The sequence below is a fragment of the Triticum aestivum genome, chromosome 4A (genome assembly GCF_018294505.1).
Source record: "Triticum aestivum cultivar Chinese Spring chromosome 4A, IWGSC CS RefSeq v2.1, whole genome shotgun sequence".
In the NCBI taxonomy this organism is placed as follows: domain Eukaryota; kingdom Viridiplantae; phylum Streptophyta; class Magnoliopsida; order Poales; family Poaceae; genus Triticum; species Triticum aestivum.
Window position 1 is genome coordinate 626778504 of NC_057803.1, and position 72089 is coordinate 626850592.

General features: G+C 48.2%; 2 protein-coding genes across 2 annotated transcripts; both read right to left on the reverse strand.

The window, feature by feature from the left end:
* Window positions 1–13205: 13205 nt before the first annotated feature.
* On the reverse strand, window positions 13206–22153 carry LOC123082732 (uncharacterized). The gene is made up of 3 exons (XM_044504997.1): window positions 20803–22153; window positions 14220–14319; window positions 13206–13597 (listed from the first exon to the last, which is right to left on the reverse strand). The coding sequence occupies exons 1-2, from the start codon at window positions 21883–21885 to the stop codon at window positions 14317–14319; spliced, it is 1086 nt and encodes a 361-aa protein (XP_044360932.1). The 5' UTR covers window positions 21886–22153; the 3' UTR covers window positions 13206–13597; window positions 14220–14316.
* Window positions 22154–29818: 7665 nt separating this feature from the next.
* Window positions 29819–33534, reverse strand: LOC123082733 (uncharacterized). Its single transcript, XM_044504998.1, has 3 exons — window positions 32145–33534; window positions 30827–30926; window positions 29819–30187 (listed from the first exon to the last, which is right to left on the reverse strand). The coding sequence occupies exon 1, from the start codon at window positions 33231–33233 to the stop codon at window positions 32667–32669; it is 567 nt and encodes a 188-aa protein (XP_044360933.1). The 5' UTR covers window positions 33234–33534; the 3' UTR covers window positions 29819–30187; window positions 30827–30926; window positions 32145–32666.
* Window positions 33535–72089: the final 38555 nt, after the last annotated feature.

Below are 72089 nucleotides of genomic sequence, written 5' to 3' on the forward strand. Positions count from 1 at the left end.
GCGGAGGAAGTACATCCTGGGAGCCACGAGGGGCCCACGAGGGTGGAGGGCGCGCCAAGGGGGGTGGGCGTGCCCCCCTGCCTCTTGGCTTCCTCGTTTCTTTCCTGACGTGCACTCCAAGTCTCCCGGGTTGCTTTCCTTCCAAAAATAAGTTCCGTGAAGTTTCAGGTCAATTGGACTCCATTTGATTTTCCTTTTCTGCGATACTCTAAAACAAGGAAAAAGCAGAAACTGGCACTAGGCTCTGGGTTAATAGGTTAGTCCAAAAAATCATATAAAATAGCATATAAATGCATATAAAACATCCAAGGTTGATAATATAATAGCATGGAACACTCAAAAATTATAGATGCGTTGGAGACGTATCAGATGGCTATAAGCTTGTCTTTGAGTCGAATAAATTTGTAATATCCAAGTATGGAACCTTTGTTGGAAAAGGCTATGAGTCAGGAGGCCTGTTTCGTTTATCCTTATCAGACGTTTGCAATAAAGTTGTTAATAATGTTTGCAACAATAGTGAATCAAATGTGTGGCATTCACGTCTTTGTCTTGTTAACTTTGGTTGCATGTCGCGACTAGCAAAGTTGAACTTAATCCCTAGTTTCACCACTGTCAAGGGATCTAAGTGTCAAGTTTGTGTGCAAGCTAAGCAACCTCGTAAGTCTCACACGACTGCGGAAACGAGAAATCTTGCACCACTAGAGCTCATACATTCAGATCTATGTGAAATGAATGGTGTTTTGACAAAAGGTGGAAAGACATATTTCATGACGTTAATTGATGACTCCACTAGATACTGTCGTGTGTATCTTCTGAAATCTAAGGATGAGGCTTTGAACTTTTTCAAGATCTATAAAGTTGACGTGGAAAACCAACTTGATCAAAAAATCAAGAGGCTTAGGTCCGACCGTGGTGGAGAGTATTTTTCCAATGAATTTGATGCTTTTTGTGCGGAACATGGTATAATCCATGAGAGAACGCCTCCCTACTCACCTAAGTCAAATGGGGTGGTCGAAATAAAGAAACGTACTCTAACTGATTTGGTTAACGCTATGTTAGACACATCGGGTCTCTCCAAGGCACGGTGGGGGGAGGCGATATTGACAGCATGTCATGTCCTAAACCGAGTCCCCACAAAGAACAAAGAGATAACTCCATTCGAGGAATGGGAGAAGAAAAGGTTAAAGCTCTCTTATCTACGAACTGGGGTTGTTTGGCGAAAGTCAATGTGCCAATTCCAAAGAAGTGCAAGCTTGGACCAAAGACCGTGGATTGTGTTTTCTTGGGATATGCTTTTAATAGCATTGGTTATAGATTCTTGGTTGTAAAATCTGAGGTACTTGACATGCATGTCGGTACGATCATGGAGTCGAATGATGCGACTTTCTTTGAAGATATCTTTCCCATGAAGGATATGGCTACATCATCTAATCAGGAGATGCCTAGTTCATCGAATCAGGAACCAGTTACAATTACCGAAACTGCCATTTCGATGGAACACTTTGAAAGTCCTGTGGAGGAAAACAATGAAGTTCCTACTAGGAGCAAGAGACAGAGGACTGCAAAGTCCTTTGGTGATGATTTTCTTGTGTATCTCATAGATGACACTCATAGTTCTATTTCAGAGGCATATGCATCCGAAGATGCTGACTACTGGAAGGAAGTGGTTCGTAGCGAGATGGATTCCATCTGGGCGAATGAAACTTGGGAGATAACTGATCGTCCTTATGGGTGCAAACCTATGGGATGAAAATGGGTATTCAAGAAGAAGCTTAGACCTGATGGTACTATTGAAAAGTACAAGGCTCGGCTCGTGGCTAAGGGTTATACCCAAAAGGAAGGTGAAGGCTTCTTTGTTACTTACTCACCTGTGGCTCGACTGGCCACTATTCGAGTTCTACTTTCACTAGCTGCCTCGGATGGTCTTCTCGTTCATCAAATGGATGTTAAGACTGCTTTCCTAAATGGAGAGTTGGACGAGGAAATTTATATGGAACAACCAGATGGGTTTATACTAGATGGTCAGGAAAGAAAAGTGTGCAAGTTGCTGAAGTCTTTGTATGGACTCAAGCAAGCACCCAAAAAGTGGCATGAGAAGTTTGAAAGAACTTTAACAACTGCAGGCTTTGTTGTAAACGAAGCTGACAAATGTGTGTACTATCGCCATGGTGGGGGCGAGGAAGTTATCCTTTGCTTGTATGTTGATGACATACTGATTTTCGGAACAAATCTGAATATTATTAAGGAGGTCAAGGACTTTCTATCTCGCTATTTTGAGATGAAAGATTTAGGAGTGGCCGATGTCATTCTAAATATCAAGTTGTTGAGAGATGATGATGGTGGGATCACATTGCTTCAATCTCACTATGTGGAAAAGATCTTGAGTCGCTTTGGCTACAGTGACTGCAAGCCCTCTCCAACACCACATGATGCTAGTGTGTTGCTTCGAAAGAATCGAAGAATTGCTAGAGACCAATTGAAGTATTCTCAGATTATTGACTTGCTCATGTACTTAGCCAGTGCTACAAGATCTGACATCTCTTTTGCTGTTAGCAAACTGAGTCGGTTTGTTTCAAAACCAGCAAATGTGCATTGGAAAGCTCTAGAGAGAGTTTTGCGTTATTTGAAAGGCACTGCGAATTATGGAATTCACTGCACTGGGCACCCAAAGGTGCTTGAAGGGTATAGTGACTCAAACTGGATCTCAGATGCTGATGAGATAAAAGTCACGAGCGGTTATGTATTCACTCATGGAGGTGGCGCTGTTTCTTGGAAGTCTTGCAACCAGACCATCTTAACGAGGTCAACAATGGAAGCAGAACTCACAGCACTAGATACAGCTACGGTCGAGGCAGATTGGCTTCGTCGGCTTTGAATGACTTGCCGGTTGTTGAGAAACCTGTACCGGGTATCCTTATGAACTGCGACAATCAAACTGTGATCACGAAAGTGAGCAGCTCAAAGGATAACATGAAGTTATCAAGACACGTTCAGAGAAAATTAAAGTCTGTCAGGAAAATGAAAAACTCTGGAGTTATTGCATTGGATTATATCCAAATGTCTAAAATCTAGCAGATCCTTTTACTAAGGGTCTATCACGTAATGTGATAGATAATGCATCGAGGGAGATGGGTATGAGACCCATAATATGAGTTGTTCACAGTGGTAACCTATTCTTTGTGATCGGAGATCCCGCGAATTAGATGTGGAAGACAAGTTGTTGGTCAACTGAGAAGAGAGTATCCTTACTATTAACAATACCACTCCATGAAGATGCAATATTCTTCTAATCTGCATGGCAGGTTGATGTATATCTTAATGTGTTCTAAGTGGCTCTTTTAAGCAGAGATGTTGTCCTACTGAACATATTTTGAAGAACATAGTTATATGAGTTTGATTGTTAAACGTCGCAATCTATGAGAGTAGGGTTCTCTCTAGTAAACTCATGAAAGGTCTCGGAGTATGACGCATAAGCTCCACCCGCGGGGAAGACCCACGGTAGCCACGTGTCGGTCAAGGCTTTATGTGAAGCTAGATTCGCAGAAAACTTACAGTTCAAGGCCTAGTCCACTGTTCAAGTTGCTTACTAGTTTAGCATAGATTTCTAGGTGAAAGTTTAACTTAACAGTCTCCACTGCAGTACCGGTATATAAAACAGTGTTTTGGAACCAAAGGCAAATTTTGTGTGCCTCTAGAATCTGGTGGGGGATTGCTGGAATTTTGTCTATTTTGCCAATAGCAGTTTCAGAAATTCCTAATAAATCCTAGAGGCCCACGCAGCCCATTCGTACAAGGCAAGAGGTGGAACAAAGTTTAGTCCCACATTGCTAGTTTAGAGGGAGTTAGACCTCTTTATAAGTGATAAGGACTCGACTAGATGCAAGTCGTTCGTCGGTCCGATCTTTCACGATACTGCCAGCAGCATAAGAAATTCCGGTCAAGCAAAGATGCGAGACCGTCAGATAAAAAACTGACATCGAGCAGACTGAATCAACTCCACGCGTAGCAACGACAAAATCCAAGCTGGATCAGCAAAAACAAACACAATATTTGGTGTCCCCGACATAGGACGTTTTCTGACTTTTTATTCAACTCAGGTAAAAACTAATCTGCCCTCATTACATGGCCGAAGCCTTTATTTATAAGCGTGCGCGCAGGCACAGAACCAAAACCGACTATGACTCTTTAACTCAAGCAAGGAAATCTACTAGTACGTCCTTTATCTCCTAGGATAACAAACTAATTAAGGATTCCACTTATTAAATATACGGCCACGCTGATCACTAGGATCACAAAACCAAACCAGGACTCTTTTTCTTACCAAAACAAGACCGAATCAGCTACGCTAGTTGAATTGGAATAGCACCGACCAGTGTCCAACTTGGAGTACGAAAATTAGGATTGACTTCTTCAGCTCGTGGTTCTGGCGATGGTACTTGCATTGTAATTTGACCGACTGTCAAAATATTTGAATTAGTAACTTCATTTTTTTTGCACTGCTGATCACATCATCCCCTCCTCCTTGAAACAAAACCGTCCTCGGTTTTGTGCCAAATTTTACAACCTTCTTCTTCAATGAAAAATTTGTATCTATCTTAATTTCTCCCGTAAACATAGATCGCACCACACATCTTCTTCCCTCATCCCAAAAAGTGTAAGTGTTGGACCGGCCCTCGTGTGTGGCACGACGGTCATATTGCCATGGTCTTCCTAACAACAAGTGACATGCATTTATTGGCAAGACATCACAAATTACTGTATCTTTATAGTCACCAACTGAAAATTTCACACGTAACTTGTGAGTAATTTTCAGTCTACCAGACTGGTATAACCACTCAATACGGTGTGGTTGCGGGTGTTTCCATGTAGGTAGCGCTAAAACATCCACCAGTTGTTTGCTGATAGCATTAGTGTACCTTTCTTCGTCTATGATCAACTTACAATTAGTGTTGTTGATTTTGCACTGAATTTGAAAAATATTCCAACGCTGCCCCTTATCTTCAATGCGATCCTCTTGCACTCGCTGCACCATCAATGATGGGTATGATTCAGCAGCTTCAAAACTCGCAATCACCTTTTCAACATCTTCAGATTTTTCACTAGAAGTGTCAGAAATAACCTCTTCATCGCTACCGGATGCATAGCCATCTTTCATTAGCAACACTCTTTTCTCATTAGGGCATTCATGCTTTATATGTCCTCTTCCTCCATACTTGAAACACTCGATGTCACTAGTATGTGTGGTAGACTGCGCATTAGAATCAACCCTCGACAGTCCTGATTTTGAAGCATCCTTTTCCACGGAACCATGAGAACAATTTGATGTTGTCGTCCTGGAGCTAGGAACGACATCCTCACTCTTATGCTGCGAGCGTCGCCATGTGTTCAAAGTGTTACTGGGAACTGTGCTGACTTGGTGCCACTTAATCTGTTGTTCCGCACGCACAGCTTGGTGCACAAGATCTTGTATGTTGTAGTAGACCACCATCTCAACACGATCCTGCACCTCGATATTTAGCCCGTTAAAGAAACGTGCCATGGTCGCCTTCAGATCCTCCGTTGTCCCTTTACGTATCATAAGCAATTCCATCTCCTTGTAATATTCATCAACACTCATATTACCTTGAGAGAGCCGCTGCAACTTGTTGTACATATCTCTTTTATAATGCTCAGGAACAAAATGTCGCCTCATGAACCCTTTCATCCCTCGCCAAGTCGTCGGGCGATGTCTTGAACGACAAATTTGATTCCACCATATTAGCGCGTAACCGGCAAAATTCGTTGTCGGCATATTGATGATGTCCGCCAAACCATCAAACCGAGTGATCAGGACATCTATCATTTTACCGAGCGCATCATGACATTGCTTGATGTAGTTGCATGTGTGGTCAAAACCATCTCGAATATTTTGCGGAATATCATCCGCATACACTGGACGTACTATTTCCTCAGAATCAGCAGCAACCTCATCACCCTTGTTGACCGAGATTGACATCTTGATCAACACAGTACCGTGAACAACCTTAGCTCTGAATACCACTTGATAAAGACTCGACTAGATGCAAGTTGTTCGTCGGTCCGATCTTTCACGATACTGGCAGCAGCACAAGAAATTCCAGCCAAGCAAAAATGCGAGACCGTCAGATCAAAAACTGACGTCGAGCAGACTGAATCAACTCCACGTGTAGCAACGACAAAATCCAAGCTGGATCAGCAAAAACAAACACAATATTTGGTATCCCTCGACATGGAATGTTTTCTGACTTTTTATTCAACTCATGTGAAAACTAATCTGCCCTCGTTACATGGTCGAAGCCTTTATTTATAAGCATGCGCGCAGGCATCGAACCAAAACCGACTATGACTCTTTAACTCAAGCAAGGAAATCTACTAGTACTTTATCTCCTAGTTGAAAGAAACAAACTAATTAAGGATTCCACTAATTAAATATACGGCCACGCTGATCACTAGGATCACAAAACCAAATCGGGACTCTTTTTCTTACCAAAACAAGACCGAATCAGCTACGCTAGTTGAATTGGAATAGCACCGACCAGCGTCCAACTCGGAGTACGAAAATTAGGATTGACTTCCTCAACTTGTGGTTTTGGCGATGGTACTCGCATTGTAATTTGACCGACTGTCAAAATATTTGAATTAGTTACTTCATCTCTTTTTACATTGCTGGTCAAATCAATAAGGGAGGCTCTTTCTCCACATGTATGAGGATGAGAATAAGAGGGACATCCACGCGCGCTCCTCCTCCGCCGCCCGCCTCGCCACGACACGCCACGCCTCATCACGACGCGCCGCGGGTTGCGGGAATGAGCCGATGTCTAAATTTTTGTCACGCACAACGGGTATACGGAAGGTCACGCGGGAGCTGAAACGTTTTCTGTAGTGGACACTGAATTCGAACGGCGCGCCTCTTCGGCCGCTGCCTGTTCGCTTCGTCTCCCTCCGTTGCTTCACCTCCCGTCGCAGCCTGTTCGCGTCCCTCTCCTGTGCCTATAAATGGGAGTGCATCGCAGGTCGGGACAGTAGGCCTCCGGAACCGCATCTTTTGAGTCTTGTACGGGAGAAGGGTGATCAGGTTTTTTGGAAGCGCTCCGCGCGACTACTGGCTTCATCATGGACTCCGACGTCGACAACCTCATCAACAACATGGCTAGAGAGGATGTCGACCCCAAGTCCAGTGTTGTTGCTGCTGTCCCGTACGTGTTCTTGCTCTTTCTGTTAGATGTCCTACCACAGTTCTTTGCTCTAGTTTCTGCCCTACATATGTTAGGTTCTACTTCATATTTTCAACTTTATCTAGTGTCTGTTCTAGATGTGTTTAGTTCAAGTTCATATATGCAGATGCTATTTACCTTCTCTCTGTTAGATTGCATGACTTGCTTTATCTCTGCTATATTAGTCATGCTTTATCTAGTATTTCTGTTAGCAAAGTTATTTGGTAAATTTCTCATATTTCCAATAGTCATGCTACCACCCCATTGTAGGATTGAAGCGTTCCTACTCTCCGGGAGGAGAGCCGCGCGGGTATTTATTGATCTGGGCGTAATATGCCGTGAGGTACAAGAAGCAGTCGATCGCTAGGATACAACTGTCGTACAGGAGACCAGGAAGAATACGAAGAGAAAGAGGAAGTAGAGATAGATACATATGAGATTACAATAGCAGGTTTAAACTATTTCTAACACCCTCCCTTAATCTCAACTATCATACATTAAGATTTCTCTTGAATTCTTCAAATGGTCTGCTTGGAAGAGCTTTAGTGAACCCATCTGCTACCTGATCTTTGGAAGGAATAAACCGTGTGTCCAACTTCTTCTCTGCAACTCTTTCTCGCACATAGTGAAAGTCTATTTCAATATGTTTGGTTCTGCCATGAAAGACTGGGTTTGCAGAGAGATAGGTTGCTCCCAAATTATCACACCATAAACATGAGACACGATGTTGCTTGATTCCCAGTTCACTAAGCAATGACTCCAACCAAATGATCTCAGCAGTAGCATTTGCCAATGACTTATATTCAGCCTCAGTACTCGACCTTGACACTGTAGCTTGTTTTCTAGCACTCCAAGAAATAAGATTAGAGGCAAAGAATACTGCAAATCCTCCAGTTGACTTTCTGTCATCACTACATCCTGCCCAGTCAGCATCATAGAAAGCACTAACAAGGGTGGAACTAGAACGTCTGAACTGAAGGCCCAAGCTCACAGTGTGTTTTATATATCGTATAATTCTTTTAACAGCTGTCCAATGTATAGTGGTAGGTGCATGAAGATACTGACAAACCTTGTCGACATCAAAGGATATATTTGGTCTTGTCAACGTTAAGTACTGCAAGGCTCCCACGTCACTTCTATACTTTGTGCTTTCTTCTTCCTTAAGTGACTCTCCATCAAAGGCTGAAAGTTTTTCCGAAGAAGACAATGGTGTGGGAGAAGGCTTACAGTCCTTCATCCCCATACGTACCAATAGTTCAGTAGCATATTTCTCTTGATTAAGTACTATGCCATCTTGAATCCTTTTTACTTCAATGCCTAGGAAGAAGTGTAGATCACCAAGATCTTTCAAAGCAAATTCTGAACTCAAATCATGCAAGAGAGCATTAGTAGCACTTTGTGAAGAGCTTGCAACTATAATATCATCAACATATATCAGCACAAAAATAATTGTGTTTGCCTTGTTATAAATAAAGAGCTATGTGTCGGCTTTAGATGCAGTAAAACCAAGGCGCCTTAATTGAGAGCTTAACCTTGAGTACGATGCTCTTGGTGCTTGTTTCAAACCATAAAGTGCCTTATCAAGTTTACACACATAATGAGGTGCCTTCTTTCCTGCATACCTAGGTGGTTGTCTCATGTAAACCTCCTCTTCCAGAACACCGTGTAAAAACGCATTCTGAACATCTAGTGGTCTCAAGCTCCATCCCCTAGACACAGCAATAGATAGTACAAGCCTAATGGTTGCAGCTTTAACAACAGGACTGGAAGTATATTCCTAATCTAAACCATAACGTTGTTTGAAGCCTTTTGCAACTAACCGTGCTTTGTACCTGTCAATTGAGCCATCTGACTTCTTTTTGATTCTGTAGACCCACTTACAGTCAATAATATTTTTACCTCTTGGCTCCGGTACAAGATGTCATGTCTTGTTTCTCATCAGTGCCATGTATTCTTCATCCAATGCATTTTTCCACTTTAAATCTTTCAGTGCATCCTCTAATTTTGTTGGTTCTCCTGCAACACACAACATGCCATATCGTATAGTGCCATCAGTTCTAATCTTTGGGTTTTTTATACCTTTTTGTAGTCGAGTCATAACACGTGAAACTGGTTGCTGTACAGGAGGTGGTGTAGATGAATCAGCCGCAAAGGATCCTGAAGAGAATCTGGAGCTGCTTTGCGCAACAGATCATGTGGTCTGCTGTGTGGCGGAAGGAGAGGCTGCACCCGCTCCAATATCCGCAGAAGATCCCGTGAAGGGCCCCCGCAAATGGGCATGCAGCTCAGATCCCGCACCAGACGCGCCTGGCGACGCACTTTCTGGCGGCTCGGTCACGGTCACAGGCCCGCATGTGGGACACGGGGTGGCATGCGGTGACGTGGTGGCTGATGGATGGCATGGAATGCCTCTGCCAGGCACGCGATCGTGGGAAGATCTGATGCGCACGCGATCCAAGAAATCCTGGAGCACAGGAGTTCCAGGTGACGCCAGATCTTCCTCGTCTTCTGCGCCGGCTGCGTCTTCATCCGCCACATGAAATATAGCACCATTTTCTTCAAAAATTTGATCATTTTCCACACCGTTTGTTGCACTGTTTGCTGCATGACCCTGCACATGATAAGTACTAGTAGGATCATCAGTTGGGTTAGTACAATCATCGCCCCCTTGATCAAGGTTTTGGAGACTGGACGGAAGGAGGAGAATTTCTTTCCTAAGAAGTGCTCCGGCGTTGGGATGAAGAGACTCAAAAGGATATATGGATTCATCCAACACAACATCTCGAGAAATATACACCCTGCCGGTGGAAACATCTAAGCATTTAACACCTTTATGAATGGAACTATATCCAAGGAATACACACTTCTTGGAACGAAACGCAAGTTTTCGTGTATTGTATGGACGAAGGTTGGGCCAGCAAGCACAACCAAACACACGGAGAGATTTATAATCAGGAGTAGTACCAAAAAGACGTGTGATGGGAGTTTCGAATTTGATGACTTTGCTAGGAAGCAAATTTATGAGATATGTGGCAGTCAAAAAAGCTTCATCCCAAAACTTCAATGCCATGGATGCATTTGCTAGCAGGGCTAACCCTACCTCAACAACATGACGATGGTTTCTCTCGACAGAACCATTCTGTTGATGTGCATGGGGACACGAAACATGATGAGAGATACCAAGTTGCTGAAAAAAGAGATTAAGCTTCTTATATTCACCTCCCCAGTCGGTTTGCATGGCAATGATCTTAGTGTTTAGTTTTCGTTCAACAAGATTCTGAAAATTCTTGAAAACTTGAAACACTTCAGATCGTTTCTTAAGAAGATAGATCCCAATAAATTTGCTATAATTATCAATGAAGCTTACATAATAGGAATGTCTACCAACAGAGGTAGGAGCTGGCCCCCAAACATCTGAAAATACAAGTTGTAAGGATGCAGTGGAACTGCTGACAGAAATAGGGTATGGCAACTAATGACTTTTAGCTTGTTGACATGGATCACAAACTGACTCAACGCTAGACTCATGAGAGTGGGGAATTTTATTCTTACTAAGAACGAGCTTAATAATAACTGATGAAGGATGACCTAATCTACTGTGCCACTTTGATGAAGAAGGCTTGACAGCAACTAAAGCATGTTTATTTGATGATGATGACGACGATATGATTGGGTAGAGACCTCCCACGCACTTGCCTCTAAGAAGAACCCTCCTCGTGTCCAAGTCCTTAACCAAAAAGAAGTAAGGATAGAATTCAATGAGAACACGATTATCAAGGGTAAATCTATGAACAGAAAGAAGATTTTTTGATGTTTCGGGCACATATAGAATTCTGTTTAGATTGAAAGTTTTTAAGGGGGTTTTGACAATTGAACTAACAACATGAGTAATGTCCATACCAGAACCACTTGCAGTGTGCACTTGGTCATGTCCACGGTACTTGTTACTGATGGTCAGCTTATCGAGCTCCCACGTGATGTGGTTGGTAGCACCAGTATCCGCATACCAATTTGTGTCGATGTGATAGGAGTCGGTGACAACGTTTGCCTCCTTCTCCTCGTACTCCTCGTCCTCCTCATAACGATCCCAGCATGCACGAGCGCCTCCTCGATGATGCTTGAGACAGATCTGGCACTCGGAATAATCCCGGTGCTGTTGACGTTGTTGATTCTGTTGTTGGGGACGGCCACCTCGAGCGCCCCTGTTGCTACTACTTGGAGCAGAGGGAGAGCGCCTCCCTCGACCGCGCCCCCTGGTCCCACGTGCGCGCGCCCTGGACCTGTACTGGTCGCCGCCTCTGTACGCCAGGTTCGCTGAAGTGTTGAAGCCTCCTTCTTCTCCAATGCCCAGCATCTCCATGCGCTGGTCGAAGGCGGCGATCTGAGCAAAGAGCTCGTCAGCGTTGATGGAGGTCTTGACAACACCAATGGCCGCCACCACCGGATCATAGTCGCGATTCAATCTGGCGAGCACGTAGTCCACCATCTCGGGATCGGAGACCGGGCATCCTGCCGCCGCGAGTTCATCCCCGAGACTCTTCATCTTGGAGATGTACGCCGTGCTAGACATGCTGCCCTTCTTTGTCGTGGTGATGGCGATCCTCAAGTTGGTGATGCGGGGATTGGGACTGCGATGCAAACAGGGTGGTGATGCCGGTCCACAAATCATAGGTATTTTCCTTACCAACGAACTGCGCGAGGACTTCTTTGGAGAGGGAGTTCATCAGGTAGTTGAGTACCTGTTGGTCCGTTGATAGCCATGGCGCATAAAGTGGATTGGGTACCACTTCCATGGTCTTGTCCGACTTCCGCTGCTCCACCGTGGTCGGGGGCGCCGCGTCGGTTCCATCCAGAAGCCCCGTGACTTGCGCTCCTCGCAGGCCGGGCATGACCTGGGCCTTCCACAAGAGGTAGTTCCCCTTGCAAAGCTTTTCGGCTAGTCGAGGTCCGAGGTTGAGGACGACCGGTGCCAAGCTGGAAGACATGGCGATGGGGATTGGCTTCTGGTAGCTAGACGGGAAGAGAATAGGCTCTGTATACCATGTAAGATTGAAGCGTTCCTACTCTCCGGGAGGAGAGCCGCGTGGGTATTTATTGATCTGGGCATAATATGCCGTGAGGTACAAGAAGCAGTCGATCGCTAGGATACAACTGTCGTACAGGAGACTAGGAAGAATACGAAGAGAAAGAGGAAGTAGAGATAGATACAGATGAGATTACAATAGCAGGTTTAAACTATTTCTAACACCCATCAGTGCTAGCTACCCTTGACCACAAATAGTGCTTGAATTCGTAAGTCAGGAGAAACCAAGAAGTCCATCTTCTATTTTCGTGATGATAGTCTGCTCTCATTCTAGACGCCGGCTGGGACGAGTACACGCAGGCGGACGTGATGAAATTTAACTGGTTACTGAATACGAACGCAATGAGGAAAGGGCGAAGCTGGCAATAGCCATAGTTGATCCCACGGAGAATCGTGCCATTAGTTCCACTGCCCGGTCAGCCTCATAGGCCGGGGGGAATGGCAGGTGGCGCTTGTCTCCGGTCACGAGAAGGAGTATCGCATGGCCGCACACGCTGTCGTGGAGGCGAGTACTTCACGAGCTCGGGCGCCCACCAAACCGTGCTACACTCGTCTACTCCAACAACGTCTCCACCGTGCATCTGTGTGTATGTAGGACATGCCGTTGTGATGTGACTGTTGTCAGACACACGCTGTACTTGTATTTATACCGTGCTCTGCATATGTATTTCTGAAGCTGAAATGCCGGCACCTTAGTCTTAGACATGAACCCAAACGCTGAACGTCCGGCTAAAAGCCGGAGTTCATATATAAACAAAAGGGCTGTGGTACAGCGCGACGGCCCGAGCAAGTTGCGTTGCTTCGGTCACGATTTCCACGTTCTGGACAATTTGCCAAAGAAAAGCATGTATACTCATCTGAAGCTAGAATTCAAATTTGCAGGATATTTCCATGCCATCACACTAGCAGAGTTCAACTTTGTGCATTACACAACATTGCGATGGTACCCCAAAAAAGGAAAGAACAAACTGTGACAATTTTTAGCGGGGAGTCATAGAGCTCACAAAGCCATAGGAATCTCTAAAGAAAAACCTAACATATTGGTTCAGCACGAATGTGCTACAGAGCATTATTAAAGCCACAAATGGACAACCAGAGGCCAATCAAACCCGAACAGGCTCTTGTCATCAACAATATTTCATAGGATGATCTACATATTTTACCAACCACCGTTGCAGTTGGTCAACATCATGCGATTAATTCCTCACGTTCTGCAAGCGAGCGACACATTTCTCAAGGAGTAGTACTTCATTTACAGCTACATTTGCCGCCCGACCGAAACCTGCACAGCAGCAATCTCATCAGCGGAACCGACTTTGGCTACTCACAATCACAAGGGGCAAATATATAGAGAAAACGATATCTGTTCAAACTGCACTAGCAAAACAGTTTCCACCAGTTAAGCTTGTTCTCTCGTCTCTTTGCACATCTCAACAGAGAGAGAACAAGTAGTAGACTGTACTAGCAAGATTTCTAGTAATACCGAAATACTTTTGGCTCAAGGTGATGATTAGTGACAATGAGAGCATGAGTTCATATCTGAAGATTGAACTGAAACCTTCCAGTCATTGTGTTCTCTAAAATGCAAAGACTCCAGCTCATGACTGAAGACTGATGCAACTATACGACAAAAGGATATCAAAGAAATGATATAAAATTGTTGATATGATAAACTGCATTGTGGTAGCATGTCAGCATAATGAACTATAAACTGTGCAGATCGAGGAGTGTTTCCCAGCTCCAAGAGAAAAAGCGAACAAGGTTAAAGTAGGCGATAATGCACATTATTCAAGGTTCCAGCTGTATTGTGCATAGCACTGGATTTTTTTTACCACTAAAGAGAATATTGATCCAGTGCTTGCAAACGAAACAATAGATAATAGTAACAGAGGATGTCGTATCACCTCTTCAACCAACAAAGCGTACCAGAAGATGTAACAGCACAATCATCTCAACTGTTGTTCAGCAGTTCAACTTGATCATTTGCACCACCAATGGTAATTACTACGAGAAGAATATAAGTCAATAACTATTGAAAAACATGGACAAGAAAATAACTGATAAGAGGTGGTGAAACATAAATGAAACACTTATTATATATCTCACCTTCCAGAAAATACTAGCTTTTGCTACAAGTAGTCAAAGAACAATTAAGAAATGACATGTACAGCAAGAAATCAAGAATTAAATATTCATCAAGACATCTAATCTACCTCAAATTAAACAAAGGATAACGGTATTCAGTGATTTACTTAACCAAGAAGCATTTTAGAATTTATTTTGGTGTGGGCCCATTCATAATTTATATCTATGTTTTGTATGCACATGAAAGCGAAAGAATACCAGAATGAACACATATTTTCTGCAGTTCAGAACAAAGAATGCAGACCAGAGAAATAAGAAAGTAAGTAACCACCCTAAATTCCAACATAGCTTGAAGCTCGAGCAATTGACAAGGCAATATCCAGAGTCCAGACATTACAGTCCAGTTGCTTAAACTGAAAGAGAAAAGAGTTCAGCATTGACTCGCTAATTGGTTATTGTTCTATTATGCAACACGAACAAAATGTAGACTATTGGTCACTTTGGTTCCTTAATTTATCAACTCTTGTGATTCAGTGAGATTATATTATCCAATATACCACAACAGAACAAGATGGAAGAACAATTATAAACCGGTGCCAGGATACAACTATATTGTTCCTCAAGTGTATGCTTACTGGTAAGCAAATTACTTTTTAATGGTGCCACTTGACTAAATGTACAAGCCCAAACTCTAGCAATAAACACAATGATCACTGTTTAGATTTAGATGTGTAGCCCAACTTTGTAAAGATGCGATAAACGTCTTGCCTCGGTACAAGGGGACGTGGTTCGTGTCTATAGGCAGGGGCGCAGATCCCTGTAGCGCATACAGAAGATAGAATACATCTCGGTGAAGAAGAAAGAGAGAGATAGAGTTAGCCGCGGTTAAGCTAGTTATCTAGGCCAACAAACTACCAGAATATCTCCAAGAGATCTACCACGTTACAACGTTGCACTATATGCGTTGAACCTGAACCTTATATGTTTAACACCCTCCCATAATCATAACTTTGTTAAGTTGAGATTACGTTTGAATTCTTCAAAACTCCTTGTAGGCAATGCGTTGGTGAAGCCATCTGCAACTTGATCTCTAGAATGCACAAACCGGATCTCAAGCTTCCTGCTAGCAACCCTTTCTCGAACGAAGTGGAAGTCAATCTCAATATGTTTTGTTCTTGCATGAAACACAGGATTTGCAGACAAATAGGTGGCACCAAGATTGTCACACCAAAGATATGGAGCTTGAGTATGTTTTATTCCAAGTTCTCTGAGCATGGATTGAACCCAGATAATTTCTGTTGTTGCATTAGCCAAAGCCTTGTATTCTGCTTCTGTACTTGATCTTGAGACTGTAGCCTGTTTCTTTGCACACCAAGATATTAGGTTAGGTCCAAAGAATACTGCAAAACCACCAGTAGAGCGCCTATCATCAATATCTCCTGCCCAGTCAGAATCAGAGAATGCACTGACAAGAGTTGAAGTAGACATAGAGAAAGTAAGACCAACATTAACAGTGTCTTTGACATATCTTACTATCCGTTTTGCAGCAATCCAATGAACTGTAGTGGGAGCATGAAGAAACTGACAAACTTTGTTCACAGCAAAAGAAATATCTGGTCTTGTAAGTGTCAAGTACTGGAGTGCACCAACTAAGCTTCTGTACTTGGTGCTATCTTCCTGATTCAGGAGTTCTCCCTATGTAAGAGAAATCTTTTCAGAACTTGACATTGGTGTTGGTGATGACTTGCATCCCTGTAGCCCAGCTCTTCTTACAAGATCAGTAGCATATTTTTCCTGAGATAGGTGAAGTTCACTTCCTTGTTTCCTTACCTCAATACCTAGGAAAAAATGCAAGTCTCCTAGATCCTTCAGTGCAAATTCAACACTAAGATCTTTCAACAGTCCTGTCACTGCTTCATCTGATGAGCTTGTAACAATAATATCGTCAACATAGATGAGCACAAAGATAGATGTGTTGCACTTATTGTAAATGAACGGTGATGTGTCAGACTTGGAAGGAACAAAACCAAGTGCTTGTAATTTTTTACTGAGACGGGAGTACCATGCCCTAGGAGCTTGTTTAAGGCCATACAAAGCTTTATCCAACTTGCAAACATGGAAAGGTGTGTTTTTGTTCTCAAACCCAGGAGGTTGCTTCGTATACACTTCCTCTTTCAGAACACCATGAAGGAACGTGTTCTGAACATCTAGCTGTCTGAGACTCCATCCCCTGGAAACAGCAATAGACAAAACAAGACGAATGGTGGCAGCTTTTACAACGGGACTAAAGGTGTCCTCATAGTCTATGCCATACCATTCCTTAAATCGTTTGGCAACAAGTCTAGCCTTATACCGATCAATAGTTCCATCAGACTTCCTTTTTATTCTGAATACCCACTTGCAATTAATGAGATTTTTACCTTGCCGTGGAGGAACTAGGTGCCATGTCTTATTTTTCTGGAGTGCTCTGTACTCTTCTTCGATAGCTTGCTTCCACTTTGTGTCACCTAATGCCTCATCAAGCGTTTGTGGTTCACCTGTAGAGCAGGCTAAGCCAAACTTAAGTACCTTTTTATAATTGATAGGTTGCAATACCCCTTTTTGTAGACGTGTGTGTGGCATGGATGGTGAAGCAGCAACAGTTTGCTGCACAGAAGATCCGGGGTCTGCAGTAGAAAAATCCACAGCAGCATCCCCCGGTGATCCCGAGGCAGATACTCTGCGGTCTGACGAGGAGGCAGGATTTTCTGCGGCTTCAGCGTGTGATGACGGGGCGCCATCTGCCACAGAAGATCCGCCCGCAGCAGGAGATTCGCCCCCCACTAGGAGCGTCACCGGGATCCATGCGAGATCCAGCGTCTGTCGGGTGGATCGGGTGGTCCACCGCACGGGATCCCGAGCCGGTCGGCTGACGCGGGCGCCGCGCGTAGCACGTGGGCGGATCGGGGAAGCGGCTCGTCAGCTGCCGCATGAGGCCCGGAGATTGGCGCGGGCCATCAGCGCCCGCTGATTGGTCGGAGGTGTGGCGCGCTGCCGAGTCAGGGCAGGCGACCCGAGCGCTGTCGGGCGTGTCGTTGTCAGGCGTAGGTGCAGAGGACGTCAATCCCGAAGGAGATCGCCTGCAGGACTGGTGCGGCCTGGATCCCGAGGAAGATATGTTCCCCAAGGGCCTGCACATGAAATATGGCTCGTTTGGAGCCGTTTCTTCATCATTTTCTTCACCATGACCACCATTGGCTTCACTGTTTTGTCCTGCATCATCACATAGCTTAAGCAAACTGTTATGAGGATTAGTTGGCATGTGATCATTACAGTTATCTTCCCCAGGGGCACCTACTAGATGTGATGGCAAAAGGAGAATTTCTTGGCGAAGAAGAGCACCGGCGTTTGGATGTAGATCAGCAAAGGGAAATTTTGTCTCGTCAAACATGACATCTCTAGAGATATAGACTCGTCCAGTGGAGACATCAATGCACTTAACTCCTTTATGTTGAGGGCTATATCCCAAGAAGACACATTGTTTCGAGCAAAACATAAGTTTACGATTGTTGTAGGGTCTAAGGTTTGGCCAACATTCACACCCAAAGACACGAAGTGATGTATAATCGGGTTTGATGTGAAGGAGCCTTTCTACCGGAGTTTCATGATTAATGACACGACTAGGAAGCATGTTGATGATGTGAACAGCGGCAAGAAAAGCCTCGTCCCAAAATTTGAGGGGCATGGATGCGCCGGCCAAGAGAGCTAGACCAACCTCAACAATGTGCCTATGTTTTCTTTCGACAGATCCATTCTGCTGATGAGCATGAGGACAAGAAACTTGGTGAGAGATGCCAAGAGTTTGGAAAAACAAGTTTAATTTTTCGTATTCCCCTCCCCAATCGGATAGAACGGCAATGATTTTGCTATTAAACTTTCGTTCAACGTGAGCTTGGAAGTTTTGAAACACTTGAAAAACCTCGGATCTTTTTTTAAGTAAATAGATCCAAGAATACTTGTTATAGTCATCAATGAAGCTAACATAGTAAGTATGCCTACCAACAGAACTTGGAGCAAGACCCCAAACATCAGAAAAGATAAGTTGCAACGGTTTGGTAGAAATACTCGTGGAAATTGGATAAGGTAATTGATGGCTTTTAGCCTTTTGACAAGAATCACAAATTGTTTCAACATCACGCTCTCCAACATATGGGAGCTTATTCTTCCTAAGCAATCGTTCAACTAAAGAAAAGGATGCATGCCCTAGTCTATCATGCCACCTTGTCGAGGAGATTTTGGTGACACCATAAGCTTGCTTATTTATTCTTCTAAACTCCGGAATCAATGGGTAAAGCCTGTGAACACATCTACCTCGGTAGAGCACCTTCCTCGTTGCCTGATCCTTGATCAAAAAGAAAAAGGGGTGAAACTCGAGAAAGACATGATTGCCAATGGCAATACGATGAACGGAGGGTAGATTTTTAGATGCACTAGGGACATGAAGAATTTTTCTTAGATGAATCTTTCGGTGAGGGGTTTGGAAAACTGAATGACCAACATGTTTAATCCTCATACCTGACCCACTTGCTGTATGTATCTGGTCTTGGCCGCGGTACTTCTCCCGCATAGTCACCTTTTCAAGTTCACCGGTGATGTGATTTGTAGCGCCACTATCAACATACCAGTTTGTATCAACCCCGTATGAGGCTTCTGCAGCACCAGCGACCTTCTCATCTTGCGAGGATTCTCCTTCATCCTCCTCAAACCGGTACCAGCAATCCCTTGCTGAGTGACTGATCTTGCCGCATATTTGACACTTGACAGCGTCGGGGCGGCTCCTGGAGTTGTTGTGACGACCCTTGTTGTTGGTGTAGGAGGGCCGCCCACGAGAGGCGTTGTTGTTGGAGTTGCCGCTGCCGCCGCCGCTGTTCTTTCCCTTGTTGCGCGGAGGGCCACGATAGTTGCGTGAGCCACCACGACCACCACGAACGGCGGCGTTAGCAGAGCTCTTGAACCCGACGTTGTTGCCAGCACCATGAAACATAGCAATGCACTGGTCGAAGTTGCTTACTTGAGCGAACAGATCATCGATCGTGACCGGTTCTTTGCGGGCGTCGAGTGACGACACCAGCGGCTAGTACTCCATATCCAGCCCTGCCAGGATGTTGGAGATGACTTCATCGTTATCCAGCGGCTTGCCAGCGGCCGCCAGTTCGTCGGCGAGGGAGCGGATGTGGGCGAAGTAGGCGCCCACCATTTGCGTGCCCTTCTGCGCGTTGGAGAGGGCGATCCTGATGTTGTTGATGCGAGATCGGGACTGGGACGAGAACATGCTCGCCACAGCAGTCCAGAGCTCATGTGCCTTGCGGATCGAAGTCACCTGGATAAGAACTTCTCGAGAGAGATTGATCAACAGATGGCCAAGTACCTTCTGATCTTCCATTACCCAGACTTGGTGTAGAGGGTCCGGGACGGCTACCTCCTTGCCATCTTTATCCTTGGTGACGAGGAACTTCTCCGGTTCCTTGATGGATCCGTCGACGTAGCCAAACAGGCCAGCGTCGATGAGCTGGGGCGTGATCTGAGCACGCCAGAGGACATAGTTCGTCCTGGTGAGCTTCTCTGTTACCTGACCATGGATGGTGGATACAGGAGTGACGGCGGAAGACGACATGGTTGGAGCTAGGGTTTAATGGATGCTAGATGTTGTGGAAGAAGGAGGCTCTGGTTACCATGTAAAGATGCGATAAACGTCTTGCCTCGATACGAGGGGACGTGGTTCGTGTTTATAGGCAGGGGCGCAGATCCATGTAGCGCATACAGGAGATCGAATACATCTTGGAGAAGAAGAAAGAGAGAGATAGTTAGCCGCGGTTAAGCTAGTTATCTAGGCCAACAAACTACCAGAATATCTCCAAGAGATCTACCACGTTACAACGTTGCACTATATGCGCTGAACCTGAACCTTATATGTTTAACAAACTTAACATCAAATAATTGATTATGATGTGTAGCCCAACTGAACATCAAATAATTGATTATGAATTATGCTATAAGCAAATTGCAGGATGTGAGTCTGGAACTCTGGATGAAGAGCAAATATGTGAAACACATGCAAGTAACAATGCCAGGACTTCCTCCTATACATCTTCTAGTTGTGAAAGGGTTATTTTTCGCTCTCGCGTAGTTGCGTGAATGACTTGTTAGTAACTTGGTGCAAATCCTACTAGAACGAGCAGCAGCAGGAGGATCCAGAGTGTTAATTGCTCATCATTTAGTTAGTAGTTCTTTCAAAAGAAGCTCCATGAAAACTTATCATTTGTAAATGAACTACGGCTGACTCATATATTGTAAAGCATCTTGAAGGTGGATATAGTTGAAAGATTAAAGTGAACTCTGCAACACTGTAAATATTGGCGGTACCTGGAGTGTAGAAACTTGTGTAAGGAAAAACATATTGTCTGCCGATTCGTTTCTTCGCGACACCTCCTCGATCTTCATGGACTTGAGATGGATCATATAGATGCTAGGATACACATCGATGAAGATCACATCCGCATCTACCGCACAACCAACTGCATGGGCTCCAATACCTCCAACCATACGCGCTGACACCGCTTCAGGCGCAAGAATTTTTTCGAGTTCAATGACCCTTAGATGTGTCCATGTCACCACCCCGTCAATGCTCGCCACCTCTGACCACAGATTAAGATTGAAATTGAATCGTTCCCCTCCAGCTAAACCGAGGCATCCATCCTTTGTCGGCATGATGATAGTCTGATCGTAGGTATATGGCACCTCCTCAACTAAATCCAAGCTATGCTTATCCAAAACGAACTCAATGATGCTATTGTTATCCAACAGGAAGTAGATTGTGTTTCCAATCTGAGCTGTCGGCTTTGGCAGAACTAATGTATCTGGTATAACAATCGAAGTGATCTCACCCCAGGCATCGGTCTCGGACAAGAAGACGCATGCGGAGGTGATGAAATCTCTGTCGTCACTGAACACGAACGCCACGAGAAACGGGCACAAATGGCAGTCGCGGTGGTCGGTGTGGCCAGCCGCACACAGAACCGCGCCATTGTACCCAGAACAGTCATGCGCGGGGAGCGGCAGGTACTGCTTGTCGCCGGTCACGAGGTCCCAAACAAGCAGCGTCCCAGTGCGGCAGCTCTCAACGAGGGCGCGGCCGTGGCGGCAGTCGAGGGCCCACCAGTCATCTGGGGACATTGTGGCGGTGGAGAGCGCGAAGTTGCCGAAGGTGGGGATGAGGGCCCTTTCTGGTTGAAGAAGCCGAGCACGGGAGGCGTGCCGCCGTGCAAATCGTGGAAGCGGTGGAGGAAGCGGGCGTCGTGGACGAGGCCGCGCCAGTGCTTGCAGACGAAAGAGGCGCGAAAGAGGTGGATCGGCTCCGGCGGGAGGCGCGGGAATATCTCCCGGAGGAGATCGTCCGGGGGGAAGCGGCGCGGCGAAGGCCGCCGGCGAGCTTGTCCGTGCCTCCATGGGGTTCGGGGGAAAGTGGGTGTGTGTCGGCTTTGGGCTTTGAGAGAACGAACAAAATAACTGGGCCCTGGTTTAAGTTAGGGCGAGTACTATGTGACTTCCAACTCCGGCTCGCCGGGGCGGAAGGAATCTGCGGCCAGGGGCAGCGGAAGAAGTGCGCATGGGCGCTGAGGTTGGAGATAGGGACCTACGCGGGATAGGAGCTAGCCGGCGGCGGGATCTGGAGGAGGAAGGCGAGGAGCATGGCCACCACCGTGCCTAGATGCGGTTGAGAGAGAAAGAGAGAAGGGGATCTGGAGGAAGAAGGTAGAGGAAGAAACAAGATAAGGTGGGGGCAGGGAGGTGCGCGAGATGTATGATGCGCCTCGATCACGTGGCTCGCGCATGACCGGGTGAAGATCAGCCGGTTGGCCAGGCACAAGCGTTTCCCTTAAGTTAGACCCCCTTCCACCCTTCGTCAAAAAGAAAACCTAAAAACACTTCCAAAACACCATCACATTGAGAACACATTGACCAATCTCAAAGCATCCTCCCATTGGTCATTGATTTAATATGAAATCGACTCTAAAGTTGGCGGCAGATGTGAGTGGTGTCATCCTTTCCTCAGCATCCTTCATTAATCCTCTCTCAACATAGGTAGGAAGATAAACAAAATATGAATTATATAACACAATATGTATAATAAAAAACTATTTTTAAATATAAATTTACTAATATGACATATAGCTTGCAAAATGTAAAACCTTGAGGCTAACAACTGGTTAATCATACTCTCCTAGGACCTCAGGCTCAATCACATTGCATAAAAACTACACACTATACAAACCCATATACCTTCCAGACACTCATGGCTAAGTGCAAGAAAAAACTCGACTCATATATCATAATTAAGGTCAGCATAAGAAAACGGCAATTACATATACAACATTCAATGTGGACCGTCTGATATTTCAGGCTCCTCTTTAACCTTGCGATTGTTGGAGAGAATGCTTTGATCTTCCACTTCACAGAAATAGCCTCACCGCTTGCATTTTTACTCCAACGCTAGTGCACATTCTTACTGTAATTGGAATGCATTAAGAAACTACCATGTCACCAGAGTGGAGGAAAGGTTCTCAAGGAAAATAGTAACTTCAAGTAAATACTAAAATAACTTATAAATACTAAATGTAAAAGTTTACAGATGTAATCGTTTCAATCATTTATGGACACTACATATTCGTATAAAAATCTCCCTAAAAAGCAAACAGAATACTTTCTAAAATCTTAGCCATTAAAACTTGAGTTCTACATATATAGGTTGCAATGGTGCTTTGTGTAATGAAAACAAAATGGAAGAATTAACATGTGACTAGACCAAGCAAAGAGGAAAGGTTCTCCGGACAAACTTTAACTTCAAAATAAATATTAAAAACTTCATAAAAAATTACAAATGTATTTTGTTGAATCATTTATATGGGTATTCATAGATTTGTTTCTCCAAAAAAAACTAAATACTTCCCTAAATTTTCAAACATTAAAACTTGACTTCTACATAGGTCGTGATGGTGCTCTTCTTAATAAAAAAAATGCAAGAATTACCATGTCACTAGAGATAGCAGAGTGGATTGGTTCCCGGGACAAATTTAAACTAAAAATAAAATTTAAAAACTTCCAAAAATGTAAAAATTACACATGTATTTTCTTGAATCATTTATATGGGTATTCATAGGTTTTCTCCATCGATAAGAAAACTCAATACTTCCCTAAATTTTCAAACATTAAAACTTTAGATACATGGTCGCAATAATGATCTTTTTTTTGTATAAAAAAATGCAAGCCCATGCATGCTACCTAAACATTTTACATGTCTATTTTTTCCTGATTATTTTTCACATTTAGAAAACTTCTTTTTCACTGCTCAAGCTCATTTACGACTATGCGGATTGGCGCACAGGATTGGCGGGAAAGATATCCTCACTTAACCCATTGATGTTTCTCTACTGACATAGCTATCCAGTAGTAGATGGAAATGCTTTTCCAAAACGAAATTGCCAGTCAGTGGTAGGTCCGGTTCAGCCACTGAACTACTGTAACAATGCCAGCCAGCACCTTGAAGATGACCCATACTCTAAATCCGACTGAAACGTATAAAAGACAATCAAAGGAGCTGGAGAAGTTGCGTCACCATTTAGCCTGGAATGGAAGATATATCAAGTTCCATAATGTCATGGCATCACATCAACGCATTAGGAATTCCAGAGTCGAACCTTACGATCGTCGTCCTCCCTGGACCAGCCCCGCCGCCGTACGTGGCTGCGTGAACAGCAACTTCAGGGATGTCACAAACCACGCAGACATGGACCGCAGGTGCCGTCTCTCACTATGCACATGAATCATAAATACTCATTTTGCTCTCAAGTATTTGCAAGTAATGTGGCAGCTGAACATTGAGTTCCACCTATGCAGTATCAGTAATGGAAGAAGCAGCAGTGTGTATTCTGTCTACAGCAACAATGCCAACCATACTGAAACTTATGGGAATGGCTCATCAGTCAACTGAAACTTTGAAGTGGTCAGTCGATTTCATCCCAACCGTTAGATCAAGATCCAACGTCCAGGCATCATCTTCCACCTCATTCTCTTCTTCCTCACCCCATCTTTCCCCAGCCACCACCACGGACCACCGGCCGGACCGTCGGCCCCCGCCGCCCGCGGCCGGCGGCGCTCCCGCGCCACCTCACCGCCCCGCCCTCCCAGGAACCACCCCCACCTCTGGTCTACCATCGCCCCGGCCATCCATCTAGGCCCGCCGCACCGAGTTTTTTCTCCGGCGAATACCCACACCACCGCCCCACCTTGATCCCTAAGATAGATACCGGAGTAGCCTGCCCAACGAGCTTCTTCCTCCCCTCCGGCGAGTTTCTTCCTCCCCCCTCTGGCTATTTTTCCCTTCGACCAAAATCGACTGACCCAACTGCGAAAATTCAATCTACTGAAATGCGGCTATTGTGAAAACTTATTGTTCTCACAGGTTTACAAGTCATCAAGTGGTTTACAAGTCTGAACCCTCAAAAATATCTGAAGAGTTGTCCTTCTGCGGATAGAATATCAGCCAGAGCATCACATTAGTGCATTGCAGAACTTAGTGTAACAGACATGCCCTCACGTACGCACGTCATATCATGAAAGCAAGGGCACAGGCCAGGCACCACACTACAGGATCAGCAGATTAACTATAAATCTCTTAAAGAAAACCTAACAGACCGGTTCAGCACAAGACGCGCTACCTAGCATTAGGGGTGGGCATATTAACCATTGACCGAACTACCGAACCGAAAGAACCAAGACCGAAGCAGAATAGACCGAACCCGATAAGATCGGTCACAACTCCGGTTCTCAGCGCTAGAAACCCGAATTAACTTCGGGCAATTCGGTCTCAGGCATTGGCTACCCGAAGCGACCGAATACAACCGAACATGGGCGTAGAAAATGATGGCCCATTACATTAACTATCAAGGCCCTCAAGTTTCCGGATCCTTTCTCCAGTCTCGCACGAGCCCCACTATCCACGTCCTATCCCAAGTTCCCAGCCCTAGCCGCCAGTGCTCCCCAACCTAGCAGCCAGCGGTGATTGTCCAGCAGCTCGCAACCAGGGTGGCCTCCTCCTTCTCCCTACAGGGCTATTTCCCCCATAGCCCATGTCGCCCCTACTCTCCTACCCTAGCCAAGGTTTTGACTTTTGGTTTGTAAAAAATTTCGCCTCAGGCCGAGATGGCCGAATTTCGGCCATTTTTAAAAATTCCAGCCAAAATTTGATCAAATTTTGACGCAAATTTGGTTTAAATTTCACTAAATTTTGACCAAAATCCATTTTTTTTGGCGGAAGGTATTTTTCGCCCCTGGCCGAGATGGCCGAAATTCGGCCGAAATCCGTTTTTTCGGCCGAAATTCAAAACACAGACCCTAGCAGCCGGCGGCGGGGTCCGGCAGCCGACGCCTTCTCCTCGCTCTTCCTTCTTTTGCGCAACCTTCACTGCTTCCCATCCACACGATTCTGTGGAGTAACTTTGATCTATTGTGAGCAGTGATTCTGTGGAGCGCACACGATTTCTGGCTTCGCATGTCATTTTCTAGGTTGTAGATCGGTGTTGTTCGGTCACAACCGATCACCGAACCGAGCTTTTGGTGGACCGAAGCACCGGTTAGCTGATTTTCCATTGACCGATCAGTCACCTTTTTGTCAAAACCGAAATTTTGTAAACACCAAAGCACCTACCCGATCGGTTCGGTGGAACCGAACATCCAGTCCTAATCCCAAATTCCCAACCCTAGCCGCCAGTGCTCCCCAACCTAGCAGCCAGCGGTGATTGTCCAGTAGCACGCAACCAGGGTGGCCTCCTCCCTCTCCTTCCAGGGCTATTTCCCCCATAGCCCAAGTCGCCCCTACTCTCCTACCCCAGCAGCCAGCGGCGGGGTCCGGCAGCCGACGCCTTCTCCTCACTCTTCCTTCTTTTGCGCAACCTTCACTGCTTCCCATCCACACGATTCTGTGGAGTAACTTTGATCTATTGTGAGCAGCGATTCTGTGGAGCGCACACGATTTCTGGCTTCGTATGTCATTTTCTAGGTTGTAGATCGGTGTTGTTCGGTCACAACCGGTCACCGAACCGAGCTTTTGGTGGACCGAAGCACCGGTTAGCTGATTTTCCTTTGACCGATCAGTCAGCTTTTTGTCAAAACCGAAATTTTGTAAACACCGAAGCACCTACCCGATCGGTTCGGTGGAACCGAACACCCAGTCCTAATCCCAAATTCCCAACCCTAGCCGCCAGTGCTCCCCAACCTAGCAGCCAGCGGTGATTGTCCAGTAGCACGCAACCAGGGTGGCCTCCTCCCTCTCCTTCCAGGGCTATTTCCCCCATAGCCCAAGTCGCCCCTACTCTCCTACCCCAGCAGCCAGCGGCAGGGTCCGGCAGCCGACGCCTTCTCCTCACTCTTCCTTCTTTTGCGCAACCTTCACTGCTTCCCATCCACACGATTCTGTGGAGTAACTTTGATCTATTGTGAGCAGCGATTCTGTGGAGCGCACACGATTTCTGGCTTCGTATGTCATTTTCTAGGTTGTAGATCGGTGTTGTTCGGTCACAACCGGTCACCGAACCGAGCTTTTGGTGGACCGAAGCACCGGTTAGCTGATTTTCCTTTGACCGATCAGTCAGCTTTTTGTCAAAACCGAAATTTTGTAAACACCGAAGCACCTACCCGATCGGTTCGGTGGAACCGAACACCCAGTCCTAATCCCAAATTCCCAACCCTAGCCGCCAGTGCTCCCCAACCTAGCAGCCAGCGGTGATTGTCCAGTAGCATGCAACCAGGGTGGCCTCCTCCCTCTCCTTCCAGGGCTATTTCCCCCATAGCCCAAGTCGCCCCTACTCTCCTACCCCAGCAGCCAGCGGCGGGGTCCGGCAGCCGACGCCTTCTCCTCACTCTTCCTTCTTTTGCGCAACCTTCACTGCTTCCCATCCACACGATTCTGTGGAGTAACTTTGATCTATTGTGAGCAGCGATTCTGTGGAGCGCACACGATTTCTGGCTTCGTATGTCATTTTCTAGGTTGTAGATCGGTGTTGTTCGGTCACAACCGGTCACCGAACCGAGCTTTTGGTGGACCGAAGCACCGGTTAGCTAATTTTCCTTTGACCGATCAGTCAGCTTTTTGTCAAAACCGAAATTTTGTAAACACCGAAGCACCTACCCGATCGGTTCGGTGGAACCGAACACCCAGTCCTAATCCCAAATTCCCAACCCTAGCCGCCAGTGCTCCCCAACCTAGCAGCCAGCGGTGATTGTCCAGTAGCACGCAACCAGGGTGGCCTCCTCCCTCTCCTTCCAGGGCTATTTCCCCCATAGCCCAAGTCGCCCCTACTCTCCTACCCCAGCAGCCAGCGGCGGGGTCCGGCAGCCGACGCCTTCTCCTCACTCTTCCTTCTTTTGCGCAACCTTCACTGCTTCCCATCCACACGATTCTGTGAAGTAACTTTGATCTATTGTGAGCAGCGATTCTGTGGAGCGCACACGATTTCTGGCTTCGTATGTCATTTTCTAGGTTGTAGATCGGTGTTGTTCGGTCACAACCGGTCACCGAACCGAGCTTTTGGTGGACCGAAGCACCGGTTAGCTGATTTTCCTTTGACCGATCAGTCAGCTTTTTGTCAAAACCGAAATTTTGTAAACACCGAAGCACCTACCCGATCGGTTCGGTGGAACCGAACACCCAGTCCTAATCCCAAATTCCCAACCCTAGCCGCCAGTGCTCCCCAACCTAGCAGCCAGCGGTGATTGTCCAGTAGCATGCAACCAGGGTGGCCTCCTCCCTCTCCTTCCAGGGCTATTTCCTCCATAGCCCAAGTCGCCCCTACTCTCCTACCCCAGCAGCCAGCGGCGGGGTCCGGCAGCCGACGCCTTCTCCTCACTCTTCCTTCTTTTGCGCAACCTTCACTGCTTCCCATCCACACGATTCTGTGGAGTAACTTTGATCTATTGTGAGCTGCGATTCTGTGGAGCGCACACGATTTCTGGCTTCGTATGTCATTTTCTAGGTTGTAGATCGGTGTTGTTCGGTCACAACCGGTCACCGAACCGAGCTTTTGGTGGACCGAAGCACCGGTTAGCTGATTTTCCTTTGACCGATCAGTCAGCTTTTTGTCAAAACCGAAATTTTGTAAACACCGAAGCACCTACCCGATCGGTTCGGTGGAACCGAACACCCAGTCCTAATCCCAAATTCCCAACCCTAGCCGCCAGTGCTCCCCAACCTAGCAGCCAGCGGTGATTGTCCAGTAGCACGCAACCAGGGTGGCCTCCTCCCTCTCCTTCCAGGGCTATTCCCCCCATAGCCCAAGTCGCCCCTACTCTCCTACCCCAGCAGCCAGCGGCGGGGTCCGGCAGCCGACGCCTTTTCCTCACTCTTCCTTCTTTTGCGCAACCTTCACTGCTTCCCATCCACACGATTCTGTGGAGTAACTTTGATCTATTGTGAGCAGCGATTCTGTGGAGCGCACACGATTTCTGGCTTCGTATGTCATTTTCTAGGTTGTAGATCGGTGTTGTTCGGTCACAACCGGTCACCGAACCGAGCTTTCGGTGGACCGAAGCACCGGTTAGCTGATTTACTGTTGACCGATCGGTCAGGTTTTTCTCAAAATCGAAATTTTGTGAACACCGAAGCACCGACCCTGTCGGTTCGGTGGAATCGAACGCCCAGTTCTAGGTTCAACTCAAGTAATGAATATGGTACTTGAATAGAAAGTGATCTCACTCCAGACGCCGATCTCGAACGAGTAACTACTTCACGAGCGCGCGCACCCATCAAACCGTGCTACACTCGTCTACTGCGACAACGTCTCCACCTTGCATCTGTGTATGCATGTAGGACATGCCGTTGTGATGTGACTGTTGTCAGACACATGCTGTACTTGTATTTATACCGTGCGCTGCATATGAATAGAATCATCAGAGATTACTTCGTCCTTTTTTTTTAACTCTGTAGTTGTATTACTAGTAGCTCCTGATGATGAATCAAAAGCTCAAGATAGAAGACCAGGAAAAATCATGAAGCTTTCGTTTACTCATGGTCCAAACAGGTGTGGGATGTATTTCTGAAGCTAAAACGCCGGCACCTTAGTCTTAAGACATGAACCCAAACGCTGAACGTCCGGCTAAAAGCCCGAGTTCATATATATAAACAAAAGGGCTACCTGTGGTACAACGCGACGGCCCGAGCGCGTTGCGTTGCTTCCGTCACGATTTTCGCCTTCTGCACACTTTGACAGCGAAAAGCATGTATACTACCTGAAGCTAGAATTCAAATTTGAAGGAGAAACTGCATATATACTTCCCAGGTATAGGCGTATAGCACCTGCCATATTGCCATGCCATCACACTAGCAGAGTTCAATTTTGTGCATTACACAGCATTGCGACGGTACACCAAAAAAGAAAAGAACAAACTGTGACAATTTTTAGCGGGCGATCATAGAGATCACAAAGCCATAGGAATCTCTGAAGAAAAACATAAAATATTGGTTCAGCACGAATGTGCTACAGAGCATTATTAAAGCCACAAATGGACAACCAGAGGCCAATCAAACTCGAACAGGCTCTTGTCATCATCAATATTTCATAGGATGATCTATGTTTTACCAACCACCGTTGCAGTTGGTCAACATCATGCTATTAACTCCTCATGTTTTGCAAGTGAGCGACACACTTCTCAAGGAGTAGCAGTTCGTTTACAGCCACATTCACCGCTCGACGGAAACCTGCACAGCAGCAATCTCATCAGCGGAGCCGATTTTGGCTACTCAGAATCACGAGGGGCAAAAATACAGAGAAAACGATATCTGTTCAAACTGCACTAGCAAAACAGTTTCTAACCGTTAAACTTGTTCTCTCGTCTCTTTGCACATCTCAGCAGAGGGAGAACAAGTAGTACACTGTACTAGCAAGATTACCAGTCATGGGTAACATTTGATTTCTAGTAATACTGAAATACTTTTGGCTCAAGGTGATGATTAGTGACAATGAGAGCATGAGTCCATATCTGAAGATTGAGCTGAAACCTTCCTGCCATTGTGTTCTCTATAAAATGCAAAGACTCTAGCTCGTGACTGATGCGACTATACAACAAAAGGATATCAAAGAAATAATATAAAATTGTCTCATATGATAAACTGCATTGTGGTAGGACATCAGCATAATGAACTACGAACTGTGCAGATCGAGGAGTGTTTCCCAGCTCCAAGAGAAAAAGCGAATAAGGTCAAAGTAGGCGATATAGTCACATTATTCAAGGTTCCAGCTGTACTGTGCATACCACTAGATTTTTTTTCACCACTGCAGAGAATATTGATCCAGTGCTTGCAAACAAAACAATAGAGTAACAGAGGATGTCATATCACCTCTTGAACCAACAAAGCGTATCAGCAGATGTAACAGCACAATCATCTCAACTGTTGTTCAGCAGTTCAACTTGATCATTTGCACCACCAATGGTAATTCCTATGAGAAGAATATAAGTCAATAACAATTGAAAAACATGGACCAAAAAATTACTGATAAGAGGTGGTGAAACATAAATGAAACACTTATTATATATCTCACTTGCAGAAAATACTAGCTTTTGCTACTAGTCAAAGAACAATTAAGAAATGACATGTACTGCAAGAAATCAAGAATTAAATATTCGTCAAGACATCTAATCTACCTCAAAGCAAAGGATAACGGTATTCAGTGATTTACTTAACCAAGAAGCATTTTAGATTTTGTTTTGGTGTGGGCCCATTCGTAATTTATATCTATGTTTTGTATGCACATGAAAGCGAAAGAATACCAGAATGAACGCATATTTTTCTACAGTTCAGAACAAAGAATGCAGACCAAAGAAATAAGAAACTAAGTAACCACCCTAAATTCCAACATAGATTGAAGCTCGAGCAATTGACAAGGCAATATCCAGAATCCAGACATTAGAGTCCAGTTGCTTAAACTGAAAGAGAAAAGAGTTCAGCATTGACTCGCCAATTGGTTATTGTTCTATTATGCAACACAAACAAAATGCTGACTATTGGTCACTTTGGTTCCTTAATTTGTCAACTCTCGTGATTCAGTGAGATTATATTATCAAATATACCACAACAGAACAAGATGGAAGAACAATTATAAACCGGTGCCAGGATACAACTATATTGTTCCTCAAGTGTATGCTTGCTGGTAAGCAAATTACTTTTTAATGGTGCCACTTGACTAAATGTACAAGCCCAAACTCTAGCAGTAAACACAATGATCACTGTTTAGATTTAGATGTGTAGCCCAACTGAACATCAAATAATTGATTATGAATTATGCTATAAGCAAATTGCGGGATGTGACTCTGGAACTCTCGATGAAGAGCAAATATATGAAACACATGCAAGTAACAATGCCAGGAATTCCTCCTATACATCTTCTAGTTGTGAAAGGGTTATTTTTCGCTCTCGCGTAGTTGCGTGAATGACTTGTTAGTAACTTGGTGCAAATCCTACTAGAACGAGCAGCAGCAGGAGGATCCAGAGTATTAATTGCTCATCATTTAGTTAGCAATTCTTTCAAAAGAAGCTCCATGAAAACTTATCATTTGTAAATGAACTACGGCTGACTCATATATTGTAAAGCATCTTGAAGGTGGATATAGTTGAAAGATTAAAGTGAACTCTGCAACACTGTAAATATTGGCGGTACCTGGAGTGTAGAAACTTGTGTAAGGAAAACCATATTGTCTGCCGATTCGTTTCTTCGCGACACCTCCTCGATCTTCATGGACTTGAGATGGATCATATAGATGCTAGGATACACATCGATGAAGATCACATCCGCATCTACCGCACAACCAACTGCATGGACTCCAATACCTCCAACCATACACGCTGACACCGCTTCAGGCGCAAGAATTTTTTCGAGTTCAATGACCCTTAGATGTGTCCATGTCACCACCCCGTCAATGCTCGCCACCTTTGACCACAGATTAAGATTGAAATTGAATCGTTCCACTCCAGCTAAACCGAGGCATCCATCCTTTGTCGGCATGATGATAGTCTGATCGTAGGTATATGGCACCTCCTCAACTAAATCCAAGCTATGCTTATCCAAAAGGAACTCCATGATGTTATTGTTATCCAACAGGAAGTAGATCGTGTTTCCAACCAGAGCCGTCGGCTTTGGCAGAATTAATGCATCTGGTATAACAATCGAAGTGATCTCACCCTAGGCACCGGTCACGGACGAGAAGACGCATGCGGAGGTGATGAAATCCCTGTCGTCACTGAACACGAACACCACGAGAAACGGGCACAAATGGCAGTCGCGGTGGTCGGCGTGGCCGGCCGCGCACAGAACCACGCCATTGTACTGAGCATAGTCCTGCGCGGGGAGCGGTAGGTACTGCTTGTCGCCGGTCACGAGGTCCCAGACAAGTAGCATCCTAGTGCGGCAACTCTCAATGAGGGCGCGGCCGTGGCGGCAGTCGAGGGCCCACCAGTCATCTGGGGACATCGTGGCGGTGGAGAGCGCGAAGCTGCCAGAGGCGGGGACGAAGAAGGGAGGCCCTTTCTGGTTGAAGAAGCCGAGCACGGGAGGTGTGCCGCCGTGGAAATCATGGAAGCGGCGGAGGAAGCGGGCGTCATGGACGAGGCCGCGCCAGTGCTTGCAGACGAAGGAGGCGCGGAAGAGGTGGATCGGCTCCGGCGGGAGGCGCAGGAATATCTCCCGAAGGAGATCGTCCGGGGGAAGCGGCGCGGCGGCGGCCGCTGGCGAGCTTGTCTGTGTCTCCATGGGGTTCGGGGGAAAGTGGGTGTGTGTAGGCTTTGGGCTTTGAGAGAACGAACAAAATAACTGGGCTCTGCTTTAAGTTAGGGCGAGTACTAGGTGACTTCCAACTTCGGCTCGCCGGGGCAAAAGGAATCTGCGGCCAGGGGCAGCGGAAGAAGTGTGCGTGGGCGCTGAGGTTGGAGGTAGGGACCTACGCGGGATAGGAGCTAGCCGGCGGCGGGATCTGGAGGAGGAAGGCGAGGAGCGTGGCCACCACCGTGCGTGGATGCGGTTGAGAGAGAAAGAGAGAAGGGGATCTGGAGGAAGAAGGTACAGGAAGAAGGTAGAGGAAGAAACAAGATAAGGTGGGGGCAGGGAGGTGCGCGAGATGTATGATGCGCCTCGATCACGTGGCTCGCGCGTGACCGGGTGAAGATCAGCCGGTCGGCCAAGCACAAGCGTTTCCCTTAAGTTAGGCCCCCTTCCACCCTTCGTCAAAAAGAAAACCGAAAAACACTTCCAAAGCATCATCACATTGAGAACACATTGACCAATCTCAAAGCATCCTCCCATTGGTCATCGATTTAATATGAAATCGACTCTAAAGTTGGTGGCAGATGTGAGTGGTGTCATCCTTTCCTCAGCAACCTTCGTTAATCTTCTCTCAACATTGGTAGGTAGATAAACAAAATATGAATTATATAACATAATATATATAATAAAAAACTATTTTTAAATAAAATTTACCAATATGACATATAGCTTGCAAAATGTCAAAAACCTTGAGGCAAACAACCGGTTAATCATAATGTCCTAGGACCTCAGGCTCAATCACATTGCATAAATACTACACACTATACAAACCCATATACCTTCGAGACACTCGTGGCTAAGTGCAAGAAAACTCAACTCATATATCATAATTGAGGTCAGCATAAGAAAAAGCCAATTACATATACAACATTCAATGTGGACCGTCTGATATTTCAGGCTCCTCTTTAACCTTGCGATTGTTGGAGAGAATGTTTTGATCTTCCACTTCACAGAAATGGCCTCACCGCTTGCATTTTCACTCCAACGCTAGTGCACATTCTTACTGTAACTGGAAGGCATTAAGAAACTACCATGTCACCAGAGTGGAGGAAAGGTTCTCAGGGAAAATAGTAACTTCAAGTAAATACTACAATAACTTATAAATACTAAATGTAAAAGTTTACAGATGTAATCGTTTCAATCATTTATGGACACTACATATTCATATAAAAATCTCCCTAAAAAGCAAACAGAATACTTTCTAAAATCTTAGCCATTAAAACTTGAGTTCTACATATATAGGTTGAAATGGTGCTTTTTGTAATGAAAACAAAATGGAAGAATTAACATGTGACTAGACCAAGCAAAGAGGAAAGGTTCTTGGGACAAACTTTAACTTTGAAATAAATATTAAAAACTTCATAAAAAATTACAAATGTATTTTGTTGAATCATTTATATGGTATTCATAGATTTGTTTCTCCAAAAAAAAACTAAATACTTCCCTAAATTTTCAAACATTAAAACTTGACTTCTACATAGGTCGTGATGGTGCTCTTCTTAATAAAAAAAATGCAAGAATTACCATGTCACTAGAGATAGCAGAGTGGATTGGTTCCCGGGACAAATTTAAACTATAAATGAAATTTAAAAACTTCCAAAAATGTAAAAATTACACATGTATTTTCTTGAATCATTTATATGGGTATTCATAGATTTTCTCCATCGATAAAAAAACTCAATACTTCCCTCAATTTTCAAACATTAAAACTTTAGATACACAGGTCGCAACAATGATCTTTTTTTTTGTATGAAAAAAATGCAAGCCCATGCATGCTACCTAAACATTTTACATGTCTATTTTTTCCTGATTATTTTTCACATTTAGGAAACTTCTTTTTCGCTGCTCAAGCTCATTTGCGATGTATGCGGGTTGGCGCACAGGATTGGCGGGAAAGATATCCTCACTTAACCCATTGATGTTTCTCTACTGACATAGCTATCCAATAGTAGATGGAAATGCTTTTCCAAAACGAAATTGCCATTCAGTGGTAGGTCCAGTTCAGCCACTGAACTACTGTAACAATGCCAGCCAGCACCTTGAAGATGCCCCATACTCTAAATCCGCCGCCATACATGCCTGCGTGAACAGCAGCTTCAGCAATGTCACAAACCATGCAGAGATGGGCCGAAGGTGCCGCCTCTCACTATGCACATGAATCATATATACTCATTTAGCTCTCAAGTATTTGTAAGTAATGTGGCAGCTGAACATTTAGTTCCATCTATGCAGAATCAGTAATGGAAGAAGCAGCAGTGTGTATTATGTTCTGTCTACTCCAACAATGCTGCCAGTACCTTGAAGATGAACGCAAACTCTAAATCCAACTGAAACTTATTGTTATCTCTCTCAAAAAAACATCAAGTGGTTTACAAGTCTGAACCCTGAAAAATATCTGGAGAGTTGGCTTTCTGCAGATAGAATATCAGCCAGAGCATCACATTAACGCATTACAGAACTTAGCGTAACCGACATGCCCTCAAGAAAGCAAGGACACAGGCCAGGCACCACACTACGATCAGCAGCAATGGAGACACCAAAGGCCAAACAAATGTCATCTTCTACAGATTTTCTAACGAAGTATGACGTTTATTTTTGCGACCACCGGTGCAGTTGGTTAACGCCAAAAATATCACTATGGGTAACATCCCGTGATTAATTTGACATGTTTGCGAGCTAACGTCACATTACTCGAACATTGAGGGCATGGCCAATGTATAGCCCTAGGATGATGCCTCGCGTATCATGTAGGATCGGATGTCAGAAAAAATAGATTCGGATGGGAAAGCGGGATTCTCTATAGGGGCGGGGGAGATGGCTCTGGCGACTGGCGACGCGGGCGCTGCGGCTGCCCTGCCGCCGCCTCCCCCCCCCCCCCCCGTCCCCGCCCTCGAGCCCCCCCCTCCCCCCGCCGGCGTCCGCCGCCCCCGCCCCTCCGCCAACCCCTCCCTCTGGTTCTCCGCGGCTGGTGTGGGCCGACATCGCCGAGGCCGACGACGTCGCCGCTGGCCGCCCCGCCATATGTCGGGATCGGGTTCCCCCCAAGGCCCCGCCGCGGCTGCCACCCGACCTCGCCGGTGGCCCTACTCCCAGGGGTGGGTGTTCGACCGCCCGTGGGTCGGGACGGCGCCGCCGTCTCCCTCCTGCCGCCTCCCCGGCACGGGGGATGCAAGGTGCGGCCTTTGGGTCGGGGTTACCCTCCCGGCGGCGTCGCGCTGGCAGCTGGGGTGTTGCCGGCCGCGCTGACCGGGGCCTGGCTCTCGCCTCCTGGAAACCCGCGACCCAGGCCGTGCCCTCCTCTGCTTCGGCCGGTCCGACTCCGGCGATCCCGCCCGAGCTCGCGCCGGTCCTCTCCCGTCGGACTCCCTTCCGGCCCTTCTTCCCCTCCCGTAGGTCCTCCGGGCCCCAACCTCAAGGCCGCACCCCCGCCCCGCCTTCCCCTCGCCGCCCCCGTTCGCCCCCGCCGGCGGCCACTGCGATGGTGCTCGGGGAAACCCTAGCGCCCCGCTTGGTCACCCCGGAGCGCTCGTACCGGGCCGCAGTGCTCCTGGGCCGGCCTACGGGCCTGGCTGCAGGCCCCCCCCTTAGGGCGGTGGGTGCGGGTGCGGCCCATGGGATGCAGGCCTCTGCGGCTGGGGTGGGCCGGCTAGGCAGGCCGGATCTGTCCCGCCAGGCCCAACCTCGTTCCCTGGCGACCGCGGGCCCATACAAGCGATCCATTTGGCCTCCTGTAGGGTTCCCTCGCCCCCCACTTTGCCCCCCACCCGCGCCGCCAGCCCCCTGCCTCGCCCTGGTTCCTGCCGTCCAGCCCTGACCCCTACTCGCCGGCGCCGCCTATTGGGAACGTAGCAGAAATTCAAAATTTTCCTACGTGTCACCAAGATCTATCTATGGAGAAACCAGCAACGAGGGGAAGGAGAGTGCATCTACATACCCTCGTAGATCGCTAAGCGGAAGCGTTCAAGAGAACGGGGTTGATGGAGTCGTACTCGTCGTGATCCAAATCACCGATGATCCTAGTGCCGAACGGACGGCACCTCCGCGTTCAACACACGTACAGCCCGGTGACGTCTCCCATGCCTTGATCCAGCAAGGAGAGAGGGAGAGGTTGAGGAAGACTCCATCCAGCAGCAGCACAACGGCGTGGTGGTGGTGGAGGAGCGTGGTACTCCAGCAGGGCTTCGCCAAGCATCGCAAGAGACGAGGAGGGAGACGGGTATGGCTGCGCCAAGAAGGAGAGGAACTCGTGTGTCTTGGGCAGCCCAAACCTCAAGTATATATAGGGGGAGGGGAGGGGCTGCGCCCCTACCTAGGGTTCCCTTCCTGGGGTGGCGGTAGCCCCCAGATCCCATCTGGGTGGCGGCCAGGTGGAGGGGGAGAGGGAGGCGCACCAGGCATGGGCCCTAAGGCCCATCTCCCCTTAGGGTTTGCCCCCCCTCCTCCCCTTAGGCGCCTTGGGCCCTTGTGGGGGGCGCACCAGCCCACCTGGGGCTAGTCCCCTCCCACACTTGACCCATGCAGCCCTCTGGGGCTTGTGGCCCCACTTGGTGGACCCCCGGGACCCTCCCGGTGGTCCCGGTACGTCACCGATAAAACCCGAAACTTTTCCGGTGACCAAAACATGACTTCCCATATATAAATCTTTACCTCCGGACCATTCCGGAACTCCTCGTGACGTTCGGGATCTCATCAGGGACTCCGAACAACATTCGGTAACCACGTATATCTATTTCTTATAACCCTAGCGTCATCGAACCTTAAGTGTGTAGACCCTACGGGTTCGGGAACCATGCAGACATGACCGAGACATTCTCCGGTCAATAACCAACAGCGGGATCTAGATACCCATGTTGGTTCCCACATGTTCCATGATGATCTCATCGGATGAACCACGATGTCGAGGATTCAATCAATCCCGTATACAATTCCCTTTCTCTAGCGGTATTGTACTTGCCCGAGATTCGATCGTCGGTATCCCGATACCTTGTTCAATCTCGTTACCGGCAAGTCTCTTTACTCGTTCCGTAACACATCATCCCATGATCAACTCCTTTATCACATTGTGCACATTATGATGATGTCCTACCGAGTGGGCCCAGAGATACCTCTCCGTCACACGGAGTGACAAATCCCAGTCTCGATTCGTGCCAACCCAACAGACACTTTCGGAGATACCCGTAGTGCACCTTTATAGCCACCCAGTTACGTTGTGACGTTTGGCACACCCAAAGTATTCCTACGGTATCCGGGAGTTGCACAATCTCATGGTCTAAGGAAATGATACTTGACATTAGAAAAGCTTTAGCATGCGAACTACACGATCTTGTGCTATGCTTAGGATTGGGTCTTGTCCATCACATCATTCTCCTAATGATGTGATCCCGTTATCAACGACATCCAATGTCCATGGTCAGGAAACCGTAACCATCTATTGATCAACGAGCTAGTAAACTAGAGGCTTACTAGGGACATGGTGTTGTCTATGTATCCACATACGTATCTGAGTTTCCTATCAATACAATTCTAGCATGGATAATAAACGATTATCATGAACAAGGAAATATAATAATAACCAATTTATTATTGCCTCTAGGGCATATTTCCAACAGTCTCCCACTTGCACTAGAGTCAATAATCCAGTTCACATCGATATATGATTAACACTCAAGGTCACATCCCCATGTGACTAACACCCAAGAGTTCTGGGTTTGATCATGTTATGCTTGTGAGAGAGGTTTCAGTCAACGGGTCTGCAGCATTCAGATCCGTATGTACTTCGCAAATTTCTATGTCATCTTGTAGATGCAACTACTACGCTACATTTGGAGCCATTTCAAATAACTGTTCTACTTGGAGCTATTCCATTATACGTATCCGGTATCTCTACTCAGAGCTATCCGGATAGGTGTTAAGCTTGCATCGACGTAACTCTTTACGTCGAACTCTTTATCACCTCCATAACCGAGAAACATATCCTTCTTCCTCTACAGATAATTTAGACCGCTATCTGGTGATCTACTCCTAGATTACCTTTGTACCCTCTTGCCAGATATGTGGCAAGGCACACATCAGGTGCGGTACTCAGCATGGCATACTGTATAGAGCCTATGACAAAAGCATAGGAGACGACCTTCGCCCTTCCTCTTTCTTCTGTCGTGGTCGAGCTTTAAGTCTTAACTTCATACCTTACAACTCAGGCAAGAACTCCTTCTTTGACCGATCCATCTTGAACACCTTCAAGATCATGTCAAGGTATGTGCTCATTTGAAAGTACCATTAAGCGTTTTGATCTATCCTTATAGATCTTGATGCTCAATGTTCAAGTAGCTTAATCCAGGCTTTCCATTGAAAAACACTTTCCAAATAACCCTATATGCTTTCTAGAAATTCTACGTCATTTCTGATCAACAATATGTCAACAACATATATTCATCAGAAATTCTATAGTGCTCCCACTCACTTCTTTGGAAATACAAGTTTCTCATAAACTTTGTATACACCCAAAATCTTTGATCATCTCATCAAAGCATACATTCCAACTCCAAGATGCTTACTCTAGTCCTTAGAAGGATTGCTGAAGCTTTGCATACTTATTAGCATCTTTCAGGATTGACAAAACCTTCCGGTTGTATCACATACAACCTTTCCTCAAGAAAATCGTCGAGGAAACAATGTTTTGACATCCTATCTGCAAGATTTCATAAATAATGCAGTAATCGCTAATATAATTCCAACAGACTCTTAGCATCGCTACGAGTGAGAAAGTCTCATCATAGTCAACTCCTTGAACTTGTCGGAAAAATCTTAACGACAAGTCGAGCTTTCTTAATGGTGATACTTACCATCATTGTCCGTCTTCCTTTTAAAATCCATCTGTACTCAACAGCCTTACGACCATCGAGCCGTTCTGCCAAAGTCTACACTTTGTTTTCATACATGGACCCTCTCTCGGATTTTATGACCTCGAGCCATTTATCGGAATCCGGGCCCACCATCGCTTCTCCATAGCTCGTAGGTTCATTGTTGTCTAGCAACATGACTTCCAAGACAGGATTACGTACCACTCTGAAGTAGTACACATCCTTGTCATCCCACGAGGTTTGTTAGTGACTTGATCTGAAGTTTCATGATCACTATCATAAGCTTCCACTTCAATTGGTGTAGGTGCCACAGGAACAACTTCCTGTGCCCTGCCACAAACTAGTTGTAGAGGCGGTTCAATAACCTCATCAAGTCTCCACCATCCTCCCACTCAATTCTTTCGAGAGAAACTTTTCCTCGAGAAAGGACCCGATTCTAGAAACAATCCCTTATTGCTTTCGGATCTGAGACAGGAGGTATACCCAACTGTTTTGGGTTTCCTATGAAGATGCATTTATCCTCTTTGGGTTCAAGCTTATCAGCCTGAAACTTTTTCACATAAGCGTCGCAGCCCCAAACTTTTAAGAAATGACAGCTTAGGTTTCTCTAAACCATAGTTCATACGGTGTCATCTCATCGGAATTACGTGGTGCCCTATTTAAAGTGAATGTGGTTGTCTCTAATGCCTAACCCATAAACTATTGTGGTAATTCGATAAGAGACATCATGGTATGCATCATATCCAATAGGGTGCAGTTATGATGTTCGGACACACCATCACACTATGGTGTTCCAGGCTGTATTAATTGTGAAACAATTTCCACAATGTCTTAATTCTGTGCCAAACTCGTAATTCAGATATTCATCTCTATGATCATATCATAGACATTTTATCCTCTTGTCACGACGATCTCTCACCTTCACCCTGAAATTACTTGAACCTTTCAATAATTCAGACTCGTGATTCATCAAGTAAATATACTCAACATCTACTCAAATCATCTGTGAAGTAAGAACATAATGATATCCACTACACGCCTCAGCACTCATTGGACTGCCGACATCAAAATGAATTACTTCCAACAAGTTGCTTTCTAGTTCCATTTTACTGAAAACGAGGCTTTCAGTCATCTTGCCCATGTGGTATGATTTGCATGTCTCAAGTGATTCAAAATCAAGTGAGTCCAAACGGTCCATTTGCATGGAGTTTCTTCATGCATATACACCAATAGACATGGTTCGCATGTCTCAAACTTTTCAAAAACGAGTGAGCCCAAAGATCCATCAACATGGAGCTTCTTCATGCGTTTTATACCAATATTACTTACGTGGCAGTGCCACAAGTAGGTGGTACTATCATTACTATCTTATATCTTTTGGCATGAACATGTGTATCACTACGATCGAGATTCAATAAACCATTCATTTTGGGTGCAAGACCATTGAAGGTATTGTTCAAATAAACAGAGTAACCATTATTCTCCTTAAATGAATAACCGTATTGCGATAGACATAATCCAATCATGTCTATGCTCAATGCAAACACCAATCTCGATGGTAGAGGGAGCGTGCGATGCTTGATCACATCAAGCTTGGGAAAAACTTCCAACACATATCGCCAGCTCACCTTTAGCTAGTCTCCGTTTACTCCGTAGCCTTTTATTTCGAGTTTACTAACACTTAGCAACCGAACCGGTATATAATACCATGGTGCTACTAGGAGTACTAGTAAAGTACACATCAACACAATGTATATCCAATATACTTCTATCGACCTTGCCAGCCTTCTTATCTACCAAGTATCTAGGGTAATTCTGCTCCAGTGGCTGTTCGCCTTATTACAGAAGCACTTAGTCTCGGGTTTGGGTTCAACCTTGGGTTTCTTCACTAGAGCAGCAGCTGATTTGCCGTTTCATGAAGTATCCCTTCTTTCCCTTGCCCTTCTTGAAACTAGTGGTTTCACCAACCATCAACAATTGATGCTCCTTCTTGATTTCTACTTTTGTGGTGTCAAACATCGCGAATATCTCAAGGATCATCATATATGTCCCCGATATATTATAGTTCATCACGAAGCTCTAGCAGCTTGGTGGTAATGACTTCAGAGAAACATCACTATCTCATCTGGAAGATCAACTCCCACTCGATTCAAATGATTGTTATACTCAGACAATCTGAGCACAAGCTCAACAATTGAGCTTTTCTCCCTTAGTTTGCAGGCTAAGAAAATTGTCGGAGGTCTTATACCTCTTGACGTGGGCACGAGCCTGAAATCCCAATTTCAGCCCTCGAAACATCTCATATGTTTCGCGACGTTTCAAAACGTCATCGGTACCTCAACTATAAACCGTTTAACTGAACTATCACGTAGTTATCAAAATTTGTATGTCAGATGTTCGCAACATCCACAGACGACATTCGAGGCTCAGCACATTGAGCAGTGCATTAAGGACATAAGCCTTCTATGAAGCAATGAGGACAATCCTCAGTTTACGGACCTAGTCCGCATAATTGCTACTATCATCTTTCAACTAAATTTTCTCTAGGAACATATCTAAACAGTAGAATTGAAGCGCAAGCTACGACATAATTTGCAAAGACCTTTTGACTATGTTCAGGATAATTAAGTTCATCTTATGAACTCCCACTCAGATAGACATCCCTCTAGTCATCTAAGTGATTACATGATCCGAGTCAACTAGGCCGTGTCCGATCATCACGTGAGACGGACTAGTCATCATCGGTGAACATCTTCATGTTGATCGTATCTACCATACGACTCATGCTCGACCTTTCGGTCTCTTGTGTTCTGAGGCCATGTTTGTACATGCTAGGCTCGTCAAGTCAACCTAAGTGTTTCGCGTGTGTAAATCTGTCTTACACCCGTTGTATGTGAACGTTAGAATCTATCACACCCGATCATCACGTGGTGCTTCGAAACGACGAACTTTCACAACGGTGCACAGTTAGGGGGAACACTTTCTTGAAATTTTAATGAGGGATCATCTTATTTACTACCGTTGTTCTAAGCAAATAAGATGCATAAACATGATAAACATCACATGGAATAAAATAGTGACATGATATGGCCATCATCACTTTGCTCCTCTTGATCTCCATCTTCGGGGCTCCATGATCATCATCGTCACCGGCATGACACCATGATCTCCATCATCATGATCTCTATCATCGTGTCTTCATGAAGTTGTCTCGCCAACTATTACTTCTACTACTACAGCTAACGGTTAGCAATAAAGTAAAGTAATTACATGACGTTTATGTTGACACGCAGGTCATAAATAAATTAAGACAACTCCTATGGCTCCTGCCGGTTGTCATACTCATCGACATGCAAGTCGTGATTCCTATTACAAGAACATGATCAATCTCATACATCACATATATCATTCATCACATCCTTTTGGCCATATCACATCACATGGCATACCCTGCAAAAACAAGTTAGACGTCCTCTAATTGTTGTTTGCTTGTTTTACGTGGCTGCTATGGGTTTCTAGCAAGAACGTTTCTTACCTATGCAAAACCACAACGTGATATGCCAATTGCTATTTACCCTTCATAAGGACCCTTTTCATCGAATCCGTTCCGACTAAAGTGGGAGAGACTGGCACCCGCTAGCCACCTTATGCAACTAGGGCATGTCAGTCGGTGTAACCTGTCTCACATAAGAGTACGTGTAAGGTCGGTCCGGGTCGCTTCATTCCACAATACCGTCGAAACAAGATTGGACTAGTAACAGTAAGCATATTGAACAAAATCAACGCCCACAACTACTTTGTGTTCTACTCATGCATAGAGTCTACGCAATAGACCTAGCTCATGATGCCACTGTTGGGGAACGTAGCAGAAATTCAAAATTTTCCTACGTGTCACCAAGATCTATCTATGGAGAAACCAGCAACGAGGGGAAGGAGAGTGCATCTACATACCCTTGTAGATCGCTAAGCGGAAGCGTTCAAGAGAACAGGGTTGATGGAGTCGTACTCGTCATGATCCAAATCACCGATGATCCTAGTGCCGAACGGATGGCACCTCCGCGTTCAACACATGTACAGCCCGGTGACGTCTCCCATGCCTTGAACCAGCAAGGAGAGAGGGAGAGGTTGAGGAAGACTCCATCCAGCAGCAGCACAACGGCGTGGTGGTGGTGGAGGAGCGTCGTACTCCAGCAGGGCTTCGCCAAGCATCGCAAGAGACGAGGAGGGAGAGGGGTAGGGCTGCGCTAAGAAGGAGAGGAACTCGTGTGTCTTGGGCAGCCCAAACCTCAAGTATATATAGGGGGAGGGGAGGGGCTGCGCCCCCACCTACGGTTCCCTCCCTGGGGTGGCGGCAGCCCCCAGATCCCATCTGGGTGGCGGCCAGGTGGAGGGGGAGAGGGAGGCGCACCAGGCATGGGCCCTAAGGCCCATCTGCCCTTAGGGTTTGCCCCCCCCCCTCCCCTTAGGCGCCTTGGGCCCTTGTGGGGGGCGCACCAGCCCACCTGGGGCTGGTCCCCTCCCACACATGGCCCATGCAGCCCTCCGGGGCTTGTGGCCCCACTTGGTGGATCCCCGGGACCCTCCCGGTGGTCCCGGTACGTTACCGATAAGACCCGAAACTTTTCCGGTGACCAAAACAGGACTTCCCATATATAAATCTTTACCTCCGGACCATTCCGGAACTCCTCATGACGTCCGGGATCTCATCCAGGACTCCGAACAACATTCGGTAACCACGTATATCTATTCCTTATAACCCTAGTGTCATCGAACCTTAAGTGTGTAGACCCTATGGGTTCGGGAACCATGCAGACATGACCGAGACGTTCTCTGGTCAATAACCAACAGCGGGATCTGGATACCCATGTTGGTTCCCACATGTTCCACGATGATCTCATTGGATGAACCACGATGTCGAGGATTCGATCAATCCCGTATACAATTCCCTTTGTCTAGCGGTATTGTACTTGCCCGAGATTCGATCGTCGGTATCCCGATACCTTGTTCAATCTCGTTACCGGCAAGTCTCTTTACTCGTTCCGTAACACATCATCACGTGATCAACTCCTTGATCATATTGTGCACATTATGATGATGTCCTACCGAGTGGGCCCAGAGATACCTCTCCGTCACACGGAGTGACAAATCCCAGTCTCGATTCGTGCCAACCCAACAAACACTTTCGGAGATACCCATAGTGCACCTTTATAGCCACCTAGTTACGTTGGGACATTTGGCACACCCAAAGTATTCCTACGGTATCCGGGAGTTGCACAATCTCATGGTCTAAGGAAATGATACTTGACATTAGAAAAGCTTTAGCATGCGAACTACACGATCTTGTGCTATGCTTAGGATTGGGTCTTGTCCATCACATCATTCTCATAATGATGTGATCCCGTTATCAACGACATCCAATGTCCATGGTCAGGAAACCGTAACCATCTATTGATCAACGAGCTAGTCAACTAGAGGCTTACTAGGGACATGGTGTTGTCTATGTATCCACACATGTATCTGAGTTTCCTATCAATACAATTCTAGCATGGATAATAAATGATTATCATGAACAAGGAAATATAATAATAACCAATTTATTACTGCCTCTAGGGCATATTTCCAACACCACCGTCCTCCCCTCGCCCACTTCCCCCTCCCCCTCGCCACCCATGACTCGGGAGTAGGGGGACGACGCGGGGCGCCCCAAGCGTCGGGCGGATGAGCGCCGCGACCCGCCCCGTCCCTCCCCCGATGGCCACCGGCGCGAGGCCCATCTGCGGCAACAGCTTTCCTCCCGGCCGGCCCGGCGCTCCCCGACGCACGATTCCCGCCGCCCTTCCCCCCGCCCCTAGCGCCGCTCGCCGGCCTGCGACGACCGCCGCTCGCGGTCCATGGCTCGCCGCTCCTCCCCTAGGGCGGAGTCGCGGGACCATGGTCGGTCGCCGGCCGGGGAGTCGCGGTCGTCCTCGCGCCGGCGGTCCCCGTCGCCGACCCATCGCCGGGACTGGTCCCCCTCCCCGACCCGTTCACTGCCCGTCGCCAACTCCAACAATACTCAGGCAACCCGTCGCTACCAGCCGCCCCACACCCAGGCTGCGTTTCCGCCGTCTAACGGCGGTAATGGCAACCGGGGGCGCCAGGGGCCCAAGAAGAAGAAGAAGAAGGGTCCCCCGCGCCCTCAGGCTGCCGCATTCACCGCTGCCGTGGCTCCTCCTCCGGGCACCAACGCTCCTCCCGACGGCCTGCCGTGCTTCAACTGCGGCTTGACCGGCCACTTCCAGGTGGCTTGCCCCAACCCCCTGATGTGCTACCTGTGCAAGGATACTGGGCATCCAGCGATTCTCTGCCCGGATCGCCCGGTGACGGAGGAGATCATGATGTATGGCCACGGCATCGAGGACATGGCCTTCTTCCACATCGAGGTGCCAGAGATCCCCCCTCCCTCCCCCTCGCTGATGGCGATTGTGACGGTCGTGGGCGAGGCCGTCGCCACCCCGGAGCTGCTTGAGGCCGAGCTCAACCACTTGTGCAGATGCACGTGGGATTGGCAGGTGACCCCCACCGCTTCCAGCGCCTTCTCAGTGATCTTCCCCGATGCCATGAGTATGGGATTCTGTACCCGCAGCAACAACATCACCTGGCCCTCAACGACATTGTGGTGAACATATCTGAGCCACGTTGGGATCCCAAGGCTGTCGCTGTCCTGGACAGTGCATGGCTCCTGATCTCCGGCCTGCCAGATGTGGCACGGTCTGAGCGAGTCATCCGCAGCATGTCCAAGATCCTTGGCAAGGTGGTGGTGGTCGATGAGCTCTCCTTACGCAAGGAGGAGGAGGTCCGGGTCAAGGTGAAATGCCTGGACTCCTCCAAGCTCCACGTCACGATCCGAGTCTTCTTCAACGATGACGGCTACGACCTCAAGATCTGCCCCGAGCCTCTGAACCACGTCGGCCGCCCCCGCTTCTCTGATGACAGCCACTTGGGGGGTGGCCCTCCTGATGCCGGCGACTTCCACCGCCGACGCTCGCGCCACTCCTGCCTCGACGACCCAGGAGATGATGAGGACGGCTCGGAGCACTCCCGCTCCCCCTCCTGGGAGCCATCCAACCCACCAGCGGGTCGTGGCGGCTCCGGGGCGGGGCGCACTCGAGTGTCGGCCGCTGACCCCGCGGTGGCCCTCCGCTTGGCCACCCCACCGGTCATGCCCTCGCAGTCTCCGTCGGAGTCGGCCAGTGACATCTCCAGTGTGGGCCTTCTCGTCGCCCCTCCTTTGTTGCCTCGCTCCCCCTGCACCGTCTCCGTCAGTCGCGCCTCGCCGTCGGGGCCGGACCCTCCGTCCCCCGCCGGCTCGACCTCCCCGGCCCCCACTGGTGGAGGCGGGTGTGAGGTCCCCGTTGCACCTACCTCGTCCCCCCCTACACGCGAGGGTCGCGGCCGGTGCCAACCTGGAGCTCGTCGGCCCGCCCGCTCCGCCGGGGGCCTCCGACGGCCTCCTCCCGTTGCCGACCTCCCCGTCCGCCTCGGTGGCTGTGGACGTCTCCTCGCCGGCCTCCGTGCACCCCCTCCGACGGTGGCGTACGCCAGGCGGCCCCGCTCCACCTCGACGCCGGTGACGTCCTCCCGCCGCAGCGCCCGCCTCGATGTGGCGCGGCCGGTCGACTCTCCGGCGCCGTCCATCGCCGAGCGCGCGGAGCTCCGCGCGGCGGTCCGGAACCTCGAGTCAGGTGCGGACTCCGACCTCCCCAGTTCCTCCAGTTGCTCATTTTCTGCTCTTGAGGCAGCTCCACTTGGCCACCTCGCTAAGGTGGCCAATGACTCGGCCATAGTTTTCAGAGGGGAAGTTGGTCCCTCCTTAGAACAGATCGTGGCCATTAGGGCCCGGGAGATCCTGGACGGCAAGCTCGCCGAGACCCGTGTCCGCTTGCTCCGGCTTCCCGAAGGGACGCCCATCCTCCCCACGGGTCTGGCCCCTCTGGTGGCCGACGGGATAGTCCGTGGACGCATCCGTTCACGCACTACAGCCCTCCGCGCACAAAGCGCTTCCCGTGTCCTGGGGTCAAGCAGCCCCCCGATGGGGGCTTAGATGCGGGTCCTGTTCTGGAACATCCGCGGCTTCGGCCATGATGGTTGCCGCCGCCAACTCATAGAGTACATTCATGACGAACACATTGACATCATCGCCATCTAGGAAACCTTGTGTACTGAGTTCGCCCTTCAGGAGCTTGAGCACCTTAGCTCCCACCTCTTCGCTTGGCACTGGCTCCCTTCTAGCGGGACCTCAGGCCATTCTGGCGGCATCCTCTTAGGGTTAAAGGATGCCACCATTGAGGTGGGTGGCATGGACCGGGGCGAATTCTTCGTTAGTATGGAGATCTACGGGCGCGCCCTAAATTTCAAATGGGAGGTCATTGTTGTATATGGTCTGGCGGACCACCGCCGCTCCCCGGCCTTCCCAACAGAGCTGCGGCTGAAGATCTCTAACTCCCTCCTCCCAGTTCTCGTGGGCGGAGACTTTAACCTCATTCGATCCCCGGATGAGAAGAATAATGATCGGATCAACCTCCCTCGGATGCAATTATTCAACGATTGGATCGCAGAGCTTGGGCTCCGCGAACTTGATCGGACGGGTTCCAGGTTCACCTGGACGAACCGACAGATTGTCCCGACACAATCCGTGCTGGATCGTGTCCTAGTTTCCCCGGAATGGGAATTACGTTCCCCCTGGCATCGCTCCGGGCTGTCACCCGGATTGGGTCTGACCATGCCCCCTCCTCCTCTCCACTGCTGACGAGCGGCCCCCCACCGCGCCGCGATTCTGGTTCGAGCCCTTCTGGCTCAATCAGGCCGGCTTCCGGCAGGCTGTCGTCGCCCGCTGGATTTTTGCCCGCTCTGCTCCCCATCGATCCATGCCAGCTCTGGATTTTTGCCCGCCAATTCATGAAGGGCTAGGGGGCGAACCTTGGACGGGATCTTAGAGAGCGCAAAAAGGCCCTCCTGTTGGCTATCCAAGCCCTGGACGCCCGCGCCGACTCGACCGGGATCTCCTCGGATGAGTGGATCCTGCGATACGACCTGGAAGACCAGCTCTCCACCATTTACACCGATGAAGAAGCCTACTGGCGTCTACGGGGCACCCAGAGGTGGGTACTTTGGGGAGATGCCAACACTGCCTACTTTCAGGCGGTGGCGAACGGTCGGCGTTGTCGTAACTCCATCCACTGCCTATGGGATGGCGACACTCCTATCGTTCTCCCCTCGGCCATCCGTACCCACGTAGACAGCTTCTATAAAGCCCTATTTACACCCACCCCGCGGGGTGGGGCTAGTCTGGCCCCCGACATTTGGTTGGGTGCGCAATTGGTCTCGGCTGAGGCCAACGCGGCATTAGTGGCCCCTTTTGATGAGGTCGAGGTCCTCGCAGCCATTAAGGGGATGAACCCCTCCTCGGCCCCGGGTCCGGATGATCTTCCCGTGACGTTCTTTAAAACGTTTTGGGCTACCATCAAGCCGGAGGTCATGGCTCTGTTCGAAGAATTCTATTCAGGCTCAATGGACCTTGGGCGACTCAATTATGGGATTGTGACCCTCATCCCCAAGGTCCCGGGCACCTCGGATATTTGCCAATTCCGCCCAATCACAGTGATTAATGTGATCTTTCGGATCTTGGCCAAAGCGTACGCCAATAGGGTGACCCTTCTAGCTGACACGATTACCCATCCGAATCAATCCGCCTTCATACAAGGCCGATTCATTCTCGATGGAGTGTTAGTTTTCCACGAGGTCCTCCACGAGGTCCGTATAAAACGCCATCGCGCGGTCTTCCTAAAGCTAGACTTTCACAAAGCCTATGACACGGTCCACTGGCCATTCCTGCGAGAAGTGCTGCTTCGCAAGGGCTTCGACGATCGTTGGGTGACCCGCGTCATGCAACTTGTCTCCTGTGGTCGGACCGCGGTGAACATCAACGGTGACAGTGGGCCCTACTTCCCCACCCTTTGTGGGGTCCATCAAGGTGACCCCTTCTCACCGTTCTTGTTCAACATGGTGGTCGATGCCCTGGCATCCATCTTGGATAAGGCCAAGGCTGCTGGCCATATCCACAGCTTAGTTCCCCACCTAGTAGGAGGGGGAGGGGTCTCCCTCCTTCAGTATGCGGATCATACCATTATAATGGTTGAGGGATCCGCACTAGATATTACTAACCTGAAGTTCCTCCTCTTGTGCTTCCAACAAATGTCGGGCCTAACCATCAACTTCGATAAGAGCGAAGTGATGGTCCTCGGGTTCCCCTTGGAGGAAGCACAGGCTATCGCTAACCGACTAAACTGTCGGCTGGGTTCTTTCCCCACGACCTATCTGGGGATCCCCATTAGTGATTCGCGCCTCACCGTGGCTGATCTTCGCCCCACGGTGACCCGTATGCAACACCGCGTTGAGCCTTGGAAAGGGCGCTGGCTGTCTAAGGCGGCTCGCGTGATCCTAATCAACTCTTCGCTTGCTAGCCTCCTTTGGTTTCTCATGAGCTTTTATAGCCTCCACGAAACCCTGCACCAGGAGATCGCCAAATACCAATCCAGATTCTACTGGGCTGGCGAAGGGGATAAGCAGAAGTACCACATGGTCAGCTGGCCAGATATATGCAAACCCAAGGACTAGGGCGGTCTTGGGATTTTGTCCTCCCGGTGCATGAACATTACCCTCCTGACCTATTGGCTCTGGCGAATTGCCAATGGAGATGGGGGTCTCTGGCTTACTATAATCCAGAACAAGTACCTGCGTGGACAACCTCTCGCATTCTGTCAGCGCTCTGGCGGCTCCCAGTTTTGGCAAGCCGTCGTCCAGCTACTGCCTGTTTTGCGCATTGGCACTTCCATCTCGATGGGTACTGGGTCCTCGACCCTGTTCTGGCTTGATAGATGGCTGGGCGGCACCCCCCTAGCCGCTCGATTTCCAGTCCTCTTCGACATCGTTGTTGACCCTCGGGTTTCTGTCGAGACGACCCTTATTGACTTAGGGCGCCTCGCTTTCCGCCGCCCCTTTGGCCCCCTTGAGGTTGTGGCTTGGGATACCCTCCTCCAGGACATCGCCCTCCTACCTATAGAAGTTGCCGACTCTCCGGACGCCATCTCCTGGCGACTGGAACCCTACGGCCGCTTCTCCACCAGATCCCTCTACGCGGCTATCGCCCCATCGACAGCCCCCGAGCCCTTCAGTTTGATTTGGGACATCCGCCTGCCCCTGAAGATCAGGATTTTCATGTGGCAATGGATCCGCGGCCGCCTCCCATCCGGCGTTGAGGTCCTTAAAAGCCACGGACCTGGGGATGGGACGTGCCCCATGTGCGGCATGGTAGAGGATACCAACCACATCTTCTTCTCGTGCTACACGGCACAGTTCCTTTGGTCCTGTTTCCGCGAAACGGTTGGGGGCCAGTGGTGCAACACCAATGTCCCTGACCTGCTTGCGGAAATTCAGGCCTCTCCCCCTCGCTACAGGCATATTAGATGGCTTTGCATGGGGATCCTTGCCTGGACGCTGTGGACTGTCCGCAATAAGCTTGTCATCCAGAAGGTGCCTCTTCGGCGTGCTACTGACTCCATCTTTAAATTGTGTGGATACTTGCAGCTCTGGCGGCAGCTTAGCCGCCCACGGGACCGAGACGTCATCAGCACCCTCCTCGCCGACCTTCGATCGATGGCCTTCCCCTTGGCGCCCTCGCTCCCCCCGCCACCCCCGAAGCTTGACTAGACGTTGTGTCTCTCCCGGCGTGTGTGCCTTTTTGTTTTTGTTTTGGGGCTTGTTGAGCTGTGCCCTCAGCATTAACCCTTTCTGTACTTATTTGTCTGGTACTTTCGTGTGTGTGTGTGTGTGTGGTCTTGAACCTTGTTGGATGTTGGCTTGGGCATTTGCTTTATATATAAAGTGGGGCGAAAGCCTTTTTCGGTATAGGGGCGGGTGCTTCGGAGAGAAAAAGTGTGGTCCAGTGTAAAAGCTGAAAAGGTTGGAGTAAAGAGTAGAGATGCATGTGTACTAAAGTTTTTATTTTCTAATTCTTGATGAGTCCCACTAGTGGTAGCTTGTATTGGGAAGAAAAATCAATATAGATATTCCAAGCTATTTTTTTCTCATGGGGCATTTGTATCTATATGCCGTGGGGGAACCAGTAGAGTGAGTTTCCGGCCAGAGCGGTTGGCCTTTCCTTGACAAAAGAATTTGGTACATGAATGGAGAAGCGATCTCACCCCAGATGCCGGACTCAGATGAGTAGACCGAGGTGATAAAATCAACCTGACTACTAAACACGAGCACCACGAGGAACGGAAACGAGTGGCAGTCGACGTGCCCAGCCACGCACAGGACCGCACCGTTGTACCTCAAGCTCCCCCGAAGGGCATGCTTGGGGTACGGGCATACGGCACGTAGCAGTCTTCGCCGGTCACGAGGTCCCGGACCAGCAGCTTCCTGGTGCGACGGCTGTGGAGGAGGGCGCGGCCGTGGCGGCAGTCGCCCACCAGTCGGCATGGGACATATTGGCAGCGGTGGAGAACACGCAGCCGCCGGAGGTGGGGACGAAGGGGTTGCCTCCCTGGTTGGTGAAGAAGCCGAGCATGGGAGGGGTCCCGCTGTGAATCGCGCGGAAGCGGCGAAGGAAGCGGGTGTCATGGACGAGGTGGCGCTAGTGCTTGGAGACGAAGGAGGCACAGAAGAGGTAGATGGGCTCAGGCGGGAGGGGGAGGAAGATCTTCGACGTGTTCGTGGGATTGCATAGGTTGTTTGTTGTTTTGAAGTCGGAGTTGCGGTGGCACGGTCCCGCTGGTGACGATGACAAGCAACAAATGATTTGTTCAGTGGTCTTTTGCGGCCCCAGCCTTGCACATTTCTCTTTAGCAGCTCTTCGTCAGAGTCGAAGCTGCGTTGTCCTCGTTGCGGGTGTTTTTGTTGGGAAACGTAGCAGAATTTAAAAAAAATTCTACGCATCACCAAGATCAATCTATGGAGACATCTAGCAACGAGAGGGAGAGGAGTGCATCTACATACCCTTGTAGATCGCAAGCAGAAGCGTTCAAGAGAATGGGGTTGATGGAGTCGTACTCGTCGTGATCCAAATCACCGATGACCGAGCGCCGAACGGATGGCACCTCCGTGTTCAACACACATACGGTTGGGAGAGACATCTCCTCCTTCTTGATCCAGCAAGGGAAGAAGAGGTTGATGGAGATCCAGCAGCACGACGGCGTGGTGGTGGAAGTAGCAGGATCCCGGCAGGGCTTCGCCAAGCGCAAGCGGGGAGGAAGAGGTGTCACGGGAGGGAGGGAGGTGTCAGGGACTTGGGGTGTGGCTGCCCTCCCTCCCCTCCACTATATATAGGGGCCAGGGGGGCGCCGGCCCCCTTGTAGATCCCATCTAGGGAGGGGCGGCTGCCAAGGGGGGAAACTTGCCCCCCAAGTTTGGTGGGGCGCCCCCCATCCCCAGGGTTTCCAACCCTAGGCGCAGGAGGAGGCCCATGGTGGGCGCACCAGTCCACCAGGGGCTGGTTCCCTTCCCACTTCAGCCCATGGGCCCTCCGAGATAGGTGGCACCACTCGGTGGACCCTTGGGACCCTTCCGGTGGTCCCGGTACAATACCGATGACCACCGAAACTTTCCCGGTGGCCGAAACTGGACTTCCTATATACAGATCTTTAACTCTGGACCATTCCAGAACTCCTCATGACGTTCGGGATCTCATCCGGGACTACAAACAACTTTCGGGTTACCGCATACTAATATCTCTACAACCCTAGCGTCACCGAACCTTAAGTGTGTAGACCCTACGGGTTCGGGGACCATGCAGACATGACCGAGACAACTCTCCAACCAATAACCAACAGCGGGATCTGGATACCCATGTTGGCTCCCACATGTTCCACGATGATCTCATTGGATGAACCACGATGTCGAGGATTCAATCAATCCCGTATTCAATTCCCTTTGTCAATCGGTATGTTACTTGCCCGAGATTCGATCGTCGGTATCCCAATACCTCGTTCAATCTTGCTAACGGCAAGTCACTTTACTCTTTCTGCAACACATCATCCCGTGACCAACCCTTAGTCACATTGAGCTCATTACGATGATGTCTTACCGAGTGGGCCCAGAGATACCTCTCCGTCATGCGGAGTGACAAATCCCAGTCTCGATTCGTTCCAACCCAACAGACACTTTCGGAGATACCCGTAGTGCACCTTTATAGTCACCCAGTTACGTTGTGACGTTTGGCACACCCAAAGTATTCCTACAGTATCCAGGAGTTGCACAATCTCATGGTCTAAGGAAAGGATACTTGACATTAGAAAAGCTCTAGCAGACGAACTACACGATCTTGTGCTATGCTTAAGATTGGGTCTTGTCCATCACATCATTCTCCTAATGATGTGATCCCGTTATCAATGACATCTAATGTCCATAGTCAGGAAACCATGACTATCTGTTGATCAACGAGCTACTCAACTAGAGGCTCACTAGGGACATGTTGTGGTCTATGTATTCACACATGTATTACGATTTCCGGATAACACAATTATAGTATGAACAATAAACAATTATCATGAACAAGGAAATATAATAATAACCATTTTATTATTGCCTCTAGGGCATATTTCCAACAGTCTCCCACTTGCACTAGAGTCAATAATCTAGTTACATTGTGATGAATCGAACACCCATAGAGTTCTGGTGTTGATCATGTTTTGCTCGAGGAAGAGGTTTAGTCAACGGATCTGCGACATTCAGGTCCGTACGCACTTTACAAATATCTATGTCTCCATTTTGAACATTTTCATGAATGGAGTTGAAGCGACGCTTGATATGTCTGGTCTTCCTATGAAACCTGGGCTCCTTGGCAATGGCAATAGCTCTAGTGTTGTCACAGAAGAGAGTCATTGGGCCCGACACATTGGGAATAACTCCTAGGTCGGTAATGAACTCCTTCACCCAGATTGCTTCTTGTGCTGCCTCCGAGGCTGCCATGTACTCCGCTTCACATGTAGATCCTGCCACGACGCTTTTCTTGCAACTGCACCAGCTGACTGCCCCACCATTCAAAATATACACGTATCCGGTTTGTGACTTAGAGTCATCCAGATCTGTGTCGAAGCTAGCATCGACGTAACCCTTTACGACGAGCTCTTCGTCACCTCCATAGATGAGAAACATATCCATAGTCCTTTTTAGGTACTTCAGGATATTCTTGACCGCTGTCCAGTGTTCCTTGTCAGGATTAATTTGGTACCTTCCTACCAAACTTACGACAAGTTTTACATCAGGTCTGTTACACAGCATGGCATACATGATAGACCCTATGGCCGAGGCATAGGGGACGACACTCATCTTTTCTCTATCTTCTACCGTCGTCGGGCATTGAGTCATGCTCAATCTCATACCTTGCAATACAGGCAAGAACCCCTTCTTGGACTGATCCATATTGAACTTCTTCAATATCTTGTCAAGGTACGTACTTTGTGAAAGACCAATGAGGCGTCTCGATCTATCTCTATAGATCTTGATGCCTAATATATAAGCAGCTTCTCCAAGGTCCTTCATTGAAAAACACTTGTTCAAGTAGGCCTTTATGCTTTCCAAGAATTCTATATCATTTCCCATCAATAGTATGTCATCCACATATAATATGAGAAATGCTTCAAAGCTCCCACTCACTTTCTTGTAAACGCAGGCTTCTCCATAAGTCTGCGTAAACCCAAACGCTTTGATCATCTCATCAAATCGAATGTTCCAACTCCGAGATGCTTGCACCAACCCATAGAATGAGCGTTGGAGCTTGCACACCTTGTTAGCATTATTAGGATCGACAAAACCTTCCGGCTGCATCATATACAATTCTTCCTTAAGGAAACCATTAAGGAATGCCGTTTTGACGTCCATTTGCCATATCTCATAATCATAGAATGCGGCAATTGCTAACATGATTCGGACGGACTTCAGCTTCGCTACGGGTGAGAAAGTCTCATCGTAGTCAACCCCTTGAACTTGTCGATAACCCTTAGCGACAAGCCGAGTCTTATAGATGGTCACATTACCATCCGCGTATGTCTTCTTCTTAAAGATCCATTTATATTCTATGGCTCGCCGATCAACGGGCAAGTCAGTCAAAATCCATACTTCGTTTTCATACATGGATCCTATCTCGGATTTCATGGCTTCCAGCCATTTGTCGAAATCTGGGCCCGCCATCGCTTCTTCATAGTACGAAGGTTCACCATTGTCTAACAACATGATTTCCAGGACAGGGTTGCCGTACCACTCTGGTGCGGAACGTGTCCTTGTGGACCTTCGAAGTTCAGTAGCAACTTGATCTGAAGTTTCACAATCATCATCATTAACTTCCTCCCTAGTCGGTGCAGGCACCTCAGGAACAATTTCTTGAGCTACGCCACTCTCCGGTTCAAGAGGCAATACTTCATCAAGTTCTACTTTCCTCCCACTTACTTCTTTCGAGAGAAACTCTTTCTCTAGAAAGGATCCATTCTTGGCAACAAAGGTCTTGGCTTCAGATTTAAGATAGAAGGTATACCCAATAGTTTCTTTAGGGTATCCTATGAAGACGCATTTTTCCGATTTGGGTTCGAGCTTTTCAGGTTGAAGTTTCTTGACATAAGCATCGCATCCCCAAACTTTCAGAAACGACAGCTTAGGCTTCTTGCCAAACCACAATTCATACGGTGTCCTCTCAATGGATTTCGACGGAGCCCTATTTAAAGTGAATGTGGCAGTCTCTATAGTATAACCCCAAAATGATAGTGGTAGATCGGTAAGAGACATCATAGATCGTACCATATCTAATAGGGTGCGATTATGATGTTCGGACACACCATTACGCTGTGGTGTTCCAGGCGGCGTGAGTTGTGAAACTATTTCACATTTCCTTAAGTGCGTGCCAAATTCGTGACTCAAATATTCTCCCCCACGATCTGATCGCAAGAACTTGATTTTTCTATCACGTTGATTCTCAACCTCACTCTGAAATTCCATGAATTTTTCAAAGGTCTCAGACTTGTGTTTCATTAAGTAGACATACCCATATCTAGTTAAGTCATCAGTGAGGGTGAGGACATAACGATAGCCACCACGATCCTCAACGCTCATTGGACCGCACACATCAGTATGTATGATTTCCAATAAGTTGGTTGCTTGCTCCATTGTTCCGGAGAACGGAGTCTTGGTCATTTTGCCCATGAGGCATGGTTTGCACGTGTCAAATGATTCATAATCAAGAGACTCCAAAAGTCCATCTGCATGGAGTTTCTTCATGCGTTTGACACCAATGTGACCAAGGCGGCAGTGCCACAAGTATGTGGGACTATCATTATCAACCTTACATCTTTTGGCATTCACACCATGAATGTGTGTAACATCACGTTCAAGATTAAATAAGAATAAACCATTGACCAGCGGGGCATGACCATAAAACATGTCTCTCATATAAATAGAACAACCATTATTCTCAGATTTAAATGAGTGGCCATCTCGCATTAAACGAGATCCAGATACAATGTTCATGCTCAAAGCTGGTACTAAATAACAATTGTTGAGGTTTAAAACTAATCCCGTAGGTAAATGCAGAGGTAGCGTGCCAACAGCGATCACATCGACCTTGGAACCATTCCCGACGCGCATCGTCACCTCGTCCTTCGCCAGTCTCCGTTTATTCCGCAGTTCCTGTTTTGAGTTACAAATATGAGCAACTGCACCGGTATCAAATACCCAGGAGCTACTACGAGCGCTGGTAAGGTACACATCAATAACATGTATATCACATATACTTTTGGTATTGCCGGCCTTCTTTTCCGCTAAGTACTTGGGGCAGTTCCGCTTCCAGTGACCGTTTCCCTTGCAATAAAAGCACTCAGTCTCAGGCTTGGGTCCATTCTTTGACTTCTTCCCGGCAGCTTGCTTACCGGGCGCGGCAACTCCCTCGCCGTCCTTCCTGAAGTTCTTTTTACCCTTGCCTTTCTTGAACTTAGTGGTTTTACTCACCATCAACACTTGATGTTCCTTTTTGATTTCCACCTCCGCTGATTTCAGCATTGAATATACCTCGGGAATGGTCTTTTCCATCCCCTGCATATTGAATTCATCACAAAGCTCTTGTAGATAGGTGGGAGCGACTGAAGGATTCTGTCAACGACCGCATCATCCAGGAGATTAACTCCCAGCTGAGACAACGGTTATGCAGCCCAGACATTTTGAGTATGTGCTCGCTGACAGAACTATTCTCCTCCATCTTACAACTGTAGAACTTGTTGGAGACTTCATATCTCTCGACCCAGGCGTGAGCTTGGAAAACCATTTTCAGCTCTTGGAACATCTCATATGCTCCGTGTTGCTCAAAACACTTTTGGAGCCCCGGTTCTAAGCTGTAAAGCACGCCGCACTGAACCAGGGAGTAATCATCACTACGCGTCTGCCAAGCGTTCATAACGTCTTGTTCTGTAGGGAAAACAGGTGCTTCACCTAGCGGTGCATCAAGGACATATGCTTTCCTAGCAGCTATGAGGATAATCCTCAGGTTACGGACCCAGTCCGTGTAGTTGCTGCCATCATCTTTCAGCTTGGTTTTCTCTAGGAACGCGTTGAAGTTGAGGGCAACATTAGCGTGGGCCATTAATCTACAAGACATATTGCAAAGATTTTAGACTATGTTCATGATAATTAAATTCATGTAATCAAATTATTTAATGAACTCCCACTCAGATAGACATCCCTCTAGTCATCTAAGTGATACATGATCCGAGTCAACTAGACCGTGTCCGATCATCACGTGAGACGGACTAGTCATCATCGGTGAACATTTTCATGTTGATCGTATCTTCTATATGACTCATGTTCGACCTTTCAGTCTTCCGTGTTCTGAGGCCATGTCTGTACATGCCAGGCTCATCAAGTCAACCTAAGTGTATTGCGTGTGTAAATCTGGCTTACACCCGTTGTATGCGAACGTTAGAACCTATCACACCCGATCATCACGTGGTGCATCGGAACAAAGGACCTTAGCAACGGTGCACAGTTAGGGGGAACACTTTCTTGAAATCATTGCGAGGGATCATCTTATTTATGCTACCGTCGTTCTAAGCAAATAAGATGTAAAACATGATAAACATCACATGCAATCAAATAGTGACATGATATGGCCAATATCATTTTGCTCCTTTTGATCTCCATCTTCGGGGCGCCATGATCATCGTCGTCACCGGCATGACACCATGATCTCCATCATCGTGTCTTCATGAAGTTGTCTCGTCAACTATTACTTCTACTACTATGGCTAACGGTTAGCGATAAAGTAAAGTAATTACATGACGTTTATGTTGACACGCAGGTCATAAATAAATTAAGACAACTCCTATGGCTCCTGCCGATTTTCATACTCATCGACACGCAAGTCATGATTCCTATTACAAGAACATGATCAATCTCATACATCACATATATCATTCATCACATCCTTTTGTCCATATCACATCACACGGCATATGCTGCAAAAACAAGATAGACGTCCTCTAATTGTTGTTGCAAGTTTTACATGGCTGCTATAGGTTTCTAGCAAGAACGTTTCTTACCTATGCCAAAATCACAACGTGATATGCCAATTTCTATTTACCCTTCATAAGGACCCTTTTCATCGAATCCGATCCGACTAAAGTGGGAGAGACAGACACCCGCTAGCCACCTTATGCAACTAGTGCATGTCAGTCGGTGGAACCAGTCTCACGTAAGCGTACGTGTAAGGTCGGTCCGGGCCGCTTCATCCCACGATGCCGCCGAATCAAGATAAGACTAGTAACGGCAAGTAAATTGACAAAATCAACGCCCACAACAACTTGTGTTCTACTCATGCATAGAAACTACGCATAGACCTAGCTCTGATACCACTGTTGGGGAACGTAGCAGAATTTTAAAATTTTCTATGCATCACCAAGATCAATCTATGGAGATATCTAGCAACGAGAGGGAGAGGAGTGCATCTACATACCCTTGTAGATCGCAAGCGGAAGCGTTCAAGAGAACGGGGTTGATGGAGTCGTACTCGTCGTGATCCAAACCACCGATGAGCGATCGCCGAACGGACGGCACCTCCGCGTTCAACACACGTACGGTTGGGAGAGACGTCTCCTCCTTCTTGATCCAGCAAGGAAAGAAGAGGTTGATGGAGATCCAGCAGCACGACGGCGTGGTGGTGGAAGTAGCAGGATCCCGGCAGGGCTTCGCCAAGCGCAAGCGAGGAGGAAGAGGTGTCACGGGAGGGAGGGAGGCGCCAGGGACTTGGGGTGCGGCTGCCCTCCCTCCCCTCCACTATATATAGGGTCTAGGGGGGCACCAGCCCCCTTGTAGATCCCATCTAGGGAGGGGTGGCGGCCACGGGGGGAACTTGCCCCGCAAGTTTGGTGGGGCGCCCCCACCCCCAGGGTTTCCAACCCTAGGTGCAGGAGGAGGCCCATGGGGGCACACCAGCCCACCAGGGGCTGGTTCCCTTCCCACTTCAGCCCATGGGCCCCTCCGGGATAGGTGGCCCCACCCGGTGGACCCCTGGGACCCTTTTGGTGGTCCCGGTACAATACCGATGACCCCCGAAACTTTCCCGGTGGCCAAAACTGGACTTCCTATATACAAATCTTTACCTCCGGACCATTCCAGAACTCCCCGTGACGTCCGGGATCTCATCCGGGACTCCGAACAACTTTCGGGTTACCGCATACTGCTACGTCTTGAGCTTGTGTTGGTTTTCCCCGAAGAGGAAGGGATGATGCAGCAGAGTAGCGTAAGTATTTCCCTCAGTTTTTGAGAACCAAGGTATCAATCCAGTAGGAGCCCACGCTCAAGTCCCTCGTATCTGCACAAAGCGATAGCTACTCGCAACCAACGCGATTAGGGGTTGTCAAGCCCTTCACGGTCACCTACGAGAGTGAGATCTGATAGATAGAATATTTTTGGTATTTTTGATATAAAGATGCAAAGTAAAAATTAAAGGAAAAGTAAATTGAAAAACAATATTAAAGTGATGGAGATTGATATGATGAGAATAGACCCGGGGGCCGTAGGTTTCACTAGTGGCTTCTCTCAAGAGCATAAGTATTCTACGGTGGGTGAACAAATTACTGTTGAGCAATTGATATAATTGAGCATAATTATGAGAATATCTAGGCATGATCATGTATATAGGCATCACGTCCGTGACAAGTAGATCGAAACGATTCTGCATCTACTACTATTATTCCACTCATCGACCGCTATCCAGCATGCATCTAGAGTATTAAGTTAAAAACAGAGTAACGTCTTAAGCAAGATGACATGATGTAGAGAGATAAATTCATGCAATATGAAATAAACCCCATCTTGTTATCCTCGATGGCAACGATACAGTACGTGCCTTGCTGCCCCTTCTGTCACTGGGTAAGGACACCGCAAGATCGAACCCAAAGCTAAGCACTTCTCCCATGGCAAGAACTACCAATCTAGTTGTCCAAACCAAACGGATAATTCAAAGAGACTTGCAAACATAACCAATCATGCATAAAAGAATTCAGAGAAGATTCAAATATTATTCATAGATAGACTTGATCATAAACCCACAATTCATCTGTCTCAACAAACACACCGCAAAAAGAAGATTGCATCGAATAGATCTCCAAGAGAGAGGAGGAGAACTTTGTATTGAGATCCAAAGAGAGAGAAGAAGCCATCTAGCTACTAACTATGGACCCGAAGGTCTGAGGTAAACTACTCACACTTCATCGGAGGGGCTAGGATGATGTAGAAGCCCTCCGTGATACCGGCCCTCTTCCGGCGGAGCTCTGGAACAGGCCCCAAGATGGGATCTCATGGATACAGAAAGTTGCGGCGGTGGAATTAGGTTTTTGGCTCCTGTTCTGGTCGTTTGGGGGTACGTGTGTATATATAGGAGGAAGAAGTACGTCGGAGGAGCAACGAGGGGCTCATCAGGCAGGGGGCGCGCCCTAGGGGGGCGCCCCCACCCTCCTGACCGCCTCTTTTGTTCCTTGGAGCAGGGTCCAAGTCTCCTGGATCACGTTCGGTGAGAAAATCACGTTCCCGAAGATTTTATTTCGTTTGGACTCCGTTTGATATTCCGTTTCTTCGAAACACTGAAATAGGCAAAAAAAACAGCAATTCTGGGTTGGGCCTCCGGTTAATAGATTAGTCCCAAAAATAATATAAAAAGTGGAAAATAAAGCCCAATATAGTCCAAAACAGTAGATCATATAGCATGGAGCAATCAAAAATTATAGATACGTTGGAGACGTATCACATACTAATATCTCTACAACCCTAGCGTCACCGAACCTTAAGTGTGTAGACCCTAAGGGTTCGGGAACCATGCAGACATGACCGAGACAACTCTCCAGTCAATAACCAACAGCGGGATTTGGATACCCATGTTGGCTCCCACATTTTCCATGATGATCTCATCGGATGAACCACGATGTCGAGGATTCAATCAATCCCGTATTCAATTCCCTTTGTCAATCGGTACGTTACTTGCCCGAGATTCGATCGTCGGTATCCCAATACCTCGTTCAATCTCGTTAGCGGCAAGTCACTTTACTCATACCGTAATGCATGATCCCGTGATCAACCACTTGGTTACATTGAGCTCATTATGATGATGCATTACCGAGTGGGCCCAGAGATACCTCTCCGTCATACGGAGTGACAAATCATACGTAGACATGCAATGATCTCGTACTGAGCAAGATCCAGTTGTTGGAAATATGCCCCAGAGGCAATAATAAAATGGTTATTATTATATTTCCTTGTTCATGATAATTGTCTATTGTTCATGCTATAATTGTGTTATCCGGAAATCGTAATACATGTGTGAATACATATACCACAACACGTCCCTAGTGAGCCTCTAGTTGACTAGCTCGTTGATCAAAAGATAGTCATGGTTTCCTGACTATGGACATTGGATGTCATTGATAACGGGATCACATCATTAGGAGAATGATGTGATGGACAACACCCAATCCTAAGCATAGCTCAAAGATTGTGTAGTTCGTTTGCTATAGCTTTTCTGAATGTCAAGTATCATTTCCTTAGACCATGAGATTGTGCAACTCCCGGATACCGTAGGAGTGCTTTGGGTGTGCCAAATGTCACAACGTAACTGGGTGACTATAAAGGTACACTACGGGTATCTCCGAAAGTGTCTGTTGGGTTGGCATGAATCGAGACTGAGATTTGTCACTTCGTATGACGGAGAGGTATCTCTGGGCCCACTCGGTAATGCATCGTCATAATGAGCTCAATGTGACCAAGTGGTTGATCACGGGATCATGCATTACGGTACGAGTAAAGTGACTTGCTGGCAACGAGATTGAACGAGGTATTGGGATACCCACGATCGAGTCTCGGGCAAGTAACGTACCGATTGACAAAGGGAATTGTATACGGGATTGATTGAATCCTCGACATTGTGGTTCATCCGATGAGATCATTGTCGGTGTCAAAACCGGCGGATCTCGGGTAGGGGGTCCCGAACTGTGCGTCTAGGCCGGATGGTAATAGGAGGCAAGGGACACAAAGTTTTACCTAGGTTCGGGCCCTCTTGATGGAGGTAAAACCCTATGTCCTGCTTGATTAATATTGATGATATGGGTAGTACAAGAGATCTACCACGAGATCGGAGAGGCTAAACCCTAGAAGCTAGCCTATGGTATGATTGTTGTTCTGTATGTTGTCATACGGACTAAAACCCTCCGGTTTATATAGACACCGGAGAGGGTTAGGGTTAGACAAAGTCGGTTACAATGGTAGGAGATCTACATATCCGTATCGCCAAGCTTGCCTTCCACGCCAAGGAAAGTCCCTTCCGGACACGGGACGAAGTCTTCAATCTTGTATCTTCATAGTCCAGGAGTCCGGCTGAAGGTATAGTCCGGCCATCCGGACACCCCCTAATCCAGGACTCCCTTAGTAGCCCCTGAACCAGGCTTCAATGACGACGAGTCCGGCGCGCAGATTGTCTTCGGCATTGCAAGGCGGGTTCCTCCTCCAAGTACTTCATAGAAGATTCTGAACTCAAAGATAGTGTCCGGCTCTGCAAAATAAGTTTCCACATATGGCCATAGAGAGAATAATATTTACACAGATCTAATCCGCTGACGTATTCCGTAGTGCGACATCGCACCACGGCCAAGCCTTTATTCGAATCGTTTTATTATCCCACCTCAGCGCGTCATGCGAGGCGGCTTCCTTGGCACGTCTTGTTAAAGCAGAGATCGTGTCCCCTTATTCTGGGATTCTCATCAATACGGGCGTGGGTAACCCAACCGCTTCTAGGACTCCTAGACTATAGGCAAGTCCAAACGGCCACGGAGAGGACGCTTGATATTCACCCTCTTTATAAAGGGACAAGGCTCTTACTTTTTTCCCTCCCGTGCTCAATCGAATCCTTCCCCCACCTCAAGCTCAAACACCCAAGGTTCAGGTCAGGTGCTCCGAACCTTCAATCATGTCCGGATCTAGCCTTCAAGGCCGATGGGTGCCTTCCTCCGTCATGGAAGAAGACATCAAAAAGTTGAGGGAGGCCAGATATCTGACCGCCGAGGTTGTGCATCGGCTGCCCGCCCGAGGGCAGGCCGTCCCCTCCCCCGAACCCAACGAGAACGTCGTGTTCGTCTCCCACTTCCTCCGAGGTCTAGGCCTTGCTCTGGATCCTTTCGTCAGGGGTTTGATGTTTTATTACGGGCTAGATTTCCATGATCTAGCTCCGGACTCCTTTCTTCATATCACGACATTTATTGTCGTGTGTGAGGCCTTCCTCCGGGTTACCCCTCACTTTGGCCTGTGGCTCAAGACCTTTGAAGTAAAGCCGAAGATGATCGAGGGGCAACATGCAGCGTGTGGAGGTGCCTCAATATGCAAGATGACGGGAGCTCCATGGCCCAAAGGTTCCATTCCAGAGGTGTCTGAATTGTGGCAACAGGAGTGGTTCTACATCACGGCTCCTAGAAGTGCCAAGTGGGCGGCCGCCCCAGTTTTCCGCTCGGGCCCTCCACCACAACTGATGTCATGGATCAGCAGAGGTCTGAGCTGGGGTCCAGCCAAGGACGTGCCTATACTGCAAAGCCGCATTCGAGATCTCTTCAATGGAGATTTTAGTTTGGTTGCGGCAATACAAGTTATGCTGGTTCGTCAAGTCCAGCCTTGCAAACGCCGGCCCCTTCGCTTGTGGGAGTTCAATCCCGAGGGGCCGCGTGTCATTCAAAATTTCCTCGGCCTGACGCACGAGGAGATGTACAAGTCATTCTTCGGACCTCAGGTAGAGTGTCCGGAAATTACCGAGGACGTGGGCCTGAGCAGTAACCGCGCCGCCGAACAGGTAAGGAATCTTCCGGCCGAACATACTATCTCTCACTTGTTACGAAGTTATTTCTGAGAGTTCGCTTTTTGACCAGGACTGGCTGACAAAGGCGAAGTTGATTCGGTGTTCGGCCCCCCTCCCTGAGGGTTTGGAGAATCCGGTATTGGAAAAGATGCTCCAGGTCGCACCTTGCCCGGAGCCCTTGAAGGAAGATACTGGGGAGGATAATACGGGCGGACGCGGGCCCCCAACGCTGCCCATTCTAACCGAGGGAGCGAGCGTCTCCATGAAGGAAGACGACCGGAGGAGGAAAAGGACTGCGCCCGGGGATTCGGAAGCCGAAGCTTCCAAACGGGAGAAGAAGTCTCCCACAGAGGGTCCTACCTCGGGGGGTGCTTTTGTCGCACAAAGTCCGCGGGGGGATCAATTCTCCAGCGAGTCGTAAGTGACCCGAAATACTTTAATAGTACAGGTATGCCATCTTTTTCTTCTGAGAAAATAACCACCGCATATATCTTTGCAGTTCGGGCCTTAGCCCCTCTCAAATGAGCTCGTCTTCGGGGGATCTTCTTCCAGAGATGATGGAGAGCGAAACGCCCCCTCCGGACTCCTCCGCTCCGGAAGCGGGCGACCCCGAAGTGTCGTCGCGGAGGGCCTCTCCGGGTCCGGTGAGGCCAGAAGATAATCCCATTGACCCCCGAAGCTCCCAATGTCCGGCTCCCGAAGAGAGCGAAAAAAGAGTCCGGCACCGTCTGGTGTGCGATCGGATGTTCTGAGGGAGTTGGTGGGGCGAGCGGCCATCTCAGATGAACACCGTGTGCTGATGAATACGGTGATGGAGAGAATCTCGTCCGCCGAAAGCGGATTGCATGAAGCTTTTATGAGTCTACTGACAGGCTTTGAGGTACGTAAAATAATGTATGATAGTCCTGCACATGCTAGGTGTGCCCTGTGTAGATAGTAGCCCCTGAGACTCTGGTTGTCGTCGGAAACGACGACGAACAGAGGATCATATTCCCAGGTAATAACCATACTGCCTCTATGTGCAGGTGATGGAAGCTCCGGTGGCTAGCCGGACTAGCGAGTTTGCCCATTTAAAACGGCAGTTGGATGCGGCAGACGCCGACATCGAGCTTGTTAACAAAAGGCTTGACGAGGCACAGGGTAAGTGTCATTATCTGGTAAACGCCACATAGTAAGAGCAGCATGATGCCAGTATCTTTAATATGTTGTGACTGCAGATGGAGCTGCCACTGTTGAAGCCTTGCGGGCAGAACTTGCCCGAGCCAAGGAACAAGCGAGGTTTAGTAATGCGGCTGCTTTGAAGGCGGCCGAAGAGTTGAAAGCCGAGAAGGCCGCGCATGGCGAGAGCCGAGATAAGATGGCCAAGATGGCCATAGAATTAAAAGCCGCCGCCGACCGTTGTCGGGTTCTTGAAAAGGAAAACCTAGCGAAGGCATCGGACCTTGAGAAGGCTGCTGCGACGAGAAAAGACATCCGCTCTGCTATGAGGGCGAAGAAGGAGGAGCTGCGGGAAGCCGGGGATATTGTAGCTGGGAAATCCTTTATGTTGCGGAGGAAGTTCGGAGATCCACGGTATGCCTCTCTGGATCGGCTGTGGAGTTCGGAGGATGTGTATATGGATTTGGCGGCGAGCGCTGCCGATGCGGCCAAGTACTTCCAGGGTCAGACGGACCGTGAAGTGGACCAGCTGTTTTGGACACAATTCCATTCTCCCGAGCGTCCGCTTTCATTGACTGACCAATTAGCCGAATGGGCCGAACTGAATAGGTTGTCCGGACTCGCCATGAGGTCTGTTGTGGATCAGCTATGGCCGAAAAGGCCAAAACCGAACAGCTATTTCAGCTTGGTCCAGCAGCTCCTTGACGTGGTGCCGCGCATTAATGTGATGAAGAGGTCGGCGTGCATAGAGGGCTCACGGATGGCCTTTGCCCGTGTTAAAGCATACTGGGCGGAGATGGATGCTACCACTGTTGCAGCGCGGGATTCGGCCATAGGTCGAATGGCTGCTGAGCACTACTTTGAAGAAGTTCTTGAGGGTGCTCGTTTGATAGAGACCCAGTGCTCAAAAAATATTATGTTTGAGTGATATGTAATCTCATTGTAAGCGAAATGCTTTTATAAATTTTTATAAGGCTATTTTTATACTTTTGCCTGAAAGTAATATGATGCCTCCTGGGCGGCCGTTTATGTATACATGTGTATAACCTGAAAGATTGCAGCCGTCGGCTTCAACCCCCACGCATATAATGCGGAGGTGCTCGCAAAAAACACGCGTTCACACTTAACCCAACGTCTTGGTCCTATTAAGGAGGTGATAGCGGAGCGAGCGAGGCAACCGGACTATAATGCTTTAACACTTTCACTTAGCCATAGGAGTTTGACAGTGGGGCTACTAGATAGCCCCTGGTGGCTCCGCACTCTCCCGATCCCGGGGTGCGTACATGCCTGGCCGGAAAACGGCCCTTCGTTAAGGCGGAGGAATTCTAACATTCCAACAGGTCATCGAGTGGTTGACCAGTCTCACGCTATATCATGACAGTCAGTTTTCGGCTTTCTCTACTGAGGTGCTCGTCCGGATGAACCAGGGCACAATCGCAGTAGTTCTCCTGGTGCTACCTTAGCCGGTAAAGCGGAACGTAAGGCACCAAAACACAGGAGCCGGGCAAACCCAACATTTGACCAAAGACAATGATTCGGAGCTGATGCATATAGGGCCAAACTCGCGACGCCGAACACTCCCTAAGGTATTCGGTCTTTGTGGTATAAACCGGGCCTAAATAATGGCCTTTGTAAGAAGCCCCTTGTGTCCAGGTACGTGCATTGTTCTGGCGTGGCCACATGCCAAGACGTCAGCATCCTTCTCAACGGTGGATATGTATCAACAAGAGACAGTAAAAAAGGTTTACGCAGGGTCTTAATCTAAAAAGAATCCTTGGGCGGGTCCCTGCTGCACGTCTGCGCCTGTGTCTCCGTTGTGCCGTATCCTGGACGGGTGTAGCACGATGATCGTCTGTAAAAGAGAGGAATTTAGGTGAAAAAGTTGTCGTGCAAAAAGGATAGTTTTTAAAGAAACCATGTATAATTCAAGATGAGAAGAAATTGCCACTTGTCTGCGCGCGTTGAGCCCCTTGTATTGACAAATAGGGGTGTGACCATTTATTCGGTATAAATAGCGGCGCCGGACTTGATTAGTTGTGTCTGAGGTCTTGACGACCTATTGGATGCTTTCGCTGGTCCGGGCGCCTTTAGTGTGCGGCTGCCAAGGCAGCCGCACTCTCTTCGGCGCGCAGAGATCGCTTGATATTTCCTTTCACTGAAATGATGCCACGTGGACCGGGCATCTTGAGTGTGAGGGAGGCGTAGTGTGGTATTGCATTAAAGCGAGCGAAAGCTTCGCGTCCGAGCAGTGCTTGATAGCCACTTTGGAACGGAGCGATGTGGAAGGTTAAATGCTCGCGACGGAAGTTATCGGGGGAGCCGAATATAACTTGTAGTAGGAGGGAGCCCGTACAACGAGCCCCTGGGCCTGGCGTTACTCCTTTAAAGGTAGTATTGCTATGGCGAATTTTTGTTGGGTCTAACCCCATCCCGCGGATTGTATCCTGATATATTAGGTTTAGACTGCTGCCACCGTCCATCAAGACTCGTGTGAAGTGATATCCGCCAATTACTGGGTCTAATACCAGGGCAGCCCATCCTGCGTGTCGGATACTTGCTGAGTAATCGCGATGGTCGAAAGTGATCGGTTGAGACGACCAGTGGCAGGACTTCGCGGTGACAGGCACTTGGGTATATTTTCCTGGGAGTGCCGCGTTGTTTTTTCCCTTGATCACGTGTAACACGTTTACTGTTTTGACTTCTGGTGGAAATTTCTTTTGTTCCCCAGTGTCTTGCTTGGGAGGCTCGTCCTCGTCTTCACTTGGTGTATCCTCCCCCTTGTGTACGGCGTTGAGCTTGCCGGACTGCTTGAAGACCCAACATTCTCTGTGGGTATGATTAGCAGGTTTACCAGGGGTACTATGGATCTGACATACTTGGTCCAGAATTTTGTTGAGGCTGGACAGTTCATCCCTGGTGCCTTTAGAGGGCGGCTTTTGCTGACCTGGCCGAGAGCTTTTGAATCCGGCGTTTACTGCCGTGCCCTTCGTGCTGTCTTCTTTATTCCGGCGTTTGTTATTGCTGTTGCGCCGTGATTTCCCGTTTCCATCTCTAACTTCAGATGTACTGGGGTCGCTGGTGCTGCATCTGGCTAGCCAGCTGTCCTCACCCGCGCAAAAGCGGGTCATGAGGTTTGTTAATGCGGCCATCGTTCTCGGCTTATTTTGGCCGAGGTGTCTGGCGAGCCATTCGTCACGGACGCTATGCTTAAAAGCTGCCAAGGCTTCGGCGTCCGGACAGTCGACAATCTGGTTCTTTTTAGTAAGAAACCTGTTCCAAAGCTTTCGGGCTGACTCTCCGGGCTGTTGAGTTATATGACTCAAATCGTCCGCATCCGGAGGTCGGACATAAGTCCCTTGAAAATTTGCCCGAAAGGCGTCTTCGAGCTCTTCCCAACTTCCAATGGAGCTTTCGGGGAGGCCTTTAAGCCAGTGACGAGCTGGCCCTTTGAGCTTGAGGGGTAAGTACTTGATGGCGTGGAGATCATCTCCTCGAGCCATATGGATATGAAGGATGTAGTCCTCAATCCAGACCCCAGGGTCTGTTGTTCCGTCGTATGCCTCTATGTTTACGGGTTTGAATCCCTCTGGAAATTCATGGTCCAGCACCTCATCGGTGAAACATAGGGGGTGTGCGGCACCCCTGTAGCTGGGTGTACCGCGTTGTTCGGATGTTTGTTGTGTTGCATTGTATGCTGGGGCGCGCTTGCGTGGTCCATAGATGGATCTTGTTGCGCCGTCCTTTGGGTGCGAGCCCTCGCATGGGTCGCGTGTTGTATTGTGAGTGGCGTTGTATGCCGCTCTGTGTTGGTAGAGGGGTCGTCTATCCGGCCAGGTGGCTGCTTTGATATTTGGTTGTGGGGGGTCTGAGACCTCCTCATCGAATTCAGGTAGCAGCTTCCGCTTTGGGTAGCTCTTGGAGGGGCGATTGTCGCCGTACCTCGCTGCTGTGTTGAGTATTTTACTCCATCTGATTTGGAGTGTGTCTTGCGCAGCCTTGAGCCTTTGCTTCTGCTTTTTAAGACTCCTCGCGGTGGCAACAAGCCTTTTACGGGCATTCTGCTGCTCCGGGTGCCTGTCCGGCGTTATGTCGTCCGGACTATTATCCTTGATAGAATTTGTTTGTTTGGCTTGATTATCCGGATTGCCGTTGTCCGGCAGCGGTTCGCCCTGCTCCAGCGCTGAGTCTGTGTGATCGTTATTTCTGTCAAGGCAGGATTTGAGGCGGCGCTTGCGTCATTGCTTTGACTGCTTCTCGAGGGAACAAGCCTTCGTTGCGTCCTTCCGCTCCTCGTTGTCATCTTTTGGTGCGTCCACCATGTATATGTCATATGACGAGGTGGCTTTCCCGGGCCCAATAGGCGCTGGTTCTTCATTGTCTCTTTCATCGGCGTCCATACCGTCGATGTCTTCGGAGTCGAAGTCGAGCATGTCGGTTAAATCGTCAACGGTGGCTACAAAGTGGGTGGTGGGTGGGCTTTGAATTTCTTCATCGTCTGTATTCCAACATTGCTGACCGTAGTCCGGCCAGGGCTCTCCTGATAAAGAGAGAGACTTTAGTGTCTTCATAATATCACCGAAAGGCGAGTGCTAAAAGATGTCCGCGGTAGTAAACTTCACGATCGGCGCCCAATCGGATTCGATCGGCAGGGGCGTGGAGGGTTCGGAGTCCGAAGAGGAGTCCGGCTCCTTGGAGTCACGAGTCTCGCGGAGTGCGGGGCTGGTGTTCGGCTCGATCGTCATTGGGATCGCAGCCCCCGAGGTGGCGTCCAACCACCCATCCTCGATCGGCACAGTTGGCTCCAAATTAAGGGTCGAAGCCGATGCGGGTGCGGCCTCCAGGACACTGTTTGGCGATGGAGCTAGATCACGCTCGTCGTGGCAGTGTGGCGCGCTCGGCAGTGGCTCGAATCCGTCGAGGATCAAGTCCCCGCGGATGTCAGCCGTGTAGTTCAAACTTCCAAATCTGACCTGACGGCCAGGGGCATAGCTTTCGATCTGCTCCAAATAGCCAAGTGAATTGGCCCGCAGTGTGAAGCCGCCGAAGACGAAGATCTGTCCGAGGAGGAAGGTCTCACCCTGGACTGCATCGCTATTGATGATCGTAGGAGCCATCAAGCCTAGCGGCGACGACACAGAGGAACTCTCAATGAAAGCACCAATGTCGGTGTCAAAACCGGAGGATCTCAGGTAGGGGGTCCCGAACTGTGCGTCTAGGCCGGATGGTAACAGGAGGCAAGGGACACGAAGTTTTACCCAGGTTTGGGCCCTCTTGATGGAGGTAAAACCCTACGTCCTGCTTGATTAATATTGATTATATGGGTAGTACAAGAGTAGATCTACCACGAGATCGGAGAGGCTAAAC

Coding starts and splice junctions, on each gene's coding strand:
- LOC123082732 (XM_044504997.1), bottom strand. CDS start 21,885: ATGGAGGCACGGACAAGCTCGCCGGCGGCCTTCGCCGCGCCGCTTCCC.
- LOC123082733 (XM_044504998.1), bottom strand. CDS start 33,233: ATGGAGACACAGACAAGCTCGCCAGCGGCCGCCGCCGCGCCGCTTCCC.